The sequence below is a fragment of the Ahaetulla prasina genome, chromosome 7 (genome assembly GCF_028640845.1).
Source record: "Ahaetulla prasina isolate Xishuangbanna chromosome 7, ASM2864084v1, whole genome shotgun sequence".
NCBI lineage: Eukaryota > Metazoa > Chordata > Lepidosauria > Squamata > Colubridae > Ahaetulla > Ahaetulla prasina.
In genome coordinates, this window is record NC_080545.1 from 23,316,981 (window position 1) to 23,389,069 (window position 72,089).

The 72,089-nt window shown below is 40.4% G+C and overlaps 2 long non-coding RNA genes across 2 annotated transcripts; both read left to right on the plus strand.

Moving 5' to 3' along the window:
* Window positions 1–227: 227 nt before the first annotated feature.
* On the plus strand, window positions 228–1,403 carry LOC131202526 (uncharacterized). The gene is made up of 3 exons (XR_009156172.1): window positions 228–503; window positions 758–839; window positions 1,315–1,403. It is a non-coding gene; the product is annotated as an uncharacterized LOC131202526 (long non-coding RNA).
* A 28,181-nt stretch (window positions 1,404–29,584) lies between these two features.
* Window positions 29,585–56,500, plus strand: LOC131202181 (uncharacterized). The gene is made up of 3 exons (XR_009156088.1): window positions 29,585–29,641; window positions 39,162–39,268; window positions 56,275–56,500. It is a non-coding gene; the product is annotated as an uncharacterized LOC131202181 (long non-coding RNA).
* Window positions 56,501–72,089: the final 15,589 nt, after the last annotated feature.

Genomic DNA, 72,089 nt, shown 5'->3' on the forward strand with positions numbered 1-72,089 from the left:
AACACCGGAAATGGATGAGCCGATCGAATCCATGCTGATCGACATTTCCATTTTTTATTGGACAGCAACCCTGGACACAGAAGATGATGTTTCTGAGGTACCACTTTAACCAACATTTCTGGGATTTCCTTTCTAGTGTTGCATGGATGGGAAACTGTTCTCCAAAAGAAATAGCACCATCTCTTATGTTTCCTTTCAGGAAGAAAGGAAGTTGTTGGAGGAGGCTTTTGGCCTGACACTGAGGAGCCTTCTCCGGCAGTCACCCACCACAAAGCAGTTTATTTTCATTCTGAAGGTAAGGGTCCAGAAATCCTACAGCAGCTCAAAGGAACACCATCATAACCTGCACACATGTGTTTTAGCAGTGAGATTCTTGATTGTCAGAAATGAGAAAACATGTCTTTTCTTTGTTGATTCCATAGCATTTGGACCCAGGTGGGAGATTCTTCTTGCCAGCGCTCAACCAGCTCCTCTATTGTGGGAAACATCATCCCAGGATCGATGTAAGTAGCAAAACTAAATTACCACATGAATTGTAGCCTTTGAGTCCCCCACAGCTCTTGGGACCCCACCCTCAAATAACCTTCCTCTTGGAGCCAGAGAGTGTGGAGGGGGGGTGGTCTTTTTCCTCTCACGCCACTTGAGGAAATTCTGGGAAGGATGGCTTGCTAGCAATATGTGAGTGATGGGCCAAGGGAAGGAGAATTACTCTCCAAGAACCTTGGCAACAGTGTAAGGGATTTTCTTTATCTTACAGCTTGATGAAGTCCAGCAAGCCTTCCCTGATGTTCCCAGGGAAATCTGGCAGACTGGAACCACCTACGAAAACATCAATGAAGGTAACTTTATTGAGAACACTAAGGGGAGGGGGGAGGGTTACTTATGACCAGTCTTCTTATTTACGACAGTCACATCAACCGGACACTAATGTCATCACATTTTGGGTAGTTGGCAAGAAGTTCAAATTTACAATCCTTTGCAGCATCCAATGGTAACATGATTGCAGTTTCAGATATTTTCATTGTTTTAAGGCAAAAAAAAAAGGGGGTGGGGTGGGGGGAATCAGCCACTGGATAATCTGCTTTTGGATTTTCCACCATGTGATTCACTTAACAACTGTTGTAAAAACAGTTGTAAAATCAAATTCGGTCATGTGGTGACTTAATTTAAAACTGCAATGATTGGTCATGAGTTTGAGCTCCCTTGTTGTCATACATTGAGGACAACTCCCATAGATGGAAAACCTGTGTAGCAAACATATCAAATTTCAATATCTCTTTCTTTCCATTTTTCTCACCTTTTATGTCCATGCAGGAGATCTAGAAATAGAGGAGTTGTGACCTCCACCCTCCGCCGTTGATCCACCGATGTTCCAGGATGGATGAAGTTCTACTCCATCTAAGGAAATGGCCCTTTGTTTCTTCTTTCTATAAATTTTATAAGTTATATAAAATAGTTGAATTTTATCTGTTATAATTTCTGACTGCATAATAACTGTTGGCATCTGTGTTTCTAGATCACTGGAAGACCAGAACTCCCTACTGCTGAAGTTTCCCTTGTGGTTTGGAAGATGGCACTGGGGCTGAATATGTTCTGGAACAGACGCCGACCATAATAGTTTTAATATGCTGCAGCAGGTTGGTAATGTGGAGGGTTAGACTAAGGGATGGTTCAGTTTCTGCAAATGTAGGTTTTTCTTCTATCAAGCATATGCTTGATTCTGCTTTCCGCCCTGTGATTTGTCTCTTCTCAGGCTGTGTAGCAGTTTGGAATTCCATACGGTGGCTGTAACTGACCTGCTTGCCTGAACCATCACCCGTCTGGATCAACATCTCCCCAGGACAGAAGAACAACAAAACACAGATGGATGGATTTGAGTTTTAATGGCAGTGTTTTTTCTTCTATCTATGGGACATGTATATGTCTCCAGCTGTATGCCGTCATTGAAGGCAAATACGAGGTAAAGAAGTTTAGTGAAAGGTGCTACCTTCAGACTTTCAAGATTCCGTTAATGTAGCCTTGCAATAAGGTCAAATTAGCACATTTAGTCATATTTGCTGTCTCGTTTCCCTTGGAGGCCTGACAAATATCTGCAGGTTGTTTGAACTGTGTGTGTGTGTGTGTGTGTGTGTGTGTGTGTGTGTGTGTGTGTGTGTGAGAGAGAGAGAGAGAGAGAGAGAGAGAGAGAGAGAGAGAGAGAAGGAGAGACCTCCCAGATAAACAGACAGGAAAGGTAACTATGTGCTAATTCTACCTTATTTTAAGGCTATATTAACAGAACCTTGAAAGTCTGAAGGTAGCCCTCTTGACTGAATTTCTATCTTCTTTATCTTATGTTTCCTTAAATAGGTGGCATATAAATGTCCCATAGAAAGAATGTATGTTGATGTTCATGTATCTATATGTATATGTTTATGTATTTATTTGCTTGTTATATTCTGTTTTTAATTGTATAATTGATTTATGGTTGTTTACGACCCATTGTCTCTTGTTTGACATGGGCCCCTCTACAAATTGGTTAAATAAATAAGTACACTTTGAATATTTTTCCTTCACTTGTTTTCTTAACGAACCTGTGCTCCTTTATTTCATTATTTTTAAAAAATCTGTATTTGTTATATTTGATTTCCAAATATTAATAAAAGTATGATATAAGTCTGTCGTTTGTAGAAAATTATTTATTGCATCCATTTGGGGACCTTCTGTTCCTCAAAAGAACAAAGGCTGACAAGAGCTGCTGCTAAACGCAAGGAACAAGAGATGAAGGCACAACAACAACTGACAACTACTACAACGGAAACAGTGGGAGGAGCAAGGCCTAAAGCAAAATGTGATCTGCGGCTAGTGTTCCAAAAGTTTCCTTTGGCCGATAATGGCAATTAAACTATTATCTTGGAATGTTAATGGTTTGAATTCACCGCAGAAGAGAAGGAAAGTATTTCATTATTTGAAACAATTTAAAAATGACATTACCTGTTTACAAGAAACACATATTAGATCTTTAGACCTGGTTAAGGATTGTATGATTAAGTGGGCACAAAATTTTCAGCAACCAATAATGTTGGAAACTTGGGAAAGAATTTGGGTGAGGAATGTGAAATTTACACAAGCGCAAAATATGAGAGAAAATTTTTATAAGATGTTTTATAGATGGCATTTAGACCCCAAAAAGTTGTCATGTATGTATCCTAATGTACAGGCTAAATGTTGGAGATGCGATTGTGAAGATGCCACTTATTACCATATATGGTGGACTTGTAAAAAAGTTAAAGCATTTTGGATTAAAGTATGGTGGATCATGCAGAATATTTTGAAAAAGAAGATTAAGTTTACCCCGCAGTTCTTTCTACTAGGAATAATTATGGATTGTACAGCTATAGAGACTAAATTGATTTTGAACTTAATAACAGCCGCAAGACTTTTGATTGCTCAATATTGGAAGAAAGAAGAATTACCTACAATTGAAGAATGGACACTCAAAGTATCAAATCTGGCAGAAATGGCAAAAATCTCTGCTTACTTGAAAGACTATACACAAGAAAAATATATTTTAGAATGGAAAATGTGGATTGATTATATTCAAAATAAGTATCAGATAAAAAAATATCGAATAGCATATGAGTAAATTTAGGAAATATTTTGTATTAGATATATTTCTGAAGGAGAGGGGAATTGAGAGTGTGATTAAGTGTGGAGTGACTAGAGATTATAATTTAGGAATTATTTTGGATTATGATTGTTAGTTTTGATACCCTGCATTTTGTTCTGGGAAGTCGGGGTGGGGGTGGGGGGAAGGGGGGGGGGAACTGGGGGGGTTTGAGGGTAGAGATGGAGTGATGGTTAATGTACAGGGATTATTGAAGATGTATAAATATATAATTAATGTAGGGTCGGGTCTGTCCAGTTACCATTTTAGAACGGTGGGGAGGGAGAAAAGAGAGAGTAGGAGGTAGGAAAGAGGAGAAGAGGAAGGAAGAGGGGTAGAAGAGGGAGAAGGAGTGGAGGGTGGAGGGAGGAGAGAATGTAGATAAGAGAAGGAGAGGAAGGTTTGGAAAGTAAAAGAAGGTAGAAGAGGGAAGAGTGTTAAAAAGGGGGGTGGTGACTGGGCAAGCCCAACTAATTGTATATAACTGTACATTGGATGAATTATTTGATATGATTGTAAAAATAAAACTTAAAAAAACAACAACTTTGAGTATAACTGAAGTGAAGTTTTAAACAGTCAGGAAAGATAAGCCCATGGATTCCTTGATAAATAATACTTTTTTTTTTTAGTAAGGTCTTAATAACACTAAAGAATGTTTTATAACAATTTGTACAGCCCCAAAAGAACAAACATTGGTTTATTTGTTTGTTTTAAAAGCTTTCTATGGTATATCTATCCCCCAAAAGAATAAGATCATAATAAACCTAAAGACTGCTTTAGGTTTATTATTAACCCTCCTATACTTCCACTTCTCACAATACTAGACAACACAGTATCAGCAATGGAGACTTTCAAGTTTCTAGGTTCTATCATATCTCAAGATTTAAAATGGACACCTAACATAAAAAAATGTAATCAAAAAAACACAAAGAATGTTCTTTCTGCACCAACTCAGAAAGCTCAAACTGCCCAAGGTGCTGCTGATCCAGTTCTACAGAGGAAGTATTGAGTCTGTCATCTGCACCTCTATAAACTGTCTGGTTTGACTCTGCAACCAAACAAGACAGACACAGACTTCAGAGGGGGATAATTAGAATTGCAGAAAAAACCTTTTATGTACACTGAGAGCATATGTACCAAGACAAATTCCTTGTGTGTCCAATCACACTTGGTCAATAAAAATTCTATTCTATTCTATTCTATTCTATTCTATTCTATTCTAACCTGCCTTCCATTGAGTACCTGTATACTGCACAAGTCGAAAAGAGGACCGTGAAAATATCTACAGACCCCTCACATCCTGGGCATAAATTGTTTCAAATTCTACCCATACCAGAGAAATTAGACACAAGGACATTTCCCCATTCCCACATGCCATCACTCTGCTAAACAACTTGTTGGAAGAAATTTCCAACTGGTTCAGTTCTAAGCTGGGAGAAAGACACTGGAAACATGGAGGCTGATTGGAAAGATCATGGAGTTGAGAGTGGGTGGGTTTTTATATCTTCTTTGGGCTTTGTATTTGAACTTCCTGTTCCTGTGCAAGAACATGTCCTTTAATATTCTATTGGCTGTTGTCAGATTCCTATGGGGTCATGGCTAGCTTTATAGGCAAAAGGGGAAATGCAAATCCTAGGTGCTTGTCTGAGCTAATCTGGTCAGTCTCTGGTTTATTGTTTATCTGAGCTCCCAGGTAAAGTTTGGACTGCCCTGAGATGGTGCAATGAAGGGGCTTTTTTTCTGAAAGAGTGTTGGGCAATTTCTATTGTACCTAATGACTTTCATTTTGTGTTGGATCTTGGGTGAAAGGCTGCTTCTAATCCTAACACTCTGCTTTTTTTTTAGCTGTCAAACTTTGCTGCAAGCAGTTTTGAAATATCCTCGAATGGATTTATGCCTGCAGTGTTTGTTTTGCTTATGAATAGAGCCATCTAGATAGTTGGCTTCTTTTAATAAGCTCTTTATCTCTTAAGTGCAGGCATCTTCTATGGTCTATTTAAAAAGACTTGTGGGCTGCCTCTAAAAAACATGTTTCTCCATTTCTCATTTAGGGAAATATAATATTCTGTCTTTTTAAAAACTATTCCTCAAAATATTTTATTCTTCTAGGAGGGCAGCTGGGGGGAACGACTTCCCACAGTTTTTGTCCTGGAAAACTCCTTCTCTTGAACAGCTATATTATTGGCATATAGAACAAGGGTGGATAATTCATAGACACAGAGTGACAGCAGAGCGATGTCCTTCAAGCTTTTCTATAGAATGAGAAGGTTAAGGTCAATCTAAATTCCATGGGGCAAGATGTTCCACAGAATGGGGGTCATGGCACAAAGTTTCTTTTCAGCTAAACCTTTTCATAGATAGAACCTATAACATGTGTCTCTTGTTAATCCTAATGGGACATATAGATATAACCAGTGGTGGGATTCAGCCAGTTCGCACCACTTCGGGAGAACCGTTTTTTAACTTTCTGAGCAATTTGGTGAACTGGTTGTTGTAAGAAATCATTAGGGCAGAGAACCGTTTGTTAAATTATTTGAATCCCACTACTGGATATAACCAAGGAGAGGTGATCCCTCAAGTAACTTGATCCCATGCCATTATAAGTCTTGACTGCAACTTGAATTGAACCCAGAAGCAGCCAGTGAAGCTTGCAGAGCATATGTCAACTCTGAAGTGAGCCTGGCTGAAGCCATCTTTTGCTGAACTCTGAAAAGGGGAAGGGAGACGGAAGTAGTTAGACTGGCTCACAGTCAAAACAAAAAGTTTTCTTGTGGGAACCAAGGTTATCCTAACAGGTGACAGTTGAAGGAAGAGAGGAGTGACCAAGCAGCCTGTCAGCTACTTACATTGGACAATGTGACCAGTGACCTCTGGGGAAGGAACCATTTTTTCTTTTAATTAGGCTATAACCGCAGGAACTTTTAGAGTTGGTTTTCATTGGCTGTGCCGATATAATGTATCAATAAACATGTTCTTTGACGAATCTACCTGCCTCGGAGTTCTGCTTTTGGCGGATGTGTTACTCAGAACGCTGACAGCATAGATGTAATGTGTGCTTAGCTTGAACTACACACAGTTGCTCTCATTAATATGTTTAAAGAATGAGCTTTAACAAAAAATCAAACCCTGACTCTACCAGATATCTGCCCCATTCACTCATGTGACCAAGGGATGGGTTTACTTACCTTTGCTACCAGTTTGCAATGGGGCCACGTGCGCATGCTTCTGCGCATGAGCTGAAGCTTCCTAATGACGTCTGAATCAGTGGGCAGAGCCTCCTGCCGGTTTTACTACTGGTTCTTGCGAACCGGTCCAAACCGGGGGCAACCCACCATTGATGTGACCCTATCATATTGTTACCTATCCACTGAATTCACAGCCTATCTCAGAAGCATTGAAGAGCTGGCCATGAGGAGAAATTTAAGATTGAATTTAGTTCAGAAGGTGAGGTTCTTAAAATTTTGGTTTTATTGACAGAAACTTGAAAACCTGCAGCATCTTTCCTTTCCTCTTATGCCAAAGACAGTCAAGGCAGAGCAATCTTGAATTTCTTTCATATGCTTTCCTGTTATCACAGGTTAAGTTCATGTTTTCAGGAATACGATCAAAAGAATTTGAGATATTTTTTAAAGGGGGAAATTCTGTGAAAACATTAATACTTTCTCTAGTTTTGAACTCTGATTTAGTTCCTGCTTCAGGAAGAAGAAGGAAACCGATGAAAGCACAGTTAGAACAACTTTTTTACAGCATAGTAATCTTGCTGTTATTAAGGGAACACATTAGAGCTCGATGTACTTAGATTCTCCTTAGCTTCTTTCAAGATTAGCTCAGGTTGTACTAAGAAATTAATCAGCCTTAGCCCCTGAGAGCATCATAAAAGCCGGATGAACAGCAGCATTGCATACGCCAGGCAGTTTTGTTAAACTGGCAATTTTAATATATGGCTAGATTAACCTTTATACTGAAAGCTGACATGGGTAGCTAGTGATCTATACATTAAAGAAATGCATTAAACCAAAGATGGATATTGTGTGCTTCAGTTATAGTGGTATTATCTTAAATGTAATCCTTGACTCCTTGTTGAACTAGCTCTGTAAAGTAAGTTTCAGACAGTGCTGCCAGAATGTAATCCAGCTACTAAAACTGAGGAAGGAAATATCTGGCGTTATCACCGGACAAAAAACTGGTTTGATCCCTCGTTTCCCAAAAGAGGCACAGAAAATATTCTGAGAAACAGCAGAGAAAAGGCCTTTACCAAAAGAATTCTGACTTTTTTTTCCCCCAGAAAAATGCAGTTCCCAAGATGCTTTGGAGGCTTGTTACAACCAGTAACCAGAATAACAATAGATATATTGTCATTGAAGATAAAATCCCTGCAGGGCCAGTTTAAGACACTTTGCTGTTTGGCATTTCCCTTTTATCCAAGTGAATGTGCCTTAAACGAAAGACAGCTGAATTTCTGACACATGAGGTAAAAATCCCTCAGGTATGTTTCTTCACCACTGGCAGAAACAAAAACAATAAAAAGGAAATCAATGACTAACAATTTGCTGCCCTTTCATGTCATCTGAGATTTGTTCCCTAAGGTGGCTGCTCTCTTCCCCCCTAAGATAGTGTTTGCCTTAGGGTTTTTACTCTTTTTTAATATCTTAAGATAAAGTATATGGGTCAAAGCTCTCAATTCGGTTCAAAACTGAGATTTCCAAGTTGGACATTACAGGATCAGAGGTGGGTTTCAGCAGGTTCTGACCAGTTCTGGAGAACCGGCAGCGGAAATTTTGAGTAGTTCGGAGAACCGGTAAATACCACCTCTGACTGGCCCTTCCCCCATCTATTCTCTGCCTCCCAAATCCAAGCTGATTGGGAGGAAATGGGGATTTTGCAGTAACCTTCTCCTGGAGTGGGGAGGGAATGGAGATTTTACAGTATCCTTCCCCTGGAGTGGGGTGGGAATGGAGATTTTATCATATCTTTCCCCTGCCATGCCCACCAAGCCACGCCCACCAAGCCATGCCACGCCCACCAAGCCACACCCACAGAACCGGTAGTAAAAACAATTGAAACCCACGACTGTACAGGATGGCAGTGACACCATTAAAACCAGAGAGGATGAAGAAAAGAAAAGGGTCCAGGAATTATAAGGATTTTTTTAAAAGGAAAATTTTAAACTTATATAATTAAAACTTTGAGCAGAATTGATGCAGTAGTGGGTTTCAATTTCTGTTGCTACTGGTTTGCTTGCGGGCACGCTCATGCATGTGCACGCTCATGCATGTGCACAATGCTTCTACCCATGCACAGAGACATCCGGGCGGGTGGGCGGAGCCTCCTGCCACTGCCGCTACCAGTTCGCACAAACCGAGGTGAACTGGTAGCAACCCACCACTGAATTGATAGTATGAAGAGAGTAGCTTCTTAATAAAGATACCAGTAGCATCTCAAGTTACTCCAGGGCCAAAATTAAAGTTCTTGTCCATTGCCAAATACCATAACTGATTACCAGCTGGTGAAACTCTACTTCATTAACTCACTGCTCTTTTCTGCATACACACTAAGCCCCCCCCCACCCCCCCCCAAAAATAGACAGCATTTCTAGCAAGCTTCAGTTTTAATTTATCCCAAGAGAAGTTAAATGGAAACAGTTCTCTTTGGATCTGAAAGCTTGGAAATGTTTCTTCTAGATACAGTATTTCCATTATCACATCAGAAACAAATGCCATAAAAATTACAGGCGGGATACAAATCCTATCTCTGCTTAAAACTGGAATGGAAGACCAGCATGGAATTCTCATATGGAATCCAGCCAATACAGGAGTGGCCAAAATTGTGGAAACCTTTTGGGAAAAGTGTATTTTTGAGGTCTGATGACTAATAATGCCACTTTTTGGGGGGGAGTTTCAAGATAATCATATTCCACTGCTGGAATGGCCTGGGAATAGCCCAGACCTTAACACAATTGAAAATCTATGGGGCCAACTAAAGAAACTTTTTTTTTTTAATTGAAAAAGTTTTAAAAAAACAAAGACATTTCCTTTTCCCCTCCTCCCAGAAAACCCCTTCCCCTCCCTTCCTCCCCGGCTTCCCAGGTCAATCACAAGGTATTGTTATACATAAACCAAACATAGAATAAAATTTTCCTTCCAATCCAATTAACCTCATCCAAAGCTTTTCATCTCCCAACCCCTCCCATTACATAAAATAACTTCCTAATTATTCAAAGGCAATCTGATATTTCTTAATCTGATATCTGTTTTGTAGATAATCAATCCATTTTTTCCATTCAATTAAATATCTTTCCTGCGTATTGTCTTTTAAAAAAGCTGAGATTTTAGCCATCTCAGCCAAATTAATGACTTTCAGTATCCATTCTTCTATTGTAGGTACCTCTTCTTTCTTCCAGTATTGTCCAATCAACAGTCTTGCTGCTGTTATTAAATTCAGAATCAGTTTAGTCTCAATCCCTGTACAATCCGTTATAATTCCCAAAAGGAAAAATTGTGGCAGGAACTTTATCTTCTTCTTCAGTACATTTTGAATAATCCACCAAATTCTTATCCAAAAGGCCTTAATTTTCTTGCAAGTCCACCAAATATGAAAATATGTAGCGTCATCACAATCACACCTCCAACATTTCGCTTGGATATTAGGATACATACATGATAATTTTTTGGGATCTAAGTGCCATCTATAAAACATCTTATAAAAATTTTCCTTAAATTCTGTGCTTGTGTAAACTTAACATTTCTAACCCAGATTTTCTCCCATGTTTCCAACATTATTGGTTCCTGAATATTCTGTGCCCATTTTATCATACAGTCCTTTACCAAATCCTTTTCTGAATCTATTTCAAGCAACACATTATACAATCTCTTTATATGCTCCTGGGTCTGATTTCTAATTTGCTTTATTAAATTTTCCTCCCTTTGCATTATACCAATTTTTTGATCTTCTTTCCATCTAGCACTTATTTGCCCATATTGAAACCAAGTATAATTCCTCCCTTCTTCATTTAATACCTGTAATGATTTTAATTGCAATCTACCTCCTTCAGCATACAAAAGTTCTTTATAAGTAATCATTTCCTGTTTCTGTTCTATATTTATATTCTCTATTGCATGTCTGGGGCTCGCCCATATAGGAATCTTGTAATCTAATCGACTAAAGAAACTTGTTAGTCAGAAGCGACCTAGCAATAAAATCCAGTTAATAGAAGCAATCATTCAATCTTGGTTTCACATTATAACAGCTGCAGAACTAAAAGACTTCGTTCACTCCATGGGAAGATGTTGTAAGACCATAATTCATGCTAAAGGTTACCCAACTAAGTATTAACATGATAATTTTTGTATATCTCATTTTTTCTATGGTGATAATTTTTGTATATCTCATTTTTCCTATGTGTTTCAATTTTCTTCTTTATACAGTAACTGCTATTCTAATAGCAAATCCTTCATAAAAGTTATTGCATTACATTCTTGATTAAATTATCTTTCCATTGATATATAATTTTATGGTACTATTCCCCCCCCCCAAAAAAAAGTGGTGTTATTAGCTAGTTTTAGAAAATAAACTTTTCCCAAAAGGTTTCCACAATTTTGGCCACTACTGTATGATTGGATAGGCAACCATCACCTATTCCTTTTAGGCCTATTGAAGTAAGCAACCTTACCTGCTGTCCTTGATTATACCTCCTTTGTTAGGACCAGGTAGTTGTACACAAAATATAAAGAGCTGAGAGAGAGAGAGAAGAGTTTGACACCATTGCTTCTTAGCATTTGCTGCTATAGGCAGTTGTTTCACTTTTTCTCACGTTAAGGTCAGTGTGCATGTTGTACAAATTAGGACTCTCATTTCCCATTGTCCAGTCAATAGTTCTGGCACAGACAGTGAAGTGTCAATGATATATCAATGTCAATGAAGATTTGGCATATAAATAAGAGTTTTCTTAAGCTAAATAGGATCTCCTTAACTTCCCTGTGCAAAATGGAAGGAGGAACATTGTTTGGGTATGCAACCTTCTGTATTCTTGTAATTTGGCAAATGTCCAGGCTGGTACTCTATGAAAGGACCATACTAGACCTAAGGATTAGATTAGATTAGAATTCTTTATTGGCCAAGTGTGATTGGACATACAAGGAATTTGTCTTTGGTGCATATGCTCTCAGTGTACATGAAAAGACAAGACACATTTGTCAAGAATCATAAGGTACAACACTTAATGATAGTCATAGGGTACAAATAAGCAATCAGGAAACAATATCAATATAAATTGTAAGGATACAAGCAACAAAGTTACAGTCATAAGTGGAAGGAGATGGGTGATGGGAACGATGAGAAGATTAATAGTAATAGTAATGCAGACTTAGTGAATAGTTGACAGTGTTGACGGAATTATTTGTTTAGCAGAGTGATGGCCTTCGGGAAAAAACTGTTCTTGTGTCTAGTTGTTCTGGTGTGCAGTGCTCTATAGTGTCATTTTAAGGATAGGAGTTGAAACAGTTTATGTCCAGGATATGAAGGATCTGTAAATATTTTCACAGACCTCTTTTTGACTCATGCAGTATACAGGTCCTCAGTGGAAGGCAGGTTGGTAGCAATTGTTTTTTCTGCAGTTCTAATTATCCTCTGAAGTCTGTGTCTGTCTTGTTGGGTTGCAGATTCAAGACTAATGGGTGAAGCCCATTCTCTCAAGCTCCTCTTTGTCCTCCAAAAAATGTGCTAGGATCAGTTACTAAGGTGGGAACTTCAGTTACTAAGGTGGAGGGGGTCTTCCCTGCCGCCTTGAAAGAGGCGGTGGTGAGACCTCTCCTCAAGAAGCCTTCCCTGGACCCAGCTGTTTTAGGTAATTATCGTCTGGTCTCCAACCTTCGCTTTGTGGCGAAGGTTGTAGAGAGTGTGGTGGCACGTCAATTACCCCAATACCTGGATGAAACTGTCTAACTAGACCCGTTCCAGTCCAGCTTTCGGCCCGGATACAGCACGGAGACGGCTTTGGTCGCGTTGGTTGATGATCTCTGGAGGGCCAGGGATAGGGGTTATTCCTCTGCCTTGGTCCTATTAGACCTCTCAGCGGCTTTTGATACCATCGACCATGGTATCCTGCTGCACCGGTTGGAGGGATTGGGAGTGGGAGGCACTGTTTATCGGTGGTTCTCCTCCTAGCTCTCTGATCGGTTGCAGACGGTGTTGACGGGAGGGCAGAGGTCGACCCCGAAGCACCTCACTTGTGGGGTGCCGCAGGGGTCGATTCTCTCGCCCCTCCTGTTCAACATCTATATGAAACTGCTGGGTGAGATCATCAGTGGTTTCAGTGTGAGTTACCAACTCTACGCTGATGATACTCAGCTGTACTTTTCTACACCGGGCCACCCCAACGAAGCTGTTGAAGTGCTGTCCCGGTGCCTGGAGGCCGTACGGGTCTGGATGGGGAGAAACAGGCTCAAGCTCAATCCCTCCAAGACAGAATGGCTGTGGATGCCGGCACCCCGGTACAGCCAGCTGCAACTGCGGCTGACTGTTGGGGGCGAGTCATTGGCCCCAATGGAAAGGGTGTGCAACCTGGGCGTTCTCCTGGATGGACGGCTGTCCTTTGAAGACTATTTGATGGCCATCTCCAGAAGAGATGGACCAGGTCCGCCTGGTTCGCCAGTTGCGCCCCTTCCTGGACCAGGATGCCTTATGCACGGTCACTCATGCTCTCGTGACATCTCACCTGGATTACTGCAATGCTCTCTACATGGGGCTTCCCTTGAGGAGCACCCGGAGGCTCCAGTTAGTCCAGAATGCAGCTGCGCGGGTGATAGAGGGAGCCCCTCGTGGCTCCCATGTGACACCACTCCTGCGCAGACTGCACTGGCTGCCTGTGGCCTTCCGGGTGCGCTTCAAGGTTTTGGTAACTATCTTCAAAGCGCTCCATGGCTTAGGGCCGGGCTACTTACGGGACCATCTGCTGCCACCGATTGCCTCCCACCGACCTGTGCGCTCTCACAGGGAGGGTCTCCTTAGGGTGCCGTCTGCCAGGCAGTGCCGACTGGCGACACCCAGGGGAAGGGCCTTCTCTGTGGGGGCTCCCACCCTCTGGAATGAACTCCCCCCAGGACTTTGTCAACTTCCTGACCTTCGAACCTTCTGCCGCGAGCTTAAAACACATCTATTTATTTGTGCAGGACTGGACTAGAATTTTAATCTTAAATTTAATTTTAATGGGGTTTTATCATTTTAATTGTAATTTTAAATTTTGGCCTATTTAAATAAGTTTTTTAATTAGTGTTTTATCTTGTATTATATTTATATTTTTATCGGGCTGTAAACCGCCCTGAGTCCTTCGGGAGATAGGGCAGTATAAAAATTTGATTAAATAAAATAAAATAAATAAATAGGAGTAATGATGTCCCTCTTTCAAACTGACTAGTATTTTTCACTTCTGTCAGAAATAAAATAAGCCAATATAAGGTCTTCCTGACCTACAGCAGGGTTTACTAGGTACTGATTGACACAAGGTTTCCTGCCAATTTTTTTTTTCTTATATAACATTTACTTTACTTTGTGGAAAGGAGAAAATGTTTGTAAAACAAACACACAATGGCCACTCTTTGAATTATTTTTAAAGTTTGAGTACGATATTAAGAAGTGCTGTGATTCCCCCCCCCCTTTTTGGGGAGACGTGCATTTCAGAAATAGGATATGGATAATTGTGTCAAACCCTTACAGGTAAAAGTTGTCTATGTGTATAAATATATTGAAGAAAACTTCCATGTAAGTTTTTTTTTCAAATGAAAATCTTTTCAATTAGTTGAATCAACACTTTAGATCGTGTGTGTGTGTGTGTGTGTGTGTGTGTGTGTGTATGTGTGTGTGTGTGTCCAACCTTGGCAACTTTAAGCCTTGTGGACTTCAACTCCCAGAATTCCTCAGCCAGCAAAGCTACAAAAGTTAGCAAAGCAAAGCTGGCTGAGGAACTCTGGGAGTTGAAGTCCACAAGGCTTAAAGTTGCCAAGATTGGAAACCTCTGCTTTAGATGAATGAATACTTTCTGAAAAATGATTGTGGGTGGTTAAAGTTCAAGAAAAGTTCTCTCTTGTGAGCATTATAGAAGTTTAGCATTTTGATCAGCTAGAGTTGAAATAACACTTCTTTAGTATTACCAAACCTGCATCAATATTGTATGATCAGTGTTTTATTTTTTTTCAAGTTGGCTATCAATCAGGTCTACAGTAAATGTCTTGAGGTTTGGTTAACCAAGAATGGCAGTGTTTATATCTTAAGTTTAGATTTATATATTACGTATTCAATATGCAAGGGTTTTGTTTTTTAAACATAAAATGAGTTACTGGAGTAAAATAAGGTCCAGCCATTTATGGAAGTTCAGATCAAGTAGCTTCTGCACATTCATAAAATAAACTTTTTGTATCAATATCATTGCAGACATTAACAACCTGGTTGGACAATTGAACATAATTTCACAAAGCTTAAAGCCTTATTCATCAACTACATTGAATGCCTGAATGGCTGCAATGGTAGAGAAAGATGTTTTGAACCTTGGACTCCCTCTTTTTCTCCAATTCCCATATAAAGTACTCATTGAGAGGTCTGAAAAGGAATTATATTCACATATATTTGAATGCAAGTTTGGCTTTCTGTGCAGTTGAGGTTCCTGTTTTGTTAGAGTCCTGGATCACTTTGAAAAATATACTTCCATTCAAACCCTCATTAGGCTTACATGCAATTTGAATGCATTGGATGTTAGGGAAAATAGAGTATAGGACTGCTTTCATTTCCAGCCCGAAGCCTTCAACATTTAGTTGAACACATGAGCAGAGCTAAAGGGAAGAAAGAATTACAAATCCCTAAGAGAATTAGTGGTCGTAGCTTGAGATGATCTAAGTCAGGGATGTCAAATTCAAGGCCCACGGGCCTGATAAGAGGGGTGCTTAGATCTGGCCCATGGGGCTGCCCAAGTGCCTCTACCAGCAGAGCCATCCAGGACCCTGTTTTTGGCTGCGACAGCCTCCTGCAGCCCTCTGCCAGCAAAAACAGATCTTGGGGAGGGGGAGCATGTAGCCTCCCCGAGCTCCATTTTCGCTGGCAGAGAGCTAGCAAAACAATTTTTTAAATCCTAACACGAGACACACGAACTGAGATAGGTGTGACTGAGAATTAAGCTTATAAAATGATACCATAACAGAAGAGTTGAGTTTCCCTGTCCTTTTTGTGGCAAAAATCTGGTCCTATAATTAAACGCTGATTATTATACTCTGCAAATCAAAGAAGCAATATATTTAGAAGGATATATAATGCTGGCTCATGCCAGGTTTGTACGCTCTCTGTTTAACATTCATCTTTTGAATTAAAAATAGGCCGTATACATTGTACATGAAGGTAATTTCTTTCTTAATAATTGGCTTTTTGTTACTTATGTTCCACGAAAAAGTATCTTTTTATGCTGCTTCCCCTGTAATACGTTGCCAATAAAATACACAATTTAATGCATCATTGAGACAAGAATTACCCTAAAAAATCTAGGTAATGCATAATCCAAAAGATAAAGTGTTTTAGTATGTATATTCATGGTAGAAGGATTAATTTGGTTTTGATTAAATTTTTGAATCTTCCTAAAGTAATGTATCTAAAACAGAGATAGACATAGGTCATTATAGTGAACAGTGAAAACACATGTAATTCCATCATTTTTTCTTCCACTTACTTTTTAGTTTTAAAGTTAGATGCAATTCCACTAAACTGGTTCCTTAAAAAAGGATTAATTAAAGCTATTGAAGTTGTTTAATGGAAACTGCTGTAAGCGTATTTCAGGAATATTTTAAATGTCTCCCATTTGATAACCAATCATTCTAGTATATTCTGAGTTGAGAATAAATAAAAATACCTAAGGGCAACAGAGAAATGCTTAGCTAATTCAGTGACCACTCTCAATGAATATTTGCAAAAAAAAACCCCAACATTTCCTCCTCTTTTTTTCATTGAATATTTTCTTTAAGCATATAAGCGCACAAAACCAACTCAACAAGATGTGGACTAAAGCATCATTGCTGAAGAACACCATGTACTAAAACATGTCTCATAGGTACAATCTGAGAATTAAGTAACCTTTATCAAAGCAAATATCTCAAGGATCATTATAAGGTTATATTAAAATTCAGTTACTCTTAAATTTTCCCAACATATTCAAATTCTTAAGGTGGAACGTGATTTTTCCTTCTGCTTTCTTCTACAGGTGAAATTTAAATAACATTTTTAAGGAAGGGGTTTCAATTCCAATTCCACAAGGTTGCTGAGGCATTTCTATATTCCCCCCCACCATTGTTTTATTTTTTTTAATTGATATGAATATTATCTATAGCAGGAAAGCATAACCTAAGACCCCGAATTAGGATAAATCAGATTAGGAAACCAAAGTTCTGGTTACTACTTTTATTACAGGATTACAAGAATCTTGCAAGTCTGAATGCACCAGGTTTGTACACTGATGCCATAAACACTACACCAGACTGGCTCTCAGTGCAATCCAGTTCTATATTTTGATCCCTGATAAGTCAAGCTGAAATCTTAATATAGCGTAGTAGAGAAGAGAATATTTGTAGCTGAGGGTTGAACTGTAGGGTCTCTATGCTTGGTTGTTTTCTTGAAGACATTTCATTATCAAACATGGCAGGGGTGAAATCTACTTACCTTCCTTACCAGTTTGGAAGTGCACATGCGTTTGCAGTCCTTCTGCGCATGCACAAAAAACACTATACTTCCTGGTTAAAACCAGGAAGTAATGACACCTGAGCAGGAGGGTGGAGCTTCGCTCTGCCATCGCTACTGGATCACCGAACCACCAGCCACGATCGCTACCGGATCGCGAGATCCAGTCAGAACCAGGAGCATTTCACCCCTGAAACATGGTAACATCTTTGTTGCTAGAAGGGCCTGAGATCTGCTCTCGTTTTATATACTAGTTATCCTTGTTAGAAAAAGGAAATGGATCATCTATACAACATCTTCCAACAAAATGGATATCCATGCAACTTTATCAAAAAGCGCCTGGCCACTCAACCACACAACCAACATAATCTATGAAAAGAATAACACAGCCACACATCAAAAATATCTCAGAAACCACTGACAGACTATCACAATCACATGGAATCACTGTAGCAAACCAACTAAAGCCTATGGCACTCGTGCCAGAGTTGGCACACTCTGTGGGCATGCGGGCTGTCACCAGCTGCTCTTCTGGTTTACGGTGCACACATGCACACTAGCCAGCTGATCTTTGCACATGCCAGAGCCCTGGAAACCCAAAGGCCAGCTGGTTGGTGCCCGCATATGAACTAGTCAGCTGATCTTCAAATTTCTCGGGCTCCGGCAGATGTGAAGACCTGCTGGCCGGTGCGCATGCACATGCCAGAAACCAGAAGACCAGGTGGCTGGCACACAAATGCGCACCAGCCAGCTGCTCTTTGAGTTTCCAGGGCTCCGGTGTGCATGCATGCATGTTTCAGATGTTTTGCTCTTCTGGTTGGTTGTGCCTTTTAATTTATAGCTACAGTTCCCAGATTTAGGAGTCAGACACCCTGTTAAACAGACAGACAGACATATATCTACCATCATTTTCTCCTACATAAAAGCTTTGATCAAATTCATCATAAAAGCCTACAAACACATTCATTTGTACATGCATACATACATATTCATTTTTCCAATTAAACCTATGTATTAATAAACACTAATACTTATTGTAATGCTAGCGTTAATTTTCAGTCTTGAATGGAGCCCTCTGATTTGGCCGTCAGTCTGTGCTGATGAATGGAATGAGCCATACTACAATTTTACTGGAAACACTTGTTCCTTCCTTTTGCATATTTCATAATTATTCATCTTTGAAATAATCGCCGTTTCATTCCTTACTGTAAATCATTACTGGGTCTTACCCAGTTACCATGCCTATAATATATTGTAGAATCAGTTTATGTTACAGGGATGACCTCGCTCCTTATTCTCTGCAGATTTTTCATTGTATAAATTGGGATAGATTAGATCAAAATAAAATTGTTTAACAGGGAAAATTAATACCAGGAAGCTATGGGGGGAAAATGAGAACCAGTGACTGACCATATAAATGTTGATGTGGTTTGGAGCAAATATAAAAGCATCTACAAAAGTACTAACTTTTTGGGGCTGGAGGGGAAATAAATTATGGTCTTCTGTCTTTTCTAGGCTTGGAGGAGAGAAAAGATTTTCAGTTTGGCTACCTCAAAAATGCTTTTGGTCAGCTATTCATATAATTAGAGATAAAAGAATCATTACACACATACCCAAACACACATAATCGTTTCATATTTTAAAGCAGTGGTTTTGGGATATAATTTCTAGATTTTTGAAGGCAAGATTGGGGTTGTACAACTGCAGTTCTGAAAACCTTGGTCAAAATACTGCCAAAGTTTAAAAATTTCAAATACTGAAATCAGAGTTCCCAAAAAATTAGGAATATGTCAAAATTAAGACGTTATTTCAAATTATTTTATTAAACTTGTACAACCAGTTCAATGAACCCCCCGCTTTTTTTTTTTGTCAGAGGAAAAGCTTTCTCCAATTTTCTGCTCTTGATAATTTGCACCCATTTACATAAATATGGATACAAATTATGGGCATTGACTGTGTCCTGCAGGCATTTATATATTCTGGTCAAAAAAGGCACAATAGTGTGATGAACTTTCCACACAAGACACATGTTTAAAAAAGCAGTCAGGTCTTCAATCACTCTGTCATAGCTTCCATCTTTTTTTTTTTTTTGACTACACAATCCGGGGGCTGACTGCAGTTAAAGGCCAAGAGGCATCAAGTCAGGGAAGGATGGTAGAGGTATCTGTGAGGATGAACACCTAATAGATGATGATGTTACTTATACCTCATTTGTTGGGTATAAGATGGAAAAATCATAGAATCTTACGGTTGGAAGGGACCTTGGAGGTCTTCTAATCCAACTCACCGCCCAAGGCAAGAGTCTTTATCAACCATCCTGGACAAATGGTTGTCCAATCTTTTCTTGAACACTTCCAGTGATGGACCACTGCAAAGCAAGCTGTTCCATGGATTAATTTATATTATATTTATATATATTTATATTTATTTGATTTTTATACCGCCCTTCTCCCGAAGGACTCAGGGCGGTGTACAGGCAGAATAAAACCAACAAAAAACAATATACAATATACAAAATTAAAATCAGTTAAAAACTTATTAAATGAGCCTGAAAAATTTAAGAAATTTACCATAAAACCAATAACCCCATTAAAATTGCTAAAAATTTAAGTTTAAAATTTCATTCAAGCCAGCCCCGCGCGAATAAAAAGATATGTTTTCAGTTCGCGACGGAATGTCCGAAGGTCAGATATCTGGCGTAAGCCCGGGGGGAGTTCGTTCCAGAGTGTGGGGGCCCCCACAGAGAAGGCCCGTCCCCTGGGGGCCACCAGCCGACATTGTTTGGCGGATGGCACCCTGAGGAGTCCCTCTGTGAGAGCGTACGGGTCGGTGGGAGGCATGTGGTAGCAGTAGGCGGTCCCGTAAGTACCCAGGTCCTAAGCCATGGAGCGCCTTAAAGGTCGTGACTAACACCTTAAAGTGCACCCGAGAGGCCACAGGTAGCCAGTGCAGCCTGCGCAGGAGAGGTGTTACATGGGAGCTGCGTGCAGCTCCCTCTATCACCCGCGCGGCTGCGTTCTGGACTAACTGAAGCCTCCGGACGCACTTCAAGGGGAGCCCCATGTAGAGAGCATTACAATAATCCAAGCGAGAGGTAACGAGCGCATGAGTGACCGTGCATAAGGAATCCCGATCAAGGAAGGGGCGCAACTGCCGAACCAGGCGAACCTGGTGGAAGGCCCTCCTGGAGACGGCCGTCAAATGATCTTCAAACGACAGCCGGTCATCCAGGAGGACACCCAAGTTGCGCACCCTATCCTTTGGGGCCAATAACTCCCCCCCAACAGCCAGCCGCGGTTGCAGCTGGCTGAATCGGGATGCCGGCATCCACAGCCACTCCGTCTTGGAGGGATTAAGCTTGAGCCTGTTTCTCCCCATCCAGACCCGTACGGCCTCCAAACACCGGGACAGCACTTCAACAGCTTCATTGGGGTGGCCCGGGGTGGAAAAGTACAGCTGGGTGTCGTCAGCGTACTGCTGGTATCTCACCCCAAAGCCACTGATGATCTCACCCAGCGGCTTCATATAGATGTTGAACAGCAGGGGCGAGAGGACCGACCCCTGCGGGACCCCACAAGTGAGGCCCCTCGCGGTCGACCTCTGCCCCCCCGTCAACACCGTCTGCGACCGGTCAGAGAGATAGGAGGAGAACCACCGATATACGGTGCCTCCCACTCCCAATCCCTCCAACCGGCGCAGCAGGATACCATGGTCGATGGTATCAAAAGCCGCTGAGAGGTCTAACAGGACCAGAGCAGAGGAATAACCCTGTCCCTGGCCCTCCAGAGATCATCCACCAATGCGACCAAAGCCGTCTCTGTGCTGTATCCGGGTCGGAAACCGGACTGGAACGGGTCCAGATAGACATCTTCATCCAGGTACTGGGGTAGCTGTCGAGCCACAGCACTCTCTACAACCTTCGCAACAAAGCGAAGATTGGAGATCGGACGATAGTTACTTAAAATAGCTGGGTCCAGAGAAGGCTTCTTAAGGAGGGGTCTCACCACCGCCTCTTTCAAGGCGGCGGGGAAAACTCCCTCCAACAAAGAAGCATTGATAATCCTCTGGAGCCAGCCTCGTGTCACTTCCTGAGTAGCCAGTACCAGCCAGGAAGGGCACGGGTCCAGTAAACATGTCGTGGCATGGAGCCTCCCCAATAACCTGTCCACGTCCTCGGGAGCCACAGGATCAAACTGATCCCAAACAGACTCAACAAGACGTGCCTCCTCTCCCCCGCTTGGATCATCCCAAAATTGTTTTCACTGTCAGGAAATTCCTTATTATTTCCAAGTTGGATTTCCCTCTGACAAGTTTCCACCTTTTGCTTCCTGTCCTGCTCAGATGTTTTGGAGAATTATTGATCCTGTCTTCCCTGTGACAGCTCTTCAAACATTGGAAGACAGCTATCATGTCACCCTAAGCTTTCTCTTTGTTAGGTTAAAAATAACCATTACCTCATACACCTGGTTTAACCTCCAAATCCCTTATCATCTTTATTGCTTTTTTCTGCATTCTTTCTAGGGCCTCAGCATCTTTTTTATATCATGGTGACCAACAATGGCAGATTAAGGCTCACTGGTGCCCTAAGCACTGACAAATCTTGATGCCGCCCCTCCTTTGTACATGCTGTACAAATAAAGCCAAGCTTAGGCTACATAAAAACTTTGTGGTGCCCCATTTGGGCCTGGTGCCCTAAGCACGTGCTTAGTCTGCTTAATAGTTAATACACCACTGGTGACCAGAACTGGACACAGTATTCTAAGCCTCATTAGTGCAGTATGGAAAAGTACTACCAGTTCTTGTGATCTTGTTGCTAACCCTCTGTTGATGCATTGACTTTTTTTTTCTCAGCTGCAGCACACTTCTAACTTAAACTGTAGTCCACTAGAACCCCTAGCTCCGACTCACAGGCAATAATGTTGAATCAAGTACTTCCTATTCTGTACATGTACATTTGGTTTTCCTGCCTAAGTGCAGGACCATATGTTTCTTACCACTGAAATGCATCTTGCTGGATGCAGCTGAGTTGAAAACTCAAGTCTGTAAATGATCCTTCTTAATCTTGAGCCTATCTTCCAAAGTTTTAACAATTCCTCCCAGCTTGGTGTCATCTGCAAATTTGATGTCCACCTCTTCAATCGTCTCATCTAAATCATTTATGAAGATGTTGGAGAACATGGCACCCAAGACAGAACCTTGCGATTTTTCTGTCCACATAGATGTAGTTCCATTAAGGACTACACACTGAGAGCAGTTGCTCAGCCAACTTCCAGTCCATATGTTGGTGGTATCCCACATTGTTCTACCTTACCAAGAAGTCGACTATGGTCCACTTTATCAAATGCCTTACTGAAATCTATGCATACTATATTCACAGCATTTTATTGACCCACTAATTTAGTCACTTTATCAAAGAAGGCAATGTTTGTTTGGCATGACATGCTTTTAACAAAGCCATGCTGGTTTCTAGTAATCACCAACTTATCTTACTTTGGACACATTACACAAAGACATAGATCTCTGGAGATGTTCTGGGAAAAGTGGAAAAAAAGAGAAAAAAATAACCAGCAGCAATGTTTATGGACTTAATTACAAAAATGAGTAGAAATGCTGAAGGACCAGATAAGGGGCAGATGGTCAGGAAGAAAAATTATCTATATGGTTAAAAGTTGACAATGACTTAATGACAAATAATTATCATCACATCAATGCCAAATTATTCATAAGGTTTTGATGTGCAGGGGTGTTAATTTGTGTATAATTTAGGGACATACTGTATAATTCCAGCCTTTGTATCTTAAACTTTGCAATAAAATATGTGCAAAGATTAAGCAAAGGCAGGAGAGGCAAATGTAATAGCTTCAAATAGTTCTAGTTCACATCCATAAACTCTTCTCAATGATTTTTCACCCTTTCGTCTTCCTTAGGATGAGAAATACTGTTAGAAATCCATCTGGTTCAGTTCCAAGCTGGGAGAAAGATGCCAGAAATAAAATGGAGGCTGGAGGCTGATTGGAAAGAAAGATCCATTTACTGATAAACAGAACCACCAGGTTCTGGTGCAGCTGACAAAATGGAGTTGGGAGTGGGTGTGGTTTTATATCTTCTTTGGGCTTTGTATTTGAGCTTCCTGTTCCTGTGCAAGAACATGTCCTTTAATTTTCTATTGGCTGTTGTCAGGTTAGGTAGGGGTCATAGCTGGCTCTATAGGCAAAAGGGGAAATGCAAATCCTAGGTGCTTGTCTGAGCTAATCCTCTCAGCCCTTTTGGCTTGCCTAATTGCTTATTTGAAGTTTCCTGTCTGACCCAGTCTTTCTGAATGGATTACCAAATCTGCATTTCTAAAAGCTGGCCTTCTCAGTGTCTGCTTGGGGGAAGGGAGACTGGTGCTGGTTTCTGTCTCCTTTAAGATTTTTTACCCATTTCTCCTTTAGGGGAAATATAATATTAAGCCTTTTAAAAAAATATTTTCCAAAACATTTAATTCTTCTAGGAGGTGGGGAGCTTCCCACAATACTTATGTGTGAATGTGTGAATGTGGGTACACATATAGAAAGAAGATTTGATTCCTTTTCAATGAATAGTGTACCATAAGATTCTTCATTTGTAGGAAAATGGAGAACTATTTTAATCCCCTTTTTCTTTTGCATTTTTTATGTTGTTGATGATGTTGAATGTGATTTAAAGATGGATTCCGCCACTAATTATGGCTTTTTTTGTTTTTATTGAAGTTCTTTTTTAAGGTTTGTATATTTGCTATTAACCTGTTGTTTGATTTTTGTGTTTTAAGTGGAACAATTTGTCTCCAGAAGTTGCGAATGCTCCAATACTGGAAGTTTTTAAGAAGATGTTGGGTAACCATTTGTCTGAAGTGGTGTAGGGTTTCCTGCCTAGGCGGGGTTCGGACTAGAAGAACTCCAAGGTCCCTTCCAACTGTTATTCTATTTCTAATTATTCTGAGCCACCCAAGTCACTTAGGGTAGGTGAGATGGGCAGTTATATCAATCCATCAAATAAATGAATACTATGTCTGACTCTCACAAACTTTAGTGAAACTAAATGGCAATATTTTCTTCTCTTTTTAAAGCTGCCCTACTTATTATTTCATAGCCATTCCTGCAGTTTTTTTTAAATTAGTTTAGCTAATTATTTGTCATGTTGTCTAGATACATTATTAAAATCATGCTTACCAATTGTCCCAGTTGTTTTTTCCGCCTTCAGGAATCCAAAGTTATTTTTCTTAGCATGCTGAGGTAGAGAATAAGCAGAACCATGCAGCCATAAGGCACTTCACTTCTTACTGAAGAGCCAGAAACAGATGTGTGTGCTTAGTACATTCCTTCCAGTTAGCTTACTTGAACAACAGAGAGTATTCCTGAACCAGCTGGCTGTTTTGTGCTTCTGATGCACACCCAGGTGACAAGGCCTAAAGGAGTTATTTTTGTCACGTGATTTCTGGGAAAGGGAGCGGGAACAAGCAAAACAGAGTAAGACAAAGTGTTGGGGGAAAAATATATATATCAAAAGCTATGATGAGCGCTGAGGTTTGAGTGGTTGTCGAATAGAAGAACCTTTTACAGGGCTTCATAATCACTGAAGCCAATGAGATGATTTATTTATTACTTTAAATAATAGATGAAAGAGGCTTTCTGCTTACAGGGGGGGAAATCAGTTTCACTATAGAAATGATGTGAAGAGCCTGGCGTGTCCAAAACGGTATTTATTTCTAAAAAGTTTGTTTCAGAGCTGAAATTGTACTCCATTGTCATCCAAAGCAGCAGCCCATTGTCAAATCAGATGAAAAGCTCAAAACAGAATTTTTCCACATATTCCACCATGAAATGCACGATATAACAGAAAATCCAGACACGGTTAAGCAAAGGACAAAAATTAAAAAAAAGATTTTAAAATATTACCAAGTGCTGCCGGGTTGTTGTTACTTAATCTGTATAATCTAGTGACAGACTTGTGAATACAGGAGCACTTCTTCAGTGTATGTTTTCAACGGAATCACAATTTGCCATTTAGTATAAGTGACGGTTTCAGAAAACTAGTCGGCAGCATATTTCCAGACAGTAAAACAGAAATATGCATCAGGACGCACAACAGCCAATCATCTTGTTGAATACACTGAAAGCAGAAGCAAGGGTGCCATTCAAAAAAAAAAAATTATCAGAGAGTTCTGATGTTTAATAAATGAAACATCATTTACTGTATGCAAATGAGATTTCTGAGGAGGATCACAAGTTTTCCTCAGAATTTGTCACTTTGGAAGATTCTCAAGTGTCATGTCGAACTCACTTTCAGCATGCAATTTCACCTTGTTTTGAGAACTTAAACATACTGGTTCAGAAATAGACGTATCCTACCATTATGAAGCTATATGTAGATTGATTAGAATGCTTTGTTAAACTATTATGATGTATTTTCTATTGATATGACCAAGGTAGAATTTCAGCAATCAGATCTCTTTATACAATTTGCTGCAGCATGACTGACTAAGAAGCTGGATCTTTATGAAACAACTGAAAATACATAGTTTCATCTTTATTTATTTATTTATTTATTTATTTATTTGAATTTATATCCCGCCCTTAAGACTCAGGGCAGTTTACACTGTGTTAAGCAATAGTCTTCATCCATTTGTATATTATATACAAAGTCAACTTTATTGCCCCCAACAATCTGGGTCCTCATTTTACCTACCTTATAAAGGATGGAAGGCTGAGTCAACCTTGGGCCTGGTGGGACTTGAACTTGCAGTAATTGCAAGCAGCTGTGTTAATAACAGACTGTCTTAGTCTGCTGAGCCACCAGAGGCCCTAAACTTTTCTGAACTGAAAAGATCCACAGGCATAGTTTTCAGTAGATGATTCAGTAGATGACACAATTTGTGAAACAATACTGAGGACAACAATTGTGTTTCATCTTATAAGATGAAAAAATCCAAACTCTTCATTGACTTTTGAACAGTCTCCTGATATAGGGCCAGAAATGTAAGCATTAATCACTAATACTGTACCTTTCTCCGGGGCATATGCTACCAATAATGCATGCAGTTACAACTAGCATAGACATATAGCATTTGTCAAATCAGTTTACTTTTGCAATTGTGTGCAATCAGCAGTCACTGAGCTAATCCACAAAGCAAAACCTGATAAAGAAACCTAACAGCAAGAAAAGAAGCCCCTTAAGAATTTTGAATGGATTGCCATGGGACAAATTCAACTTCCAGCAGGTTAATTGTCCCATATTAAGCATGCATATGTTCTGGTCTTAGGGGAACTTCGCCTTCAGTTCCTTCAACGTAGCATTACTAATTTTGTGGGCTCTATCCTGTTAAAAAGGTAAAGGTTCCCCTCGCACATTTGTGCTAGTCATTCCCGACTCTAGGGGGCGGTGGTCATCTCCATGTCAAAGCCGAAGAGCCAGTGCTGCCCGAAGACGTCTCCCTGTTCATGTGGCTGGCATGACTAAATGCCAAAGGTGCATGGAACGCTGTTACCTTCCCACCAAGGGTGGTCCCTATTTTTCTACTTGCATTTTTGACGTGCTTTCGAACTGCTAGAACTGCTAGATTGGCAGAAGCTGGGACAAGTAACAGGAGCTCACCCTGTTACATGGCAGCACTAGGGTTTCGAACCACTGAACTGCCAAACTTTCGATCGACAAGCTCAATGTTTTAGCCACTGAGCCACTGCGTCCCTTATAGCCTTATATATCCTTATATCCTGTTAGGATGTTAAAAAGAACAAAACAAAATGGGAGAGAAGGAACAGGTTTTTTTCCATGATATGACAGCCTTTGAAAACCACATCTTTATGCCTGATCTTAGTATATTACAAAATATGCTAATATCTGATTATATATCAGCATTTAGCTGGCAGACTGAGATTAAGCAGCCTTTCTAAAGGTTTCATCTAAACCTTTTAAAAAGATGACTGTAAAACCAGGTGTCTATTATGTTTGTATTTGTTTACAGAATATGTGTGAAGACCTACAAATTTGGAAAAGCATATTTTGGATGCCTTGCAGAGGAAATTTTTCAAACTTGTTGGAACCCAACAATTGCTCCACCTTACAATTATCTTCATTTAGAGCTATCCTAGTTGAGTATGTCTGCAATCCTCAGCCAAACCGTCCCCCCACCCTAGCAAAGGTAATTATTTAAGGAGGTCTTTTTTGTTTGTTTTGAGGAATGCAGAAGATACCGTAGACTATCACAGGGTGAGATCATCAAACAAAGATATATTTTCTTCCCTTTGATCAAAGCAAATATGGTAATGGAGGCATAAAATTATAGCGCTTTTCCTTGCCAGATCAGAGGCTACAAGAATTTACCACCAACTTCCATTTCAGCATATTCTTTTACCCAATATATGCTGCAGGCAGTTCACAAAAGGGAGGGGCAGGAAGCCTATTTAATGCCTTATTCAGAAAGTTGGTATATTCTGCTTATTAAAACAGTATGGCTGAGCTCGACTGAAAATGAAAGTATTTCTGCTAAATTCCTAAATGACAACTAACCACAGAAAATGTAAAAGGAAAAGTGATTGCGCTTGGATATTTGACAAAGGGATTTTTCTTTCCTTTCAGACATTCCTTTGGAAACGTTGCCTTTATTAAATGAAAACATCCCTTTCAATGTGCTTTGATGATAACTGCTGTCTTTTTAAAGACAGTTCCCCTCAAACAGCTGAAAAAAACTGCTGGACAACCTTAACCCATAGCAATGGAAGGATGAAGATGATTTTCTTGGAAAGAAATAGCCCAGCCTCTGAAACATTCATCTGAAATGACTGTGGGACTCATTGAAATAAATCTATTCAGGGCAGGGGTGAAATCCAGCAGGTTCTGACAGGTTCCGGAGAACCGACAGCGGAAATTTTGAGTAGTTTGGAGAACCGGCAAATACCACCTCTGGCTGGCCCCAGAGTGGGGTGGGAATGGAGATTTTGCAGTATCCTTCCCCTGCCACACCCACCAAGCCACGCCCACCACGCCCACCAAGCCACACCCAGTAGAACCAGTAGTAAAAAAAATTGAATTTCACCACTAATTCAGGGGTGTCAAATTGGCAGTCCGCAGGCCAGATGCATAACAAGAAGGCCACATCCACCCCGGCTCTGCAAAGGCAAAAAATGTCATGATACATCACATGATGTCACATGACACGATCGAGTTTGATACCTGTGGTATATATGGTCCTTGTTTAGTGACTGCCTCATACAGTGACAGTTCTCAGTAACAATAGTAAGGGAAAAAGTAACTCTGCGCCCAGTCCTTACCTTTACATCCTCTGCTTGTCGGTAAAGCAAAGGAAAGGTGAAATAAGGGTAATATACACAGTCGTAGTTTCATTTGGCAATCGCTTCGTGTAATGAATGAATTGCCTGCCCCAACTGTGGTTGCTAAAGGAGAAATACTTTTGAATCTTCTACAGCCGGGATGTAAAACTCAAGGCCCCTGGGCCAGATCCAGTCAGTGGGGTGCTTAGATCTGGCCCGCGGGGCTGCCCTAGAAACAATGAAGGATCAGCCCACAATGCCTCTACTGGCAAAAATGGAGCTTGGGGGCGTCATGCCTGTTTTCACTGGCAGAGCACTGCAGGAGGCCATCCCAGCTAAAAACGGAGCCCGGGGGGGTGGGTACCCAGGCCACCACAGATGCCCCAGACACAAGTGACATCAAGCTAGCCATGCCCATCATGGCCACATCCACCTGAACTGCCCCCCCCCCGAGGCCCCCTGAGGTCAAACACAACCATCAAAGAAATCGAGTTTGACACCCCTGTTCTACAGTCTCTTGCAGTACTGAAGATAGGGAATGGCAAGATAGGCAACAACACAGAACTCTTTGCAATCAGAGGCTTTCCTGCAAAAAATTAGGGGCTGGCTAGGGATTCTGGGCGTTGAAGTCCAATACATCTCTTTGGGGTGGCTGCTGTTGACTCTGTTGGGGAAAATCACTAGCAACTAGTGGTTGGGAGAGCTGTCTGGTATACATTTCAGCTCCTCATAGTGTAACAATCCCTGATCCACCCTTCTTATGCAATATCTAGTCATATGTTTGTTATTTGTGAAGAGTAAATGCCACAATAGAGCAAATAATTAGTTATACATGATTGACAAAGTTTGTAGCCAGCAAAGCAGTTAATCCACTGATGTGACCTCCAAGGGGCAACATGCAGCCTTCTTCACCTGGGATCTTTTTCCTCTGCAAGGTCGTCTCCACCAAGTCCTCAAAGGGAAGGATTCCAGAAGCAAGAGAGAGAGAGAGAGAGTTCCAGTTGTGAGTTTCATTTGGTTTTCAAAACTATTATTCATTATGCCTTTATGAATCATTGTTGATACAGGCAGCCTTGAAAGGCTCTCTTCTGAGAAGTAGGGCTTAAATAATGGTTTGAAAACAAAAAGTCACCCCAAAACAAAATAAAAATAGAAGCCTAAATTGTACTGAATAAGGGGACTTACTCAAAACAATTTTTTTAAAAATAAACATTGCGTGTGCATTTTATTTTAAAGTATTAGAATTTAAAAATAAAAGACGGAAACCCTAAACAATGCAAGCTACCAAAACAAGCTAGAATGAATGGTAAATTCTAAAACAAAAGAAAAAGCTGATTTTTTCAATGCAATTAACACAATTTTAGTCTTTTTCCAACAGTATCATAATATATTTATACATAGCATTACATGAACAATGTAATTTTGAACAATTGATTAAACCTAAACCGTTAAACCTAATCCAAGGGAGACATGACAGCAGTGTTCCAATATTTGAGATGCTGCCACAGAGTGGAGGAGGTCAAGCTATTTTTCAAAGCACCTGAAGGCAGAACAAGGGATAATGGATGGAAACTGAACAAGGAGAGATTCAACCTGGAAATAAGGAGAAATTTTCTGACAGTGAGAGCAATCAACCAATGGAACAGTTTGCCTTCAGAAGTTGTGGGAGCTTCATCACTGGAAGCTTTCAAGAAGAGATTGGCCTGCCATTTGTCAGAAATGGTGCAGGGTCTCCTGCGTGGGCAGGGGGTTTTAGGATGACCTACAAGGTCCCTTCCAACTCTATTAATCTGTAAGTTTTCAGGGAGTTTAACATTCAGAACCATACTGCCCTATCCTCTCAATTATCTAGTTCAAAAGTTATAGGGTAAATATCAAATTATTATTATCATGGTAAATCACACAATCAGCCAGATTTTTAGATTGGATTTTTATCTACCTACCAAGTCCTTCCCAAGGAGCTGGCATAAGCATTTGTTGGTATTAAGCATTGGATCTCAGAATGACTTTGGTGCCTAAAGTTCAAAATTAAAAAACACAATGAGAAAATTATTTGGACAACCATATTTTATAGACAAAAAAAAAAAAGGTGCAACAATGGGGGATCCACAAACACCTTTCTACAAGATAGTTTTGATTTTTATCAACTAAAACTTTGGACTTTGGTGTTTACTTGTCAGCATCATTCAAAAGGTATTTACCATTACCTGATTCTTAGAGAGAGAAGGAGTGACTGGTCCTAGGTCATCCAATTGGCATTGTTTGTATGGCAAGACTATACAATCTCCCAACTTCTAGTTCAGTGTCTTTAACTAGTAACTGAATTAACCATTTATTTACTTATTATGTGCATGGGATACTCAACAAAAAATCCCAACATCAAAAACATTAAAAAATATAATTAAAAAAATAAAAACTGATGAAAATATAATAGAAACAATATCATAAAGCTCAGTGTTATTTCATTAATTGCTCTGCCTTGTTCAAGTCCTCTTGTATGGTAGCTTATATAAGATGATGTTCAAAATATGTCAATAGCAATAGCACTTAGACTTATATGCCACTTCACAGTGCTTTACAGCTCTCTCTAACTAGTTTAAAATGTCAGCTTATTGCCTCCAACAATCTGGCTCCTCATTTTACCCATCTCAGAAGGATGGAAGACTAAATCAACCTTGAGCCACTGAGACTCAAACTGCCGAACTGCTGGCAGGCGGCAGTCAGCAGAATTAGCCTGCAATACTGCATTCTAACCATTAACAATCAAAGTTAATGCAGGCATATAATCAATTTCACCTTGTGGCTGCTCTATGTGGGTACATCAGCAAAACAAACGTTACTCTTCCTCTTTTATTTCCTTAGCAACTCCCTGGGTTGGGCTAATACGATGGGATGATGCCTTGTAATAGTTTCCAAATTTTTCTTATCGAGCACTGTGTTTCTTGTCATTTAAATTGGTTTTTCAGATTAATTGCTTCATATTTTCTTTGGTGCTGATTGTTGGATCTTCCATTCTGCAGGTAGCTTTCTTTATAGTAGTCTGTAAGATGTTCTGCTATTTCTGTTCATGCCCAAATCATGTTAGTCTGCACTTTCCTATTTCATTCTTAGTTGTGGGTTGTTCACTAGTTCACAGGCTGATAGCATGCTGTAAAGCAGCTGGGATTACATCCAACGTAGCTGCTCTACCATTTTTCAGTAGCTTTATTGCTTCCTCTCTTGTAGGTTTGGCATGCAAGGCCTGATTTGCTGGCACTTCAATAGCAGCAGATCTGTTGATGGTCCCTATGGCTCTTTGTGGTTATATAGTTCTTGCAATAATTGTTCCCATCTTCAAATCTGCTCATTTAAACTGTACCATCTGTCTTATGTATATTATTATTTGCTGATCTTCTACTTCAGTATCTACGGTGATAAAGATAACATGATACTCATGGCAGGGGTGCTATTCAGCTGGTTCTGACAGGTTCTGGAGAACCGGTAGCGGAAATTTTGAGTAGTTCAGAGAACCAGCAAATACCACCTCTGACTGGTTGCAGAGAGGGGTGGGAATGGAACTTTTACAATATCCTTCCCCTGGAATGGGGTGAGAATGGAGTTTTTGCAGTATCCAGCAAGCCATACCAGACCCACCAAGCCATGCCCACAGAACTGGTAGTAAAAAAAACTGAATTCCACCACTGACTCATGGTTTTGAACAGCTTCTTTTGGTTCCACGACCATGAGGTGTGTCAATGAGCCATGTTTATGACTGAGATGCTGGTAACATTGTCTGCAAACCTGGTTTGTTTGCTTTGGTCTGATAAGTCTAGGTACCAGTCTGAGACCCATATCTGTTTTCAGTATGACATTGGCAGAGATATTCTTGTCCACATCCAGATGCAGCCAGTTTTGATCAGGTTTTTCTCCTGATTACACATTTAGCAATTTTACATCTAATAGTTTAAGATGAATCTTTGCATAGATTAACTAAGGATCAGATCCACAATCATATTTCACTCACTCTAGTGCAGCGGTCACCATGGACCACTGGTGGTCCGCAATAAAATTTTGGTGATCCTCAGAGAAATTATTTGCATTTTTTACATTGCATTAAATCAGGGGTCTTCAAACTATGCCCCCTGGGCTGGATCGTGCAATGAATGTTTATGTTGCTGCAGAGAGTCTCCCCCTTTGCAGTCTTTTTGTGCAGATCGGAGGGGTGAAAATTCCAACTTAGGGTCTGCTTCAACCTCCTGGTGTGGGGCTTTGGCCAAAGGCTGGAAGGAAGTGCCACTGGTGGCGAAGAGCCGGAGGGCCTTGTTCCAGTGGGTCTGTGTCATGGCCTCGAACTGGCTGACCATCTCAGCCCGCTGAGCCTCCAGGCGCTGCTACCTGGCCTTGCACTCCTGCAGGTCTTCCCTCTGCTTGGAAAGCCTATACTCATAGTCTTCAGTGAGGTGCTTCTGCTGAGACTCCTTCTCGGTCAGATCCAATTTGAACTGAGCCAGCTGTTTTGCCAACTCTTTCTCATGGTGGCTGCTTAGCTCCAGCATCTGCTTCTCCTAAGGACCCTGGGCAGGCAGGAGAGAAGTAGCAAGTAGAGGCTGGCAAGGCACCCCTCAATGTGAATGACATCAAGTTGGCCACACCCACCCAGTCACACGATCACCTTGCCACACCCACCCAGCCGGTCATTAAGCAGATCATATTAGTGGTCCGCTGTGTCTTCAGCTCCTGAGCCTGGCCTCTTGGCAGAGAGTGACTTAGAGAGTAAGGGGGAAGAACCGACAGGGCTTCCCTCTGCAGGACCTTCCTCTCTGGCTCCGCTCCAGGTTCCAGAGGCAGGCCAGGTGGAGGAGATGACGAGGCCTCTTTCTCCCGCACCTTCCCCTTCCCAGGCAACACCTCAAAACCCAGCTGCTGACAATCAGTCCTGGTTAGATCCCAGGCATCGCAGAAAGGAGAGGTGGGAACAACAAAAGAAGGGGTGGGGCAGGCCTAGAGAGTGCTGAGTCACAGAGCCACACCCCACAGGGTATAAAAGCAGGAGGAGTTGCTCTATAGCTTCTTGTGATGGACAAAAACTGACTCTTGGAAATTTGGCTGCAATATTTCAAGATTAAGAATTTGGCTTCTGGATTTCTGTTTATTTCTGAACTCTTGGTTGCTCCAGCAATGAACTGCAGTTACGCTGGCTTCTGAGGAGATAAGAGAACTTGGCAGGTAATCACAGGTTCATTGCCAGAACTGATATCTGTTGTAGGAATAAATTGCTGGCAGATATAGTCAGCTCGCGTGTCTTCTTGGTTGTGGTTGGTGTGGGGGGGGGGAACAGAACATCTGCAGGATTTAAAATTATGAATTTAGTGGTCCCTGAGGTCCAAAAGGTTGGTGACCCCTGCTCTAGTGCATAATAGAAAAAAATATATAGATAGACTATAATTCAGGGTTGATGGATCCTTACCATCTGAGCATGCCAAATGAGCTAATGCCTTCAAGATCAAGATGCCTTCAAGGGTAGAACAGGAATTTATAATAATAATAATAATAATAATAATAATAATAATAATAATAATAATAATAATAATAATAATAATAATAATAATAATTCTTAGGTTGCTCCAAATTATAAAACTGCTATCATTTTCTATTTCATCAAGCCCAACTTTTTAATTTTTCAGCTTTCCCAGCCTTCCTTTCTATCTTCGCATTGGCAGTGAAGTCACTCACTACAATGACTTATTCCTACTTGGACACACAATGAATGTTACCAAACCCATGAGGATTAATCAGCTTAATATTTCATTAATTTATCATAGAGTGTCATCCAAATGGCTGGATTTAAATTCCCTAATTTGCAAATCTAGCCATTGCTGAGATCTGGGTATTGAATTCCTGAAATGTGATGTATAGATGGTTTAAAAAAAATACTCTCCAACAGAGAGAGTTGGAGGGGGACCTTGCAGGTCATCTAGTCCAACCCCTCACCCAAGCAGGAGACCCTACACCACAGGTATCAAACTCATGGCATCACATTGCTGTCATGTGACATTTTGTGATTTTTTTCCCCACTTTGTGGAGCTGGGGTTGGTGTGGCCTGCACATGATGCATCCGGCCCGCAGGCTGCTATTTTGACACCCCTGCCCTACATCATTTCTGACAGATGGCAGTCCAGTATCTTCTTGAATTCTCCAGTGATGAAGCTCCCACAACCTCTGAAGGCAAGTTGTTTCATTGGTTGATTGTTCTCACTGTCAGAAAATTTCTCCTTATTTCTAGGTTGAATCTCTCCTTGATCAGTCTCCATCCATTATTCCTTGTCTGGCCTTCAGGTGCTTTGGAAAAGAGCTTGACACCCCCTCCTCTCTGTGGCAGCCCCTCAAATATTGGAGCACTGCTATCATGCCTCCCCTGGTCCTTCTCTTCACTAGACTAACCATGTAACCGTTCTTCATATGTTTTAGTTTCCAGTCCCCTAATCATCATCATGAAGGGGTGAATGAGCTGAAGAGTTTGGGGGCTTCCACTCTATAGGGTTTAAGATGTCTACCAGGGATTGAACTCATAGAAATTTGGATGATGATATATAGCGCATTAGCTTTAGGGGCCATCCAAATCTGACACTCAGGGCTTGCTTGAAAGGTGTTCATAGAAACTATTTGAATTGTATATACCACCCACCTTCTTTAACAGTACAATTGAAAACACTACAGAGGATAGAAGCTGTGTAAAAATAAAGAATTTCCCCCACCCTCCAAGGGTTAATTAATATAAAAGTAATATAAAATACACAGAAACATGCAGGGTGAAATGGTCCTGGTTCTAATTGGATCTTGCAATCTGGTAGCGATCATAGCTGGTGCTTCAGCAATCTGGGAGCGATGGTGGAGCGAAGCTCCCCCCACCCACCCGGGTGTCATTACTTCCTGGTTAAAACCAGTAATGTGGTTTTTACCTTCTGCGCATGTGCAGAAAGTTTTGCGCATGCACAGAAGATCTGTAAGAACCTGCGACGTGGGTGCACGCATGAGCAAAGCGAGTGCACACGCGCAACGTGTGCACTTCTGAACCGGTAAGGAAGGTAAGTAGATTTCACCCCCCGGAAACATGTCATAATATGGCATAACTCTCAGCTCTAAAAGTTTAAGGGAAGATAGACTGTGTATATCATTCATCTATTTAAAAACTGCTTTGTAGTTTGCAATTTAGTTTACTCATGTCAGAAGCATCACAATGAAAACGAGGAACACTATGTGACTTAAAATTTAAAATACAAGATTGAAATACATACAAGTTAAGCCTATCTTGCACAGCATTAATTACATTCTGTCGCGTTGCCATGAGGTCCTCAAGTATACAGGACACAAAGGGCACAACAATACATAAGTGTTGTTGTCTGCATGTCACTACAATCATAAAGGTTAGAAGACACTGGAAAGCCCCATTTGTTCAGAGTGTCTCTGGATCTTGTTGTACCTATAGGCAGTCTATTCAATTATTTCCATACTTCCCAGGTTTTGCCTGTTGGAAGAAATGTCCATCTGGTTTCAGTGGGGAAAAAGACACTGGAAACAAGAAACTGTTTGGACAGTTGTTTAATGCAGGGATGAAATACTCCTGGATCGGACCGGATTGCGCGATCCGGTAGTGATCGTGGCTGGTAGTTCAGCAATCTGGTAGTGATGGCGGAGCGAAGTATCATTACTTCCTGGTTTTAACCAGGCACGTGCACTTCCAGACCGGTAAGGAAGGTAAGTAGATTTCAACCTTGGTTTAATGGTGGAGAGGATCACATGGCTTGAGATCCGGGGCAAAAAAGCACATGGGTGAGAGAAAGAGAGATATTGATACCCTCTGTTCAGCTTTGAATTTGAGCTTGTGTTTTAATTGTCAGACTCTCATGGGGACATGAAGGGATAACTCTGAAGGCTGTGTCCCAAGCTTGGTTGAGCCTTGCTGGGTGATGATGTAATGAAAGAGCTTTAGGCAATTTCCTTTATGGCTCTGCTTGAAGAAGGTAGATCTTTGTTATGTAGACTAGACTGGCCCAGGCCTTAATGGCCCATTGACAAAGGTGTGGGGGGCTGAGTTTCTGCTTCCCTTTTAGGAGAAATATTCTGCCCTTTTAATATTTCCTAAAATATTTCATTTTTCTAGGAGAAGGGTGGGTGCTAGCTTCCTACACGCCTGACCCAGATGCCAGCTCCTCCAATTGGTTCCGTCCACGGTAGATTCTTTGTTGCTTTTCATATGTCCACTCTAGTAATTTGCTATCTGTTGGGATTCTCCTATCATAAATTGGAGCCGCATATCAGTCCAAAATAAATAAATTTACACTGTCTTTCGCCCCTTCTTTCTTCTTTTTGTTTTGGGAGGGGGGATATTTTGATTAAGCACGGAAGAAGATTTATATGCAAACATAAAAAACAAAGAAGAAGAAGAAAGAATAAAAAGTAAAATACGAGACGAATAAATTTACATACTTCCCTAACAGGCCCAAGGGCTTAACTACTTTAGTTAAGTAGTTAGCATTTTAGGTGTTTTGACAACAGCCATAAAGGTTTGTGAGTAGAATGATTCCAACTCTTCATTCAGAGGTTTCAGAGCCAAGGTGAGATTTTCACTCTGAGCCCTTTGGCTCACTGCTAAGCTATGCTATTTGGAGTGTTTTGAAGGTAGGCGTCTAAAGACATCCCCAAATATTAACTGAGTGGGAGATCCCAGACAGAAAGTGCCCCGTAGTCTTTAAATTACAGTAATCTTGTGAAGAGGTTCTGTATGATTATTTGTAAAATGAGACAGTAGCTCATGAGAACATAAATTATAATGGTTTGTTTTCTTCACATAGTGTTGGACAGCACATTTTCCCTAGCCCCTCCCCTGCAAACATATGAATACATGAATAGCTTAGATTCTCACTGAATTTTGCAAAAGGAAGAGAGAAAGAGAGAGAGAGGGAGGGAGGGAGAAACTAGAGAGAGAGAGAGAGAGAGAGAGAGAAATTTACACAAGTTCAACTGCAGCTCTGGGACATCAGTGTTTTGAATAGAATAGAATAGAATAGAATAGAATAGAATAGAATAGAATAGAATAGAATAGAATAGAATAGAATTTTTATTGGCCAAATGTGATTGGACACACAAGGAATTTGTCTTGGTGCATATGCTCTCAGTGTACATAAATCAGTGCACAGATTTAATAAGAGAGTCAGCATAGTGTAATTGGTAAAGAACAGGAATTGGACAGTTCTGAGCTCAAAAATCTTTCCCTAACTTAAAGCTGGGGGCAGGGAAAGCAGGCCTTTCATCAAACCACAACCACACAGGTGTAAAAAAAAAAAAAGAACAGATCAGGTAATCCAGTTGTTTTCGCTTTAACACTTCAGACTGCCAGTCAAAACTGTTATAATTACTTCTCTGTGCAAAAATATATAAATAAATACGATTATTTATTTTATTTGTATTTATTTATTTTATTTATTTATTTTATTTGTCACAACAATATATGTAGGCATCATACAAAAAGATTATATAGTATATAAACATATACATGAGTAAATATTAGGAGGTATATATATATATATATGAAGAAGAAAAGAAAAACAATAGGACAGGAACGGTAGGCATGTTTGTGCGCTTATGCATGCCCCTTATAAATTTATAAATTTTATAATTTATAAATTTTAAATTTATAAATCCGCCCCTTATAAATACAAATTTAATTTGTATCCCGCCTTTATTGTTTTTACTAAAAATTTAAAGTGGCAAACATATCCAACATATTTTCCTCCTTCTATACCACAAGAACCCTGTGAGGTTGGTCAGGTTGAGAGACAGAGAGAGAGAGAGAGAGAGAGAGAGACTGGTCCAAGATCATTCAGCTGGCCCTCATGGTTAAGGTGGGACTTGAACTCACAGTTTCCTGCTTTCTAGCCTGGGGCCTTAATCACTAGACCAAACTGGCTCTTTTCATTAGTTTCTATCTCACTTTGAATTGCCTTGGTTTATCCCAAATTAGTCATTGTATGTGAGTATTAAAGCCTTTTTGTTGTTGAAAAAGAAATGAGGATAATCCTTATAGTCCGGTGTCAGAGTATGAATATTCATAGACTGGAATAGGTCAGCCAATGAACAGGCATAGCAACTGGGTCAGCCAATGAGAGCTGCTTTGGAAACAGAAACTTAACTAAGAAGTCTGGGTGTGGCTTAGCCCTGCAGCTTCTGAGTCTGTGCAGAGAAACTGAAACTAGTCTGCTCTGCTGAAATGAAACTAATTGTTCTCTACTGCTTTGTGTTTTGCTTGTAAATGCTACTACCTTGAAGAAGAATCTATATTGGTATTGTACATTTATCTTCATGTATTATATGTATATAAAGAAGTTAATGAATCCTGCTGAATCAGTTTACCTGTGTGTGCTTTCTGGATTTGATTTCTACTACAAAATCTGACATCCAGGAAACTTGAAATATTTGGAGTTACGTTATGTCCTTCTTTAAATAAGACAATATTTTATAAGAAAGTGTTTTTTTTTTATTTAAAGGGATGTCCGGTGCGTGTGTGGTTTAATAAGGAAGAACCATGTTTAAAGGTCTTTTTTAAACCAGGATTCCGTCATCAGCCTTGGCATCTGATCAACAGAATGACCAGGTATAAAAGTTTCCTGTTTGTAATCTTCATCGCTATCGTGAGACTATACTGTATTCCTACCCAAATCTTAGGATATCTTTCCAAGTTTGCATGTATATATCAAAATCACTGCTTTTTTTTTTTTTGGTCCTTCTGTTTATTTATTTAAATATTTTCATATTTAGACAGCTCCCATTTCCCATTGTTGGAAGAAATATCCATCTGGGTTCAGTTCCAAGTGGGGACAAAGACACTGGAAACATGGAGGCTGCTTGGAAAGATGGTTTAATGGTGGCCAGGATCACATGGCTTGAGTTCCTGAACAGAAAAGGGCCTGAGATCCTGTGTGCTCCCTGGTTTTATGCTTTTTCTGAGCTCTGAACTTTCTGGGGCACAGGAAGAGTATCCTGATTGGCTGTCAAGACTCCCAGGGGGTGGGAGTCTTCGCTAATGGTGTAGGTTGTCTCTCAAGCTTGCTTGAGCCTTGCCATGTGGTAAGATTCTGTTGTATTGTGTTGCAAAAGATGGTCATTGACAAAGGTGGGGGGGATTGAGTGAGCTTGGTTGAAGCCTTAATTGCCCATTGACAAAGGTGGGGAGAATGAGTGAGCTTAGCTGAGGCTTTTAATGGCCCATTGACAAAGGTGGGGGGGGAGTTGCAGGGAGCTCCTTTGTCTTTAAAACATGTTTCTCCATTTCTCATCCAGGGAAATATATTCTGCCTTTTAAATATTTTATAAAATATTTCATTCTTCTAGGAGGGGGGTGGGTGCTAAATTCCTACACCATAGAGTGAGGGTGATGTACAAACAGATATAACAGATGGGATAGCCTCCCATCGACCAGTGTGCTCTCACAGAGAGAGCCTCCTTCGGATACCGTCAGCCAGACAATGTCGGCTGGCAACCTCCAGGGGGAGGGCCTTCTCTGTGGGGGCTCTGGAATGAGCTACCTCTGGGGCTCCGTCAACTCCCCGACCTCCGGACCTTCCGCCGCGAGCTGAAGACGTTGTTGTTTCGACATGCAGGACTAGCTTAAATGTAGTTTTAAATTGGGGTTTTAAATTGGGGCTTTTAAATGCGTTTTTTAATTGTATTTAAAATTTTTAGGCCGTATATTGAATTAGTTTTTTATACTGTTTTTAATCTGTATCATATGTATTGTGGTTTTATTGGCTGTGAACCGCCCTGAGTCCTTCGGGAGAAGGGCGGTATACAAATTTAATAAATAAATAAATAAAAGCATGAAAGCTATATATAAATATTATAATAAAACAGCTAAAAAGAAGGATAAAAAAATAAAAAAGAGGTTACGGATGTTCACGACATGAATTTAGGCTAGACATCATATCTCGCTCCAGCCTATCTTGCTGAGGAAAAACATTGGAGGAGAGCACACTATATATAGATTGCCTTGAATTCCTGAAAGAAAAGTAGGATATAAATCTTACAAATGAATGCATGCATAAATATTTTACAGATGGTGGCTGAGAGGCTTTGACTTGCTCAAAGCTACAAATAAATGACTGAGACAAAGATTTCAATGAAGTGCAAATACTACTAGTTTATATCAAAATATGTCAAAACTGAGATTTGTGATGCCTATGAAAAAAGGGATTTAAGGAAATGTGAAGAATTTTATACTTTAAAATTGGCATTTTGCTGCATACTAAAATGACACGGAATGTTGCCTGAACTGTCAAAGGCAAGAAGGAAAGTGTGGCTACAGCATTTGCTTGCAATTTTTAGATAAAGTAATACTAAAGCATTTCTCAAAGGAATGGATTAAATGTTCATTATGTAAATGCATTTCCCCATCAATCTATCCTTTGTTCATTTAGATAAAGTGGTATGCCAATTCTATGTCAAACAAGTGCTGATTACAAATAAATAATTCAGCACTGTCTCCAGACTAGGAAAAAGAGCAACAAATTGGAATAGAATGTCAATAAATTTACACGGCTAAATTTCAATCAACTTTCTTTGATTGGATAATTATGTTCCCAGGTTGCCAAGAGGGTTAGGGGACAAGGGGAATTTCAGCTGACAAAGACTGCCATTCAGAAATGGTTTGCTAAAGAGGAAGACAATAGAACAAACCAAGGTAATAAGATACCATCTCAGAACTTAAAAATATGTTAAATGGACTTTTCATCTTTTTTGTAACAGTCAGTGTCCAGAAATCAAGTCAGTAAAATTTTCAATACCCTTGTAAGGTTCTGCATTAAGCAACTGTAAATGAATGAAGAAACAGACACGAGTGAACCAGTATCAGAGTGCACTTGGCTATTAACAGAATATCAGAGTTGGAAGACACTTTGGAGATTTTCTAGTCCCTTGCACAAACAGGCGACCCTATGCTATTCCAGATAAATGGCCTGCCAATTTCTCCTTAAAAACCTCCAATGATGGAGCATCTACAACTTCTGAAGGCAAGTCATTCCACTAGTTAATTGTTCTCACTGTTAGGAAATTTCTCTTTGGTTCTAAGTTACTTCTGTCCTTCATTGATTTCCATCCATCGCTTCTTGTCTTGCCTTCTGGTGCTTTGGAAAATACATTGACCCCTTTTCTTGGAAGCCGCTCCTCAAATATTGGAACACTGCTATCATGTCACCCCTAGTCTTCTTTTCATTAGACTAGACATACCCAGTTCCTGCAACCCTTCTTCATATAGTTCAACCTCCTGCCCTGTTATCTTTGTTGCTCATCTCTGCACTTTTTCCAGAGTCTCAACATCTTTTTTATATTATGGTAATCAAAACTGGATGCAATATTCTAAGTGTGATCTTATCATTCTTTTTTTTTTTTAATTATTTTTTTTGCAACAAACAAACAAAAAGAAAATACATTATTACACCCTTGTGCTATACATAAAAAAAAAAGGAAGATTTGGGTCTTCGGATATATCCTCACGATCGCCAAAATCCACGTTCTCGAGGTACAGGTACCGAAGCGTCCAATGTTGCAAGCGCAAAGTCCACAAATGGTTTCCAAGTCTTCCAGAAAATATCTTCTTTATACACACCACTTCTAATTTTAATATCACATGTCATTTTATCATTTAAAGCTAATTTCCACATTTCAGAATTCCACTCTTCTATTCTAAAAATCACATCTAGTTTCCAATATCTAGCTATTATAATTCTACCTATTATAATCATAATTCTAATCAAATAAGTGTGATCTTATCAAAGCATCATAAAGCAATACTAACACTGCCATGATTTTGATTCTATCCCTCTGTTAATGTAACCTAGGATTGTACTGGCTTTTTTTGATGGTTGCAGCACACTGATGGATCATATTTAAGTGATTGTACACTGCTATAGGACTCTAAAATCTCTCTCAGTTACTGCTGTTGAGCCAAGTTCCACATATGCTATACCTGCACATTTGTTTTTTTCTTTCCTAAGTGTAAAACCTAACTTTTCTCACCACTGAATTTCATTTTGTTAGATAAGGCCCAGAGTTCAAGTCTGTCGAGATCCTTGTGGATCTTGAGCCTATCTTTTGGAGCGTTGCCTATTCCTGCCAGCTTGATGTCATCTTCAAATTTAATGAGTTCTCCTTTTATTTCCTTGTCTAATACATTTATGAAGAGATTGAAGAATACTGGGCCTAAGGCAGAACCTTGGGGTACCCTATTGCTTACTTCTCTCCATGTAGATGTAGTTCCATTAAAGACTACATGTTGAGTGTGGTTTGTCAGCCAGTTATAAATCCATCTGGTGGTGATGCTGTCTATCCCATATTTTTCTAACTTACTAAGAAATAGGTTGTGGTCTATGTTGTCAAATGTGCTGAAATCAAAGTATACTATTCCCACAGCATTTCACTGGTCCACTAATTTAGTCACTTTGTCAAAGAATGAAATAAGATTTGTTTGTCATGAACTGTTTTTGACAAATCCATTTGGGCTTCTGGGTATAACTGTGCTTGCTTTCAGGTGTTCACAGCTCTGTTGCTTGATTATGTTTTCCAGGATCTTCCCAGATATTGATGTCAGGCTGATTGGTCTATAATTGCCTGGATCCATTCCCCCTTTTTTGAAGATGGGAACCACATCAGCTCTTTTCCAGTCCCCTAGTAGTTCTGTGATGCGCCAGGATCTTTGAAAGATATGGTTCAATGGTTCTATGATCGCTTATGTCAGCTCCTTCAAAACTCTGGGATGTAAACCATCTGGTCCTGGCAATCTTAACGTATATCAAGTGGATAGGTATTCTCTTACCATTTTCTTGCCTATTTTAATTTCTATTCCTAGTTTGTCTTGTATGGTTTTATTTTGTAGATTGGGCTGTTTGGAGGTAGAGGGTGAAGACAAATGCAAAGAAGGAATTAAGCAGCTCTGCTTTCTCCCTACTGCCCATCACTTCCTTGCCATCTTCTCCCATTAGTGGACTGATTGTTTCCTTGACTTTTTTCTTGTTTTTTACATGTTGAAAGAAACTCTTTTTGTTACTTTTGACGTTTGTTGCAAGTCTTATTTCATTCTGAGCCTTAGCTTTTCTCACTTCATCTTTGGAGATTTAAGTTATATGTTGGTATTCTGCCTTAATTATGTATCTCTCTTTCCATTTCTTATACTTATCCCTTTTGTCTTTTAGCTTATTAGAGAGTTCTTTATGCAACTGTGTTGGTTTGTTCTTAGATTATTATTTTTTTTCCAATGGTATTGTGGTGGACTGGGATTTTATAATCACTTTTTTCAGAGTTTTGCAAGCTTCTTAGTTTTTTTTCCCCTTTAAGATTTTCATCCATGGAATCCTTCCCATGCTCTCTAACTTTGTGGAAATCAGCTTTTTTAAAGTCTAAGATACCGGTTTGATTTTGTTTTATTGCTTGTGTCTGCATATATTGAGTTCCAATATGACATGGTCACTGTCCCCCAAGATGGCCTCTTTCAAACCTGTGGTCCTCTCTGTCCAGAACGTGGACTTTTCTGTCTTCAAAAAAGTGAGCTTTTTCTTTCAAACACAGATAATCTTGTCCTGATGAGTTTGTTCTCCTGTGCTGTGCCATGCATTTGTGAAGTGGTTGTTTTGTTTCTCCAATGTACAGATCTGTATATGTCTCACTGCATGGTTCTGCATATATCACATTGCTCAGTTTGCATCTGGGTATTTAGACATACTGTAGAAGCCAAGTTCCATTCCTATCAACTGGATGGGTGGATTAATGGGTTATGAAAGGCAAAGGGTCATGCTTCACACACGGAAGATATTTTTGGTTCAAATCCAATTGAGAAGGATCAGGGGATAGAAAAGATTTTTTTCCTGAGACCCTAGAAAACCTTCACTAGTTAGGAGGTTTCTGGGCCAGGTGATAAAATGTCTAAGATGCCTTTCTCCTTCTTCTGTCTATGCAGTGCAATTTGTTTCCATTTAAGTATCTTAGTACAACAGGATTTCTATAAGTGCCTTAGGATCACAAGCTTCATTGTTATGATCTCATAAACAAAGGGATCACTGAAAGTTTCCCTCTGAGACTCAAAACCATTTAGAGAGCTCCTCTTCTCTGATACTTCCACATTCAATTTCCAAGACAGTAAGCAAGCTAATTATGTTTCACCTGTAGCCTAATTGATTCTTTCTTAATCTAGCTGCATGTTCACATTTCCTGCAGGAAATAGGCTAGATCCCTATTAGGTTGAGATGATGGGGCACCACCTTTTGCTGTGTTAAAGCTGCTCATTTATAGACAGTCATCAGAAGAAGTAGAATTCTGATTGGCCTGAATTACTTTCAATTGTGCCACTAATATGACTTCGATGGATCAAAGCATTGCACACCACAAACAACAAAAGTTATTTAAAAAGTGTGGGGGGGGAAACGGACACTCGTTTTTTAAAATTTTACTACTACTTCTATATATAGGAAAAATATATAGATTAATCGCTGAATTAAAATTCCCAGCTTCCCCAGTGACCATGAGCAATATTGAAAGATGCTGGGAATGATAATTCATTTACATCTCATGGAGACAATCGTAGGTGCCTCGTTCTTGAAATAAATCTTAGTTCTTCAGTGATTGCAGTATAGTAATGTCACAAACATCTCTTCCACTACTATTCTAGCAATAATGGGGAAACCTTTTGAACGCTTTAAATATACCATGCTTACATAAGCCCCAAAATATGTAACTTGACCTCTTGACCTGTCAGTGAACTTGGTTGAGATCCACAGATAAAGTATAATAAAGTAATCCTCTTGGAAAAACACAGATCATTTTGCTTCTTTAACTTTGAAGTATAGATGGAAATCCAACACCAGAAATTTATTCATTAAAGTAAATGCTCTACTGGAAGAAAGTAGTTTTTCACTTGACTGCAAGCATAGGAACATAGCAGTGGTGGGATTCAATTTTTTTTACTGGTTCTGTGGGTGTGGCCTGGTGGGCGTAACTTGGTGGGCATGGAAAGGAAAGGATACTGTAAAATCTCCATTCCCTCCCCACTCCAGGGGAAGGTTACTGCAAAATCCCCATTTCCTCCTGATCAGCTGGGACTCAGGAGGCAGAGAATAGATGGGGGCGGGGCCAGTCATAGGTGGTATTTACCGGTTCTCCAAACTACTCAAAATTTCCACTACCGGTTCTCCAGAACTGGTCAGAACCTGCTGAATACTACCTCTGATACATAGGTAATTGTTCTTCTCACATTCTAAGCTTATGACAATTGTCCTGAACTACAGATTCTGTAGAAATGTAATATGCGGCAAAATAATAACAGATAAATCACTGTTATTTATTTTTTCCCACCACTTCTTTTCAAAGTACCAATTAGAGAACTAAAATGCTGAAGTCAGAGCTTCAGCAGATCTGAAGTTTTCTTCCAGCGGAGCCCTAGACTTCTCACACATCTTTTCTTATTAATAGGATCAGTAGTTTCTTCTATAAAGTCACTTCCCACTACTGCTTATATCTTTTTGTCTCTCTCATGATTGTTCGTTTATTTTATTGTGCCATCGCTTTCCTCCATTTTCTTCAGTTCCATTTTCTTACTGGCAAGCTCTCTCTTCTGGAGGTCCTTCTCATATGCCATTTCTCTCCCTCTTCCCATTGCTGGCATAATCTTCTACCTCTTCTACCTTCCCTACTTGCAACTGGGTGTTCAAGCCACACACCTCAAGAACACACAGGTGGGGGGAAAATGCCGTGTCCAGTTACAACATATATGTCCTTTCCTGGAAAAAAAACACATTATGATACCCTTTCCCCTAATTCTATTTTTTAATTGAAGAAAGGCAAGTATCAGCACGGGAAGGGAAGGTAAAGGAAGAAGGAAGGAAGGAAAGAAGGGAGGGGGAGAGGGAGGGAGGGAGGAAGGAAGGAAGGAAGAAAGGGAGGGAGGGAGGAAGGAAGGAAGGAAAATGGGCTATTTCTCAAAATACCAGTCTCTATTTGTATCTAGGGGTGCTTCTGTAAATAGTGTGTGACCTATCTAAAAACAGTTGCACACTTATAATCTTGTCTCATTCGTCTGAGGTACATCCTAAAATATTTTCAGCAAATTAGGACTTAAGAGCATTCCTTCAGCTGCTGTCCACTTAGCTAAAATAGCTTCCTTCAGTTAACGTCACATAGCTCCTGATTGAGATGCTGAGTGGCAAGCACCAATAAGTGGAATGGAATAATTAACAAGAGCATTGTTGCCTTCCAATGTCTCAACCGACCATCATTATACCAGAAAAGGACGGCGAGACCTTTAAGCAGCTGCTGTGAGGGAACAGCTGCCAACCTTTGTTGGGTATAAATGACAAATGTATGCTCAGTGTACTTGCTTTCCCCCCCCCCTCCTTTGTTCCAACATCTGTGATATAGTCTATATGCCACTAGCAATTACTTGTGGAATTCTGGTAAGTAAAATAAAATATGATTACGAGACGGAAGCAAATATGATGAGTTATTATGGCAGGAGAATATGGATCTGGCACTCTCAAAATTGTTTAACTGATGAGTGAATGCAATCAATCAGTTTGATTTGCAGAACATATTAACTCCTTGAAAACGTTCCATTTTATTTTATGTTTTTTTTTCAAATATAATCTTCTTGCAAAAATAATATCCTTTTTATAAGCTTGTGCATTGCATTTCACTTTCATAGTCAAATCTATGCTCCCAGAAAAGTCTTAGACGTGTGGCCTGAAGCTAATAGACCATCAGGCCGGAAGCAAAATCTTTAAACGGAAAGGAAAATAGTGGCTTTCCTGGATTCAGCACATAAGCAAATCCACAAATTGCACTATTTTACCTGATGCCAGAAGAAAGCAACTTGGTAAATTAGTACCAAGAAAACTTCATATCTACACCCAGGAAGTCCTCAGGACTCAAGCACAGCTTGAATGAGGCTTAACTGGACCTTGTGGGGTCCACTTTTTACCACAATTAAAGCCGGTTGAAATGTTCTGCCAGCCACCAAATGTTTGCTTTGCTTTGTTAAACAATGGGGCCTCAAATAGTACCCATGACACCTTTGTATTAAGTTTCTGTGGTAGCTTGTTTGATAGCTACCACAGCTGGTGGAAAAAAGAGAGAGAAGCAGTGGTGAAAATCAAAGTTTTTACTACCGGTTCTGTGGGCCTGGCTTGGTGGGTGTGGTGTGGCTTGGTGGGCAAGGCTTGGTGCAAAATCTCCATTTCCATCCCACTCCAGGGGAAAGATATTGCAAATTCTCCATTCTTAGCCCACTCTGGGGCCAGCCAGAGGTGGTATTTGCCGGTTCTCCGAATTACTCAAAATTTCTGCTACCGGTTCTTCGAACTACTCAAAATCTCCACTACCGGTTCTCCTAACTATTCAAAAGTTCCACTACCAGTTCTCCAGAACCTGTCAGAACTGCTGGATTTCACCCCTGGAGAGAAGATTGGGTTAGAGTAGGGATTATGGAGACTGGCTAATACAACATGGTCTTTTCTCTTTGGGGAATAGCTACTAACTGTACTTAACTAGTCCAGTTGGCTGGGCCTTCCCTTCCCTTTCACTTTTCTCAATCAGAAGCACAGAAAGACCCATAAAAAAAAGTAAAGCTGACCCATCTAACGAAGAGTAAGACAGAAGATGAAGAAAACTCAGGTCCATAAATGACATCTAAGAGACTCTTTAAGCCCCTTACCATTAAGATAACTCAAAATAATAATTTCAGAGGAATTCCAGAAAACTTGAGAGGCGGCAGCTGGAAAATGTCCCCCCCCCCAGTGCTGTGTGACTGTTCCTTCTCTTCCCCCCTCCCCTCTGCTTAAACAGAGTAAATGACTGTTTACTCTACATCTTCATTTGCCACATGGGCACAAAGGCTGTCATGTTATTATACGTTACTTTGTTGATCAACAATAGTGAAAGCCATGGGCACGCCCCAATCTGTCAGTTTGCTGATGAACTCTTGACATCTCCCCTCCCTGCTATTTGTTCCCTCTCATGTTAGCAAACATGGTTGTGATGACAACACAGGCAAATCATAGGCCAAGGATTTCATGCAAATGTTTTGTTTGCAAACAAACTAAAGGTCTTTCCAGGAAAGGGAAAGGGGAGAAAAACCAATGGCTTTGTACTCTGAGAACATAACAGATAGCAAAAACAAATGTGTATTGGTTGCTAGACAAATGGAAGGGACAACAATACTGGGGATACTCTGCTAATCCCCGCTGGCTATGATCAATTATTACAAAGAATCATTGAAAAATTCATTGTGATATTAGTGCTTTTCAATGAGACTGGTCCATATTACCCAGACTGAAGTAGGAGAGTTGCAGTGAACAGAATGAGCACTGCTTTAGGACCTAAGATAGGGACCTGAAGACCTATTCCACAAACTGAATAAATTCCTCTTAAAAATGTCCAATGTTTCTGTAGTTTGGTCTCCCCCTTTTTTTAGGGGGGAGTGGACTTTCATATGGAAGTGGAACTGGAGGTGGACTGGACTGGAAGTGGAACTGGAGGTGAAAAGTCATAGGTTCTTCTCCTCCCCCACCCCCCCAAAAAAAGGTGGAGAAGAGCCTATGACTTTCCACTTCCAGTTCATGATAAATTCAGATAAAATATGCTCACACTCGTATTAAAAGGTATAAAGATAGAATGGCACATATAATAAATAATAGAGCTGGAAGGGACTTTGGAGGTCTTCTAGTCTAACCCCCTGCTTGAGTCATTTCAGATAAATGGTTGTCCTTTTTGGAAGCCTCCACTAATGGAACACCCACACCTTCTGAACGCAAGCTCTTCCATCGGTTGATTGCTTTCACCATTAAGGAATTTCTTCTTAGTTCTAGGTTGCTTCTCTCCTTGTTTAGTTTCCATCCATTTTAACTTGTCTTGCTTTTTGGTGCTTTGGAAAATAAATTGACCCCCTCGTCTTTGTAGGAACCCCTTAATTATTGGAAGACTACTATCATATCTCCTCTAGTCCTTCGTTTCACTAGACTACTCATACCCAACTCCTGCAACCGTTCTTCATATGTTCTAGTACTCAGATCTCATTTGTGTGACCATAGGGACACAGTGATCGTTATAAGGACAAGGACAAGTCTTTAAGTTACTTCCACTGTTGTAACTTCAGACAATTGGTAAATAGGTTAAGTAAGGACAATTTGTAATCAGCAGTGTTCTTTGGAGCAAGGAAAGGAAGAGTATTTTAAACACTGTGATAATGATTCAAGAGGTGTCAGTATTTAGTACTTATACCTGTTAACTGGGAAGTGGGGAAGATAAAACTTCAAGCTAATGGGTAAATTTCTTGCCTTATAACTAAAATATATCATACTGGGTACATTCATGTGTCTTACAAGTATAATATGAAAGATCTCTTTAAAACTTTGCAAACATTTATGCATCCTTATCTATATGCTCACTTTGCACGACAATTCAAACAAAGGTAACCAAAGTTATGGAAATCATGTTAAATGCCACATGCAAATAGATTTCTTATGAAGTCTCCAATATTGTCTCATTTGGAAGAATGACATTGGAGCCCATTAAATGTAATGGAAGAAGGATCTGTAAAGAATAATTTGAACTGACTGGAACTGGAAAAAAAATGTTCTTCTCTTTAAAAACTGGTCAAAAATTCTTCTATTCCAATATTTATTTATTTTATTTTTATTTATTTATTAACTTTTTATACCGCCCTTCTCCTGAAGGACTCAGGGCGGTGTACAGCCAAAATAAAACACAATATATATACAATTAAAATCAAAATTTAAAATAAAGCATATTACAAAAAGGCCAATATTTAAAAATGTAAATTTAAAATTTAAAAATTTAAAACCCCACAACAATAAAACCCAGTTTAAAATATTAAAAAACCATTATGCTAGTCCAGCTTGAATAAATAAGTATGTTTTTAGCTCACGGCGAAAGGTCCGAAGATCAGGCACTTGGCGTAGGCCAGGGGGAAGTTCATTCCAGAGCGTCGATGCTCCAACAGAGAAGGCCCTACTCCTGGGGGCCGCCAGCCGACACTGTTTGGCGGATGGCACCCTGAGGAGACCTTCTCTGTGAGAGCGTACGGGTCGGTGGGAGGCATAAGGTAACAGCAGGCGGTCTCGTAAGTACCCGGGTCCTAAGCCATGGAGCGCTTTAAAGGTGGTAACCAAAATCTTGAAGCGCACCCGAAAGACCACAGGAAGCCAGTGCAGACTACGGAGCAGTGATGTTACATGGGAGCCACGAGCGGCTCCCGTTACTACTCGCGCAGCCGCATTCTGGACTAACTGTAGCCTCCGGGTGCACCTCAAGGGCAGCCCCATGTAGAGAGCATTGCAATAATCCAACCGAGACGTAACCAGAGCGTGAGTGACTGTGCATAAGGCATCCCGGTCAAGGAAGGGACGCAACTGGCGGACCAAGCGAACTTGGTAAAAGGCCCTCCTGGAGACGGCCGCCAGATGTTCATCAAAGGACAGCCGTCCATCCAGGAGGACGCCCAAGTTGCGAACCACCTCCTTTGGGGCCACTAACTCGCCCCCAACAGTCAGCTGCAGGTGCAGCTGACTGTACCGGGGTGCCGGCATCCACAGCCACTCCGTCTTGGAGGGATTGAGCTTGAGTCTGTTTCTCCCCATCCAGACCCGTACGGCTTCCAGGCACCGGGACAGCACTTCGATAGCTTCATTGGGGTGGTCCGGGGTGGAAAAGTACAGCTGAGTGTCGTCAGCGTACAGATGATAACTCACCCCGAATCCACTGATGACCTCGCCCAGCGGTTTCATATAGATGTTGAACAGGGTAGGCGAGAGAATCGACCCCTGAGGCACCCCACAAGTGAGGCGCCTCGCGGACGAACTCTGCCCCCCTGTCAACACCGTCTGTGACCGGTCAGAGAGATAGGAGGAGAACTACCAGTAAACGATGCCTCCCACTCCCAATCCCTCCAACCGGCGCAGCAGGATACCATGGTCGATGGTATCAAAAGCCGCTGAGAGATCTAATAGGACCAAGGCAGAGGAGCAACCCCTATCCCTGGCCCTCCAGAGGTCATCCACCAACGCGACCAAAGCCGTCTCTGTGCTATAACCGGGTCGGAAGCCGGACTGGAACGAGTCTAGATAGACAGCTTCATCCAGGTGCTGGGGAAGCTGCCATGCAACCACACTCTCTACAACCTTTGCCACAAAGCGAAGGTTGGAGACTGGCCGGTAATTCCCCAAAATAGCTGGGTCCAGGGAAGGCTTCTTAAGGAGGGGTCTCACCACCGCCTCTCTCAAGGCGGCGGGAAAAACCCCTTCCAACAAAGAAGCATTTATAATCCCCTGGAGCCAGCCTCGTGTCACTTCCTGAGCAGCCAGCACTAACCAGGAAGGGCACGGGTCCAGTAAACATGTAGTTGCATGCAACCTGTCCACATCCTCGGGAGCCACAGAATTCACATTTAGATGAATTTAGTCACCTCCTTTGCACCTCCTGAAATGCCATGCATATTCCAACAAACCTGTGTGCCAAAAGCAATCCTTTTTCGACATGTTCTCAGGTAGCTTCCAGTAGATGACAAACATACGCCAGTGGTGGGTTGCACATTCTGGTGCAACTGGTTCGCTGCACATGCACATGCTCGCTTTCTGCGCCATGCACTTGTCTTCAGTGCATGCACCCGGCCTCAAAAATGTTCCTAAATAGGGCAACATAGAGCCAGGGCGGGGGAGCAGGGGAGCCCACCCGCGATTTCCCCTACCGGTTTGGGCGAACCAGCTGAATATCACCTCTGATATGCACTAGGAAAAAAATCATCAGGAAGATAGGCATATCTAGTAAGGAGGTCTTCAGGATATAGTATGAAAGGTTCAAATTGCAGCTCGATGGTGCAATCAACATTCTGACCATTACTATGTGCATAGCACCCATAATAAGTTCAATTTCACAGTCATGATCATCACCTTGGGTTTTTCCCCCCCACCCCCTGATGGACAGCTCTGCTATCTGGGAAAAGTACACAACAAATGTACAACCACTTGCAAAAAGAAGTGCAGACTCTAGAGATGGTATCTACGGAAATGTATACTTTAAGAAAAGTGCACATAAAAATGTGCACAAATCTTTGTGTTGAGCTGTCATCCTGTCTGTTTGCTTGCCGGCCGGAGTCTCGGTGTGGGGCCAGGTCAAATAAGACCCGACTCAAGGCAACTGAATGAAACCAAAATGGACAGGCTTGGTCATCCTTATTTGTAGCTTGTCTGAGCTGAATAAGTCAGACTGACTTCTGAGCACATAGAGGATTCTATTACAACTGTTTACCTTAGTGATTCTAGCAATGATGTCTGAGGAACCTTAAAGAAGACTGCCCATGGTATACATATTTGTTTTCTGTGCAGAGTCATCTTACTCTCTTGGGTGAGAAATGATTAGAACCCTATGCCAAATCTAATTTAATCTTAAATTAGATTTTAAATTCTTAAAAATCTTAATTTTTTATTGCAATGTTAAAGGAAATATCAAAACACTGGTAAGGATGAGTGTGCATCTTTGTGATTTTATTTATTTATTAAGCGTATGGTGATGTTACATTAGCCAGGAGACCACGGTGTTAATACAAAGGAGTAGTTTGGCTGCCAACAATTGCTAGTCCATTCAGTTCATGCTCACGGACAATCCAGAGTGCACCATGGGGGTGAACTAGCTCCACAATCAGAAGGCTTCTGCAGCAGCATCTGGGGTTTTTCCCACACCAATGTTGCTTCTCATTCAGGTATTACATTCAGGCAGCTCCGGCATACTTGAATTAGTACTGCTGCTCAAAGCACTGAGGGTTTTCCCCCCAACCAAAGTGGTACCTATTTATCTACTTGAATTAACATGCTTTCAAACTGCTGGGAAAGGCAGAAGCTGAGGCAAATGATGGGATCTCACTCTGTCACATGATGCTAGGACTCGAACCGTCCGGTGTCATTAAGCCACTGACCCACCGCATCACTCTTTGTAACTCTGTAGGTGTATTTACCTTTGTATAGAACACATGGACCTTCTATATGGTAGTTGGATGAGTTCAGACAACAACATTTGCTCAACCTGGCCTTGTACTTAATGTCATTTAGCTTGAGAGACGATTGGATAAATCCACATGTTGACAGATACATGCACATATGCCTACGTACCACGAGAGGAGATTGTTCTTATATTGTGAGTGCAAAATGGGGTGGAACCCTTGAATCCATCTGACTGGGAAAGATGTAAACATCTATAGTGTGGGCATGGCAAGATTTCAAATGAAAGGAAGGAAGGAAGGAAGGAAGGAAGGAAGGAAGGAAGGAAGGAAGGAAGGAAGGAAGGAAGGGGGGGAGAGAGAGAGAGAAAAAAAAGAAAAAGAAAGAGAAAGAAAGGAAGGAAGGAAAAAAGAAAGAGAAAGAAAGGAAGGAAGGAAGAAAGGAAGGAAGGAAGGAAAAAAGAAAGAAAAAAGAAAGAGAGAAAGAAAAAAAGAAAAAGAAAAGAAAGAAAGGAAGGAAGGAAGAAAGAAAGGAAAAAAGAAAGAAAGAAAGAAAAGAAAGAGAGAAAGAAAAGAAAAGAAAAGAAAGAAAGAAAGAAAGAAAAAAAGAAAGAAAATAGACAAAAGAAAGGAAGAGAAAGAAAGAAAAAAGGAAGGAAGGAAGAGAAAGAAAGAAAGAAAGAAAGAAAGAAAGAAAGAAAGAAAGAAAGAAAGAAAACATATTATCCATTATATATATAAAGCAGTGTTTAGTTTGAATTTAAAATGAAAAAAAAAATAAAGATAGTTGCAGGCATTAATTGCATTGTATTCTGCACAAATTTGCAAGTGGAAGATTCTTCCCCAGTGGAAGATTCTTCTCCTTCAGCTGCATTTCGGAAACTAGTGAAACTAATTTACTGCCATTTTGTTCAAGTATGGAGAATTTCTAAACATCCAAAAAGTACACTGCTCTTCAGTTCAAAACACCACATCTCCTAGGTTTTTTTTTATTTTTGCATCATGCAGAAAGTGATACATATGGACAATGAATTCTGGTGATATTTCTTTCTCAGATTATCTGAAGCGTTTCAAGAAAAAGTCAAGAGGCTTTCAGAAGGACCGGCAAAACGCCTTAGACCAAAGGTCTTCAAATTTGGCAGCTTTAAGAGAATTCTGGGAGTTGAAGTCCACAAGTCTTAAAGCTGCCAAGTTTGAAGACCTATGCAAGATGGACTCTATATGTTCCTAGGCCTTGGTCAGATTTCATTTAACACGCAGTTCAAAGAAAATGTGAAGATTTCTCCATAGCGTTAACGTTTGAAGGATTTCACAGGCAGACCAAAGCATTCAGATAAGGCAAGGAAAATTCCCATGGTTTCATATTTGCATATCCCTAAAAACAGACCACACTAACAAAGCCATTCCACCTACTGCATATCTTGTTGCATGTTTTGTTGAAATTACCTACTGTATTTTTCGGAGTATAAGATGCACCTTCCCCACCCCCCAAAAGGGGTGAAAATTTGGGTACGTCTTATACACCGAATGTAGCCCCACCCAACCACTGGCCCCCACCCTTTGGCCTCTGCCTCCCAGCAATTTACCTCCTTGCAGCAAGCAGCAAGAAGAAACAGCCCATTTCAGCTTCAGCACAGCCTAATGAGCACAAGTTGATCAGCCTCCTGACCCTCAGCTGTTTCAGGATGCAGGGATTGCCATTGCCTATTGCTGTGTGGGAGGTAAATTGCTGGGAGCAGATTTTTTTTCCCCTTGTGCTAATCAAGCTATGCTGAAAATGAAAATGAAAGTAAAGCAGGCTATTTGCTGTTTGCTGCAATGAGAAAAAATTGCTGAGAGGCAGAGGCAGATTTCTTTTTCTTGTTTTCCCCACCAAAAAAGGTAGGTGCGTCTTATAGTCGGGAGTATCTTATACTGCAAAAAATACGGTAAGTGTGGAGGCATCGTTTGACCTTGATCTATAATAATATATGTTAGTCTACAAAGCTCTATGAAATGAAAACAATGATCCTGAATTACAGTTTTGCAGGGATATTTTTATCCTTTGTAATATAAAAGTGAATGTATCAAAGGGCTTTAGTGCTTTATAAGGAAGGGGGGGAAAAAACCCTCAAGCGGTGCAGTCTATAAATGAAACATTGGCGACTGACAGTAGGCACTGCTTATTTACTTTCTGTTTATAAACCTTAATATGTGTTTTCCATGCATTCTGCTTCATGCTGATGATCACTAAGTACAAGAGTTCCTTTAAATCAGCAGCGACTGTGGTTTGGCTTCCTGCAAACTATGTAAATTTATAGTTTGGCTGAAGGCTCCAGACTGCTGCTTTTCAATTTTGGAGACTCTTTTTGGAATTTAACATGCATATAGAACTATGCAGGCTTTAGAGCATTGTGAGTCAAGGGCTGGAGGAAGGAGGAAAAAAATTTATCTATGCCTGATGTAAGAAACAGAACTTACTTTGATGTAAAGCCCTTCAACATATATGATATTCAGCCTAATGCAGACTCCCGGCTACTACATGTGCAAGGAAATTGATTTAACATTTGCACCATCTTTTCCACTATTTAAATATTTTATATGAGTAATTTCAAAATATCTTTAACCATTCCTTACAGCAGGCCAAGGTAACTGCTGTTCCTGTATTGCTGTTGGGCAAATGAGGATGAGAAAATACAGCATTGCAGAAAGTTTGCACTTGTCATTAGGAAGCCAATAGAGAAGAAGTGACGTGAAATCAATTTGGAAGAGAGATCCAGATCATAGAGGCCATCCCTCAAGGGGTTTTGCTCTTATGGAGGTTAATTTTGTGCATAACTTCTGCTCTCAAAGTTCTTAAATATGGAAGGAAAGTCAACATTTCCTAAGATGAGGAAGAAGGATTCCTGTTAAAAATAACTAAAGAAGACAAGGAGATATTTTTGAAATAAAGACACATTTCATATTGTCCACTTGAATAAGGACATATCCTTAAACTATTCTTTGAGCACTTGCTAGCTTGACTATACTGATAAAGGTAAAGGTTCCCCTCGCACATATGTGCTAGTCGTTCCCAACTCTAGGGAGCAGTGATCATCTCCGTTTCAAAGCTGAAGAGCCAGCACTGTCCGAAGACGTCTCTGTGGTCAATGGGCCGGCATGACTCAACACCAAATGTGCATGGAACGCTGTTACCTTCCCACCAAAGATGGTCCCTATTTTTTCTACTTGCATTTTTTATGTGCTTTTGAACTGCTAGGTTGGCAGAAGCTGGGACAAGTAACTGGAGCTCACCCATTACGAGGCACTAGAGATTCAAACCGCTGAACTGCCGACCTTTCAATCGACAAACTCAGCATCTTAGCCACTGAGTCACCACGTCCCCCTTTTAAAAAATAGCAACTAAACCAGTTTAAGAAAGTCTTGTTCAGACTGACATACATTGGCAACAATTGGGCAGTTATTCCATCCAGACTATGAGCTACTATATCCTCCCACTGGACATTTCTTCTTCTGCTTGCTCCCTCAATGTCTTTACCAGTTACCTTGTGTCTGCCTCTCTGCATACACAGACGTAAAATTGAATCTGTATAAAAAAAAGTTAACGTGTTCATATATGCATGTACCACAGGCATCTTTCAAATAAAAATTCTTTGCATTGTTTTTGTTTTCCTTGAATAATTATGCAGATTCTGTTATAGAATGTCTTTCTTACACAGAAAATGGTTATGATACTTGCCATACCAAATGTCCCTCATTTAAAATGTAGCAGATTTTACCTTTTTTGAGCTAGAAGAAAAACGATGAACCCTTAGGGCAAGTGTCATACTCCTAGGGAAGACCTGCTTTAAAGGAAATGTCCTAACGTTATTCAAAAAAAAAAAAAAAAAAAAAGCAGGATAAAGGCAGTGATGGGACATTTTTGCTAGTGGTATCCACTATCAAGGCCCTGTCATTTTTGAAATATATGTCACTTGTGCTGTAAAGAAGGGACAGCTGCACAATCTGGGGGTCTGCAATGGGGTAGGCCCCATGAACAAGATGAACACAAGATGATAAATATTGTTGGTATTACAACTGGCCATTTTAACACATTTACATTTCTTTACACGTAAAATGATTTTTATTGCTCTTCTGAAAGTTTGAAACAAAGTAGCGCTGGAATTAAAAATACTACAATATTTCTTTGCTACCATCAGCATCAGCATCTTAGCCATCCACTGCAGGGTGAAGGCCCCTTTCTCATATTTCCAACCAATGCAGTCCTGAACTTCCTTTTGCCAATTGGGCCTGCAATACTTGCTGATGTCGTCGATCCATCTTGTTTTAGGTCTCTTTCATGGACGGTTTTTTATCAAGTGGGATCCATTCTATGACTGCCTTGGTCCACTTGCCATCAGTTCTTCTTGCCAGCCCATTTCCATTTCAATTCTTTTACTCTCTTGATGATATTGTATACTTTTATTTGTTCTCTAATCCAATTTCTTTGCTATATTTAGTCTGAAATAGAGTAATTCATTAGATGAGGTGATAAGATTTTAAAGAATGAATGATCCCCTGTTGATTCCTGATAACTGCCTAGACTTCTGCCCGCCATTTTCTCACAAGATTTTCAGAAGTGCTTTCTTCCCGGGTTGAGAGGTAAGGACTGATCAAAGTGCCCCAAGTGGTGTTGTGCCTAAGGCAGAACCAGAACTTACAGTCTCCCTGTCCTAGCCTGATGCCTTACCCATTATACCAAACTAGCTGTCTCTCTTGCTTGTTGTTGTTAGTTGCAAAGTTGTGTCTGACTCATCACAACCCCATGGACAACATTCCTCCAGGCCTTCCTGTTATATAGATCAGTATATTTAATATACTGATTCTTTCATTGTTTTTCTTGGCCACAATATCAAAATGATTTGCCATTGCCGCCTTCTTCTACTATGCCTTTTGATTCACAGTTTTGGATGTCACCTGAGTCCAACCCTATTTAGTTGTTGGTGTTGTTTTTCAAAATCAGCCAAGACAATTAGATGTGACTGTTGTGACCTAGGCCCAAGTACCAGACGCAATCAGTCGTAAACAAGCATATTTTATTACTTCATTCTCAGCTTAATCCAAATTAATTCCAAAACAAAGTCCTTCAGAAAAAGTCCTTCATCCTCATCACAAATCTTTGTCTTCTTTGGCACTCTGCCAAAGGCTTTTCTTGGCAAGAGCCCCACGAAGTTCAGAAACCTGAGACACCAACGAGAAACAATTGTAGCAATGTTGTTTCCTACAAAGAACACAAGAGCCGTTGCTGGTTTTTTAAGTCTTATGGGAGGGGCCAATCATCTCCTGGCCTTACTCCTTAGTCGTCCTTTTTGCTTAACCGCTCTTGCCTTCTGGCAGCTCTGCACATGTGTGCACTAGGAACCGGCTCCTCCTGTTCCTCTGCCTCTCTGCTGTCTGCCTCTGGAAGCTCTGGAGTCTGCACATCACTCCCAGATGGCCCTGGCCCCATCTCTGCTTCTGACGCAGAGCCCTCATCCGGGCCTTCCCCTGACTCCAGGACTGACCCATTGTAGTCCCCAGCCTCCTCACTGTCCAACTCCACTTCCAGCTCCGCAGGCTGCTAGCAGACCACAACAGTGACATTGATGCCCATTTTAGACCAACTTCAGCCCTTCTCATTTCCTTTCAGTTTACGTAGTTTATGGAAATTGCTTTTTTGAAATGCAGTGTCAGTGGTTACCCTCTGCCTGCCCCATCACATCTAAGAACATGTGACATACAAATATATGTGCAAGAATACTCCTGCATTTTCTTGATTGTCCCGATCGCAATGAACCAGGTACAGAAAAATATCACATGGAAGTTATTTATTATCTTGGGAAAAGTTTGGCATGCTTCAAGATCTATAAAAATAAATGAAACATGACCAGCTAGGGTTTCATAATTAAACGTCAGACAATCCATACACTTGAAGATGTGTAGGTTGCTCAGATTGGTTGTAGTTTTATAATGAATCTGAGTGCTCCCTGTGGAGCTAATAGGGAGATCCATTTTTATTTTTTTTAAAAATGGCCAACTAAGTTATCAAACTAATGGCACTATGAAAACATGTAAAGTACATCTCTGTCTAGACTGACTGCTCCCATGATTAAGTCACTCTAGCTAGCGAGACAAGTGGCATATAAATTTAATTAATAAATAAATAATAAAAATGCAGCTGGGCTATCCTAAAATGTTGAATAGATGCCTTTTACCTTGAGACAGAGAGCTTTATAATGTTTCATTATCATTTGTTTTATAAATATATCTGTCAAGGTGGCATTTTGTACATAATCTTCCACTATGTCCACAAGGCACATTTATTATTCAATGAAGAATAGTTCAATAATTTGAAGTACATGTGGAGATGGTGCCATTTGGTTATTTTGTTTGATGGATATTCAGCAGGGGGTTAGAAATATCTGAATATATTTAGGGAATATTTAATATTAACAATAATTTATTAATCTTCTATGTTGCCCAAGTCTCATGTGATAGATAGATAGATAGATAGATAGATAGATAGATAGATAGATAGATAGATAGATAGACAGACAGACAGACAGACAGACAGACAGACAGACAGACAGACAATCAGTTAGTTTTTGGTACTCTCTGTTTTCTTGCAGAAATTTCATTACTCAAAATAGATAATATCATCAGTGCTCATAAGGAATGGGCTTTGCTCTCACATTATATCCTAGTGGCTATAATATATATATATCCTAATATATATCCTAGGGGGTGGTCTTAGATATTCTTTGTACTGCAGAGATGATGTTTACTTACTTTGGGTAATGAAGCATCTGCAAAAAAACAACTAAACTCAGAGAGCACCAAGGACCCTCCATTTCTACCCTGAGTGATAAATATTCTCTTTATTGGAATACAGAGAGACAGAGAGAGACAGAGACAGAGAGTGAGACGGAGACAGAGACAGACAGCAACAGACAGACACACAGAGAGAGAGAGAGAGAGAGAAACAGAGACAGAGACAGAGACAGACAGACAGACACAGAGCGAGCAAGCAAGAGAGAGAGACAGGGGGAGACAGACAGAGAGAGAGAGAGAGACAGAGAGGGAGACAGAGACAGAGAGAACCACACACAGAGACACAGAGAGAGACAGACAGACAGACAGACAGACACACACAGAGAGAGAGAGACAGACAGACAGACACAGAGAGAGAGTCAGGGAGAGAGAGAGAGGGAGACATAGACAGAGAGAAACACAGAGAGAGAAACAAAGACAGAGACACACACACACAGAGAAACAAAGACAGAGACACACACACAGAGAGAAAAAGAGACAGATATACACAGAGAGAAAGACAGAGACAGAGACACAGAGAGAGAGACAGAGAGGGAGACAGAGACAGAGAGAAACACACACAGAGAGAGAGAGAGAGAGACAGAGACAGATTTAAAGAGAACATAAAATCTAACACAAATTAATGCAGCATAAAGAAAAAACAACAACAAAAGTGCAGACAGGCAAGATAAAAAGAAATAGAAAGAAGACACTTCTGTTTTTCTGTGCCAAAAAAATGTCTTATATTTATTTCTTATTCTTTGATTACAAAAATGTTCACTTTTTCTATTATCCATTTTTTTTCTAATCATCAAAATCACAAGTGCTCCCCCACCCACATTTCATGGGAAAAGTCTATAAAGTAGATATTATCTTTTCCCTAATAAGGGAAAGCAATTTAAGCATCTCTGCAAGATCCATCAATTTCATCAACCATTCCTTTATTGTGGACAATTTTGAATTTTTCCAGTTTTGAGCATATAGTAACTTCACTGAAGTTGTCATATAGAAAAACAAAGTTTCATGGCATTTTCGTAGGTATTTATCTTTTAATACCCCTCAAAACCTCTCTGGTTTCAATTGTACATTGTTTTTAAAATCTTCTGAATCATGCTGTAAGGTTAATTTTGGTACATAGAAAGGCGAGTATTTTCTTTCCTTGAAAGTAACTAAGAATGAGCATTAGTAAATCAATTTCTTATAGAAGGTTAAATACGCATCGTTGCTAGGAAGCAACTGTTTATGAGAAAGTGAACATCATTTAAAAGACTGAAAATGTTTGTGGAATAATAAATGGCACAGAGCTAGTAAGAGATGTTTTACAGCATTTAAAATTAGAACTCTTGGGGAAATGAATAAAAAGACTGTTTCTCTTGATTAGTTAGATATGTCCTCATTGGGGGTAGTGACAACAGTAAAAAAAAAACACTTTGCCTTCAATACCTTCAGTTTTAACCTCCTAGTGCAGGGGTGTCAAACTCAAGGCCCAGGCTGGATCTAGGCCTTGAGTTTGGGTGTCAGACTTCAGTCTGGATCCAGCCCACAGAGTGCTTAGATCTGGTCTGTGGGACCACCCTGGAAACAGTGAAGGATCAGCCTATAGTGCCTCTGCCAGTGAAAACGGAGCTCGGGAGGGCTGTTTGAGGCCCTCTTGAGCTCCGTTTTCACTGACAGAGGGGCAGGAGGCCGTTGCAGCTGAAAATGGAGCTTGGGGCCCCATTTTTGTTGGCAGAGCGCTCAGGCCACCACAGGTGCCCCCGACATGTGTGACGTCAAGCTGGCTACATCGACCCTGGCCAAGCCCCCCCCCCCCGCTCCCCCAAGGTCAAACACAACCCTGATGCGGCCCTTAATGAAATAGAATTTGACACCCTTGTCCTAGAGTATCTACAGCCGTAAGAGGCACTATGTAAAATGTGTACACTCTTGTTTTATCTCCTGCTTTTCTTGTTGCTGTCTCTGACTCCAAAGAAGTGCTAATTAAGATGCCATCCGTTATATCTTGAAGGGAGAGGGGGGAATACAACCTTTCTCTCTACCACTTTTGTTTACAAACATATCTCTATCATCTATATCTTTATCTTACTCCAGAGGAATAACATTTAAGTGGGCTTCATCTAATACATAAAGGAAGGCAGACAGACAGACTAGGATAGACAGCGTACAGTTTCTTTTTGCATCCCTAGCGTCATTTGAAGAAATTGAGTGCCAGTAAGTAGATCTGGAAGAAGGGGGGTGGGGGATGGAGGCAATTTTCATATACAACACTACTCTTCTTTTCTGCTATGACAGCAACTTATTTTGGATTGTTCCCTGAACTGGCTCTTTAAAAGTGCTCTGGAGTTTGCCAGCAGTTGCTATACCAGCAGTTGCTATAGCTCAGCCTGCATTGAACAAGGCTACCTGCTGTTATCTGTGGTTCTTTATATGTTTGCCCAGAGCCACAAACCATTACATTTATTCCATAGGCATCACACCCCACACATATATATAAACAAAGAAGGGAAAAAAGAGTTAACCATACTTAAAAGTTGGTATGACTTGGCTGCTTAATTATGGCAGGCACAGAACATGCGGGAACAAAAATGAGAAAGTAACTCGCCAATAGATCTTATTCTTGATTGTAAAAAAGAGTGATACTATTGTTGAATGGAAGTCGGAGCTCATTATACATATTACAAACAAACTTGATTCAGTAAGTGAACTGACTATAAAATTAGCAGAGGCTGTGGCATTGCTAAATGAAACCTTCAGGATAAGTCATAAAGAGGGAACGTTATTGTAGCTCTTAAGCAAGTACAATTTAGAAGGAATAATATTGCAGTACTTCCTCTAGTGCATCTCGGTGAATTGGATTCAAAGATCAATGAGATGAGATGACAAACAGGGACTCTAAGTAATACAGCTCTTCATTAAACATCAGAATCAAAGATGGTGTAATAATAGTGACAAAACCTAGTTCCTCTCCATTGGACACAATTCCCAATTCTCAGCAGTGACTACAAAGGATGAATGCCAAGTAATCTCCTTACTGAATCATTGAGGAGCATTATCACACCTCTGCTCAGCGAGGCAATGAAAACAGCCTTTGGATTTACGCACAATTCTTTTTTTTTTTTATCACATCAAAACACCAAGTGGGACACCCTTATTTTGACAATGAGAAAGGAGGAAAGGTGGAGGACTCCTTTCTGCATGCAAGGATGGGACCAGACTCAGATCAGTATTGCCTCTGTGTGCATCCACATTGATGTGGATCTTTGGGCAGCCTTTCATTACCTCAGTGTTTATTTGCTTGATTTGGCTTTATGAGCTGAATTCATTTCCCATTATCCAGTTCACATGTCTGCTTGCCCTTGCTGTGTAGAATTCTCCCCTTCCTACAGAGCCAAGGTGCCACAATTCCCACAACTTCATGCCCCCATGATTCACATGCAGTTTAGAGAAATGGCCCTAGCAATGGTCAGTTTACTTTCCCCCCCCCACTTATCTCCTAATTGCTGGAACTACCTCAGCAATTATCTGGAGGGAACCTTGGCTAGCTCAAACAAGTAGTGTTTTTAGGCACCCTTGAGTTGGCAGGCCAGTACTGCTGTGTGTTTAGATGGCCAAGCTGGTAGCCAAGAAAGTGTAGAAGTGCTCTGATGCTGAATTATGACATATTTCTCTTTATTACACCAGTGCCTAATGATGTCCATTTTGATTGTTCTACTATCTTCTATTTCCCCAGAGTTTAGCCTTGTCTGTGGTGCGAGTTTTGCATGACTTAACCAGCCAATTTGGCCAGGCCTAAGCCAGAGGACGTCCTTGTTGTGTTTCCCTAAGGAAACATTAAAAAGATGACTAGAATTAATTGTTTCACCTTCACCAATATCTGTCTCCTTTCAGTTCAGTCTGGTCAGAGGGCTTACACAACCCATTCCACCATCAACATCAGCTCTCATGCTGCATATCCAATGCAGGAGTCATTTCTGGCTACAGAATTAGGATAGGAGACATAATGGAGCCGATCCAGGAATTGTTCCTCTTAAAAACTCTACAGCCAAAACTTCATTCAAAACAATTTCATTTCAAAGCTTACTTTGTTCTCTGCCAATATTGCTTTTTCAGCAATAGTGACGATCTGATGATTCTGATCTATTGCTATTGCTAAGAAGCATATATATTATAAGGCATATAATATGCTATTTGGCTTGACAATTCTGCATTGCAATATTGCCATTAGACTTTCTCCTATTGGAATTGTTTTGACATTTTACTATAGTACAAACATCGAGGGCATGAGAATAGAAATAATCATTTTTGAGGGGAAAACAGGGACTCTAAGCATGTGCAGAGTGCACCCACACACACTCATGTATCATACTGGATAATTTATAATTGAGATCAAGAGGAAAACAAACAGAATCTGTGCAATACTTGGTACAACAGATTGGGAAGAGAAAAGTAGTTTTCATTGTCTCATTATGAATCAGCTTACTGGACTATCTAGCTCAGGGGTCTTCAACCTTGGCAACTTTAACACTTGTGGACTTCAAGTCCCAGAATTCCTCAGCCAGCAAAGCTGCAAAAGTTAGCAAAGCAAAGCTGGCTGAGTCCACAAGGCTTAAAGTTGCCAAGATTGGAGACCCCTGGTATAGCTGAAGTTTATTCTGATGATCAGAGCAAGACACTTTCCCAAATCTGCCTGAAGATGCCAGTGACTGAACCTGAAAGCGTTTGGTTACAAAGCAGTGTTTGGCCTCTGAGCTGTAGCTTTCTGTTTTCTCTCTTTCTTCCTTTTTCTTTTTTCTGCCAATCATCGGATACTCCTCAGAATTTCTGAACTTTTCAGAATGACTGTCTATATATTTTATCGCCCTAACCCAAACCAATCTCCACACCTGCTCAACTTTGCACAGTTACGTTCTCAAACATCTGACCTTAATAAATTGATACTGAGCCACTTAATCAGTTTGTTCACTTCACTGTAAAATCAACTAGCAGTTTTTTCTTGTGAACAAGAAAAAGTGGTGAAGATGAGTATCTGTCTGGCTTTGAAAAAAAAAACCCTTTGGAGGTTAAGCAGATTTTTTAGTAAATGTACAAGTAATAAAGGTGAGACAAAATCTAACATAATAAACAAAGGGGTTTATTTCTATAATCTTAAATGAAAGTTTAGGGAGTATTAGGAAAGGATCCACTAATTTCTTTCTCTCAAAATTTCCCAAAATATAATATCAGGTTTTCCTGAGGGGGAAAAAGGTGTCTGTCTATTTCTCATTCTTTACTGTTTCTTATCTTAACTTTCCATGCTAATTTTAAATAGCAACAACCACAATAACATTTCATGTTTGAATAAAATTTGAAAAGTAAAACCAGAGTGAGGAAAATACTCCTCCTTCATCTCCATTACAGTTTGCAAATACTGGTAAAAAAAATTTCATTCAGTTTACTCTGAATGCTGATTTACATAAGTGCCTTGTGCAGTGCCAGTTTATTTCTCTGTGGGATTCCAAAGAACTGGGCTGGGTTGTATTTCCTCATTTCTTTTAGGGATCATTAGATAAAACAGAGCTGGACAGGAAAACAAATTGATTACAGGCCCAGACAGTGCATTTCACAATTCTGCAGTTTGGTGAATTGCAACCTGTACACTTTCCAACCAATAACCGTAAACACAAAATCAGCACAATAAGCGGGCGGTGTGTGTGTGTTCTGCATATTGGCACCTTTCTAAAAATCTTAGCCTTGAGATCATTAAAGGATGATCTGAATTTTCTAATGTAATAATATGAGAAGAGCAACCAGAATGATTAGGGGACTGGAGACTAAAACATATGAAGAACGGTTACAGGAACTGGGCATGGCTAGTCTAGTGAAGAGGAGGACAAAGGGAGACATGATGGCAGTCTTCCAATATTTGAGGGGCTGCCACAGAGAGGAGGTGGTCAAGTTATTTTCCAAGGCACCCGAATGCCAGACAAAGAATAATGGATGGAAACTGATCATGGAGAGACTCAACCTGGAAACAAGGAGAAATATTCTGACAGTGAGAACAATCAACCAATGGAACAGAAGTTGCCTTTGGAAGTTGTGGGAGCTTCACCACTTGAGACTTTCTAAAAGAGATTGGACTGCCATTTGTCAGAAATAGTGTAGGGTCTTCTGTTTGGGCAGAGGGGTTGGCTCCTTAGATGACCTACAAGATCCTTTCCAACTCTGTTAATCTGTAATCTGTAAGAGCTGGGCTGTTTCATATTAAAAGCCAAGTGGAGTGGTCTTACATCACTGTTAAATGTCACCAGTCTGTTAACTGCCTTATTCACATGCTTATATAGACATGCACCCATTCTCTTGACCAAAGGGCTGTGCAATGTTCTTTTCTAGGGCCATGCGATGATTCAGATTCAGCTGAGAGTTAACTAGGAACAGTCAAGACCACAAACATTACACCTGACTCTGCCAACTCTTTGAGGAAGCCCAGACCAGAAAACCAAAATACAAATATTCATATTATTTGATTGTAAGGTTACAGTAACAGAAGCTTGCAAATCTAAAAGCACTTCTCCTTTCCTCTTTACTTTCCAGAGAACTAGGGAGGGTCTGTTCTGTGATGCTTTGTCCATCCACATCCCTCCTTCGGATTTTTATTTCACATATCCGACTGTTGTCTAGGCTGCAGCTCATCCTCCTATATCTCAAGGTTATTTTCACAGCCCATTACCGTCTTTGAGTCATTAAAGCTACTATATCCATTTCTGGGATTAAACAGTGCAGTAGAAGTTCTTGCAATATCTCCATCATTCTGGGAAATGATGCCACATGTCAATATTTGTATCTCCATGTGTCCTGAAGCACCTCTTCAGAATCAAATCTGAGATATTGCATTTCTTTAATACTTTCTTTCAGAACCTTTCCCCTGACCTTCTATTAGAAATTGTGGTTTCCTATGCTTCTGAATATCATTTGTTTCAAAATTGCACTTTCATTTATTTATTGTATTTATTTGTTTATTAGATTTATATGTCACCCACCTCACTCTGAAGCATAAATCTAGGCAGTTATCAATTTTACTTGTGAAAGGTTCGTTGCCTCTAGATAAGATGGGTGGCACATGAATCTAATAAATAAATAAATTAAATTAAATAAATAAATAAGGTTGTAAAGGGAAGAGGCCTAGTACATAAATAAGGAGGGATATTCAAGCCATGGACCCATGTATCAGCACGAAAAAGCAGTGAGAAGGGCTTACAGTTTAGTAGAAAGGAGAATATTAGGATTGCATTTGAATTAGGCATGTAAAATTAATGGCCAACGAAGTAGTTATGATTTGGACTTCTAGCTCCTGCTTCAAGAGCAATTGGAAGCCTGGGCCAAGAATCCAGTTGTGGACAATTTGGTCTTCACACATGTCCATTGGTGTGCCAGCTGCACCCCTTCTTAGATCAACAGAAGTTTATTCCCTGAAGATCTGACTACTGCTACTTATTCTAGATTGGGCTGCCTTGAAAGCCACTTGGAAACTTCAACTGATTAAGAAGACAGTGGCACTGGTAGTGATTGACATGCCTCAGTATGGTTCCATGTGCATTCAAGATGCTGGTTACTACCTATAATCTGTCTAGATTATTTGACATACTACTTATCTTCATCAAAAAAGCCAATGCAATCCTAGGCTGCATTAACAGAGGGATAGAATCAAGATCAGGTGAAGTGTTAGTACCAATTAATAATGCCTTGGTAAAACCACATTTGGGAGACTGCATCCAGGTTTGGTCACCACCAATATAAAAAAGATGTTGAGACTTTGGAAATAAGGCAGAGAAGAGCAACAAAGGTGTTTAGGGCTGGAAGCTAAAATGTATCAAGAACAGTTGCAGGAGCAGTTGCAGTGAAAAGAAGGACCAGGCATGACATGATAGCAGTATTCCAATGTTTGAGCAGATGCCACAAAAAAGAGGGGATCAACCCGGGGTGAAATCCAGCAGGTTCTGACTGGTTCTGGAGAACCGGTAGCAGGAATTTTGAGTAGTTTGGAGAACCGGCTGGCCCCAGAGTGGGGTGGGAATGGAGATTTTGCAGTATCCTTCCCCTGGAGTGGGTAGGGAATGGAGATTTTGCAACATCCTTCCCCCAGGAGTGGGTAGGGAATGGAGATTTTGCAATATCCTTCCCCAGGAGTGGGAGTAGAATGGAGATTTTGCAGTATCCTTCCCCTGGAGTGGGGAGGGAATGGAGATTTTGCAATATCCTTCCCCCAGGAGTGGGGAGGGAATGGAGATTTTGCAGTATCCTTCCCCTGACATGCCCACCAAGCCACGGCCATCAAGCGACACTACACCACGCCCACCAAGCCACGCCCACAGAACCGCTAGTAAAAAAATTTGGATTTCACCACTGGGATAAACCCAATTTCCAAAGCACCAGAAGGCAGAACAAGAATTCTCCAATTTGGATTGCAGAAAATATGATTTCTGTAACAGAATTGTCTGTGCTTGGAATGCATTACCCGACTCCGTGGTCTCTTCTCATAACCCCAAAAGCTTTAACCAAAATCTATCCACTGTTGACCTCACCCCATTCCTAAGAGGACGTTAAGAGCACAAACGTGCCTACCATTCCTGTCCTATTGTTTCTTTCCATATATATATATATATATATGCTTATACTTCCTTGTTTCTCATCATATATATGTTTACATATTATATAATCTTTTTGTGTGATGCTTGTGTATATTGTTATTACAAAATTAAATAAATAAAAATAAATAAATAAAATAAAGAAGCAATGGATGGAAACTAATCATGGAGAGAAGCAACCTAGAACCAAGGAGAAATTTCCTGACAGTGAGAACAATTAACCAGTGGAATTGTCTTGCCTTCAGAAGTTGTGGGTGCTCCATCACTGAAGGTTTTTAAGAAGAGATTGGACAGCCATTTGTCCAGAATGGTATAGGGTCTCTTGCTTGCGTGTGAGGTTTGTGTGACTAGAAGATTTCCAAAGTCCCTTCCAACTCTGTTATTCTAGTTGCTGGTATGTGCTGGCAGGGTTGACATGCTTCTGATTACTTTGATTAAACAGAGCCATCCATCAGATTAGATATTAGATTTCCTCTTTGCCATGGCACCTGCTTTGTGGAATGAGATCGCCTCAGAAATCCTTGTGGCTCCAACCTGTTTGCATCCTGTAGAACTCTGAAAACCTGTTTGTTCTCTGAAGTCATTAGTTTGGAAGGAATGGGTCCTTTACTGGGGTGTCTTTGTTATTTTTGTTTCAGAGATTTTTGTTTTGTTTCCCGTCTTGTATTGGATTTTTTTTTAATGGTAATATACAAAGTGTTGCCCATACTCAATTGGAATCTGGCAAGATCTAAATTGGAATAAAGAAATGGACAAGAGTTTGGGACCAAACAAATATTTATCAGATAGTCTTCATTGAATCTATAAATTCAATGAAGATGCAATGAAGATATCCAGCAGTAAATGAAGTGTGCAGTAAAAGTGTCTGAAACATTTAAATCTTAAATTCCCACAGTTATAGAACATAGAATAATAGGGCTAGAAGGGATCTTGGAAGTCTTTGAGTTCACCTCACTGCTGATGGTAGCTGCTGATTTATTGTTAGGTATAATAACTGGATGGTACAATATTGTACCATCTGTCACATATCCACTGAGCTCCTATTATTGTTTGAAAAAGTACCTTCTCTGTGATGCTTCTTATATGAAAAAGAAACTTTGAGAAGCTCTTGATCAGGATGTGAGCGCCCTAACATTCACTAAAGTTTGGATTTTTGTTTAGTGTGCATTAATTTACACTGGTTTCTATTGAATTGCGATTGCCACTTAATGACTATTTACTCCACAATTTGAAGAGCTCTCTAATCCAGTGCTTACGGGAGATCATGGGAAACGACAAACAGCAAGTGAGCCAAGACCATTCCAAATTAAGATTCCAGTTAAAGGCCCTCTCATTATTTCCCCAAATCTCACTCCAGATTAGTACTCTTCCTCTCCATCCTTTCTTTTTATTTAAAAGCCCACATATTACAACTAACAGTGGAATAAAATTGTATGTAACCTTAACCTTTCGGAATGCCATTGATACACTTTTGTCTTCCATCTCACTTAGGTAGCCAATTTCAGAACAGTATGCAGATACCTCAAAAACACCAGCATCGTTTCTTTAAGTTATTGCTGCAGAGTGCCTGTATAATTTTTGAACCATGATAGAAAGTTACAGGTAAGTGAATCCCATAATGTTTTGCTTGGTAATTTCAAGTTTACTGTGTATAGTATATATGTGTAAAGGTAAAGGTAAAGGTTCCCCACGCACATATGTGCTAGTCGTTCCTGACTCTAGGAGGCGGTGCTCATCTCCGTTTCAAAGCCGAAGAGCCAGTGCTGTCCAAAAACGTCTCTGTGGTCATGTGGCCAGCATGACTAAAGGCACAGGGAACGCTGTTACCTTCCCAGCGTTACCTTTTAATGTGCTTTCGAACTGCTAGGTTGGCAGAAGCTGGGACAAGTAATGGGAGCTTACATGGCACTCAGGATTCAAACCACTGAACTGCCCATTTTTTGATTGACAAGCTCAGCAACTTAGCCACTGAGCCACCACATCCCACATATACATATATGTATATATCAGTGGTGGGTTGCCCCCGGTTCGGACCGGTTCTATAGAACCGGTAGTAAAACCGGCGGGAGGGTCCAGCCACTGACCCGAATGTCATCAAAAGCGATCTGCGCATGGGCACAGGCACGATGTGAACTGATAGTAAAGATAAGTAGAACCCACCCCTGGTATGTATATCTAAATGTAGGAGAGTGGGGGGGGGAGGAATGCCATAAAAAGTTAACAATGTATTTTACTTCCCCCATGTGTGCATACACAGACACACACATATGACTTTCTTTATTTGGCCCAAATCTTTGGAACAATGCGGTTCTTTTTTTTTTCTGCTGAAATGAAAGAGGAAGAGATTGTGTGTTTCCTGTTCATTTGTTTTCCCCATTTAAACAGAAGCTGTTTCTCACTTTGCATCCATAAATAAGTAGGGAGGCAACCTCACGTTGCCAGCACTTACATTAAGTGCTCTTCTCTGGAAAGGTTTAGTAATTTGTTCCTGGAAAATATATTTGAGCAACAAGAACTTATACCAAGATTTAATCATGAGCCTCCCCTCGGCACACGTGGAAGCTTTAGCGGGTAACCCTTTGAGATTCAAAGCCAATAACAGCAGGAGCTGTATGCACTTAGCAGGAGCACCGTTCCAAAACAATTCTACTGGGGAAGCAGTGACGAATTCTGGACAGAGAGCCAAGATGCCTGACAATGCTTTCCAGCACTGAGAAGGGACTTTTTCAGTAGTCTTACAGTAAACGGGAATTTATCACCTTTTCGGATTACAAGCGGAACTGAACTCTTTAATAGCTCTTGGCCTGCAGTGTGTTGTGCTCAGGATAAGAAAAGGGACCGTAGGGTATAAAATAGCATCAAACTTAAGTTTGTTTGAAGCAAACTGTCCCTTTCTTAATTCTTCTCTCTTTATTTAAGGCAGAATGATTGCTTTCTTGTGCAGCCCTGCCTTCAATTCTTATCCTTTCTCTCTCTCTCTTTTTAGGGGACGACCATCAAATAAT